General features: G+C 45.4%; 1 protein-coding gene across 1 annotated transcript; it reads right to left on the bottom strand.

Moving 5' to 3' along the window:
• Window positions 1–50727: 50727 nt before the first annotated feature.
• LOC143773316 (uncharacterized) lies at window positions 50728–64194 on the bottom strand. The gene is made up of 6 exons (XM_077260795.1): window positions 64167–64194; window positions 58800–59132; window positions 57459–57701; window positions 55197–55343; window positions 54184–54290; window positions 50728–51655 (listed from the first exon to the last, which is right to left on the bottom strand). Exons 1-6 carry the CDS (start codon window positions 64183–64185, stop codon window positions 51653–51655), a joined length of 852 nt encoding a protein of 283 aa, XP_077116910.1. The 5' UTR covers window positions 64186–64194; the 3' UTR covers window positions 50728–51652.
• Window positions 64195–72089: the final 7895 nt, after the last annotated feature.

Genomic DNA, 72089 nt, shown 5'->3' with positions numbered 1-72089 from the left:
ACTATGGCTATTCAGATTGATCGGCGTTTACGGGAGCGCAAACCTGTGCACCATTTGGCGGTGTCTTCTGAGCAGGCACCGGAGATTATGCAATGTGATAGAATTCTGTCCAGAAGTGAACGGCAGAATTATAGGCGTAAAAATGGGTTGTGCTTCTACTGTGGTGATTCTGCTCATGTTATATCAGCATGCTCTAAACGCACAAAAAAGGTTGATAAGTCTTTTGCAATTGGCACTTTACAGTCTAAGTTTATTTTGTCTGTAACTTTGATCTGTTCATTATCATCTATTACTGTGGATGCCTATGTGGATTCTGGCGCTTCCTTGAGTCTTATGGATTGGTCCTTTGCCAGACGCTGTGGGTTTAGCCTAGAGCCTTTGGAAGTTCCTATCCCTCTGAAGGGTATCGACTCCACACCATTGGCTAGGAATAAACCACAATACTGGACACAAGTGACTATGTGTATGACTCCTGACCATCGGGAGGTGATTCGCTTCCTTGTGTTGCATAACTTGCATGATGTCTTAGTGCTTGGATTGCCATGGTTGCAAACTCATAATCCAGTCCTTGACTGGAAAACAATGTCTGTGTTAAGCTGGGGATGTCAGGGGGCTCATGGGGAAGTACCTTTGGTTTCCATTGCTTCATCTACTCCCTCTGAAATTCCGGCATTTTTGTCTGACTATTGTGATGTTTTTGAGGAGCCTAAACTTAGTTCTCTCCCCCCTCACAGGGATTGTGATTGTGCTATAGACTTGATTCCTGGCAGCAAGTTTCCCAAGGGTCGTTTGTTCAATCTGTCTGTGCTTGAGCATGCTGCTATGCGAGAGTATATTAAGGAGTCCTTGGAAAAGGGACATATCCGTCCATCCTCATCCCCTTTAGGAGCAGGTTTTTTTTTCGTGGGTAAAAAAGATGGCTCCCTGAGGCCCTGTATTGATTATCGCCTGTTGAATAAGATTACAGTCAAATACCAGTATCCTTTGCCACTATTGACTGATTTATTTGCTCGTATTAAAGGGGCAAAGTGGTTCTCTAAGATTGATCTTCGGGGTGCGTATAATTTGGTGCGGATTAAGCAGGGAGATGAGTGGAAAACTGCATTTAATACGCCCGAGGGCCATTTTGAGTATTTGGTAATGCCTTTTGGTCTTTCTAATGCTCCTTCAGTCTTTCAGTCCTTTATGCACGATATTTTCCGCAAATACCTGGATAAATTTATGATTGTGTATTTGGATGATATTTTGATTTTTTCGGATGACTGGGAGTCGCATGTTCAACAGGTTAGGAAGGTTTTTCAGGTTTTGCGGGCCAATTCTTTGTTTGTAAAGGGTTCAAAGTGTATTTTTGGGGTTCAGAAGATCTCCTTTTTGGGGTATATTTTTTCTCCTTCTTCTGTTGAGATGGATCCTGTCAAGGTTCGGGCTATTTGTGATTGGACGCAGCCTACTTCCCTGAAGAGTCTTCAGAAGTTCTTGGGCTTTGCTAATTTCTATCGTCGATTTATAACTGGGTTTTCAAGTGTTGCTAAACCTCTGACTGATTTGACTAAGAAGGGTGCTGATGTTGCCAATTGGTCCTCTGCGGCTGTGGAGGCCTTTCGGGAACTTAAGCGCCGCTTTTCTTCCGCCCCTGTGTTGCGCCAGCCTGATGTTTCGCTCCCTTTTCAGGTCGAGGTTGATGCTTCCGAGATTGGAGCGGGGGCGGTTTTGTCGCAGAGAAGTCCCGATTGCTCAGTGATGAGACCATGTGCATTCTTCTCTCGAAAGTTTTCGCCCGCCGAGCGAAATTATGATGTCGGTAATCGGGAGCTCTTGGCTATGAAGTGGGCATTTGAGGAGTGGCGTCATTGGCTTGAGGGTGCTAGACATCAGGTGGTGGTCTTGACTGATCACAAGAATCTGATTTACCTTGAGTCTGCCAGGCGTCTGAATCCTAGACAGGCGCGCTGGTCGTTGTTTTTCTCCCGGTTTAATTTTGTGATTTCATACTTGCCGGGTTCGAAAAATGTGAAGGCAGATGCCCTTTCTAGGAGTTTTGAGCCTGACTCCTCTGGTGATTCTGAGCCTACGGGTATCCTTAAGGATGGGGTGATTTTGTCTGCTGTCTCCCCAGACTTGCGACGTGCTTTGCAGGAGTTTCAGACTGATAGGCCTGATCGTTGTCCGCCTGGGAGACTGTTTGTTCCAGATGAGTGGACCAGTAGAGTCATCTCGGAGGTTCATTCTTCTGTGTTGGCTGGTCACCCTGGAATTTTTGGTACCAGAGATTTGGTGGCCAGGTCATTCTGGTGGCCTTCCCTGTCTCGGGATGTGCGTACCTTTGTACAGTCTTGTGATGTTTGTGCTCGGGCCAAGCCTTGCTGTTCTCGGGCTAGTGGATTGTTATTGTCCTTGCCTATTCCGAAGAGGCCGTGGGCGCACATCTCTATGGACTTTATCTCGGACCTCCCGGTTTCTCAGAAAATGTCCGTCATTTGGGTGGTGTGTGACCGTTTTTCTAAGATGGTTCATTTGGTACCCTTGCCCAAATTGCCTTCTTCATCGGAGTTGGTTCCTTTATTTTTTCAGAATGTGGTTCGTTTACATGGTATCCCGGAAAACATCGTTTCTGACAGGGGATCTCAATTTGTGTCTAGGTTCTGGCGAGCGTTCTGTGCCAGGATGGGCATTGATTTGTCTTTTTCGTCTGCATTCCATCCTCAGACTAATGGCCAGACGGAGCGAACTAATCAGACCTTGGAGACTTATTTGAGGTGTTTTGTGTCTGCTGATCAGGATGATTGGGTCGCCTTTTTGTCGTTGGCAGAGTTTGCCCTCAATAATCGGGCCAGTTCTGCCACTCTGGTTTCTCCTTTCGTTTGCAATTCAGGGTTTCACCCTCGTTTTTCATCTGGCCAGGTGGAATCTTCGGATTGCCCTGGAGTGGACGCTGTGGTGGATAGACTGCACCGGATTTGGAGTCATGTGGTGGACAATTTGAAGTTGTCTCAGGAGAAGACTCAGCAGTTTGCTAATCGTCATCGTCGTGTGGGTCATCATCTCCGTGTTGGGGACTTGGTGTGGTTATCTTCTCGTTTTGTCCCTATGAAGGTCTCTTCTCCTAAGTTTAAACCTCGGTTCATAGGTCCTTATAAGATTTTGGAGATTCTTAATCCTGTATCTTTTCGTTTGGACCTACCAGCATCTTTCACCATTCATAATGTCTTCCATCGGTCGTTGTTGCGGAGGTACGAGGTACCGGTTGTTCCTTCTGTTGAGCCTCCTGCTCCTGTGCTGGTGGAGGGTGAATTGGAGTATGTTGTGGAGAAGATTTTGGACTCTCGCGTTTCCAGACGGAGACTTCAATATTTGGTTAAATGGAAGGGATACGGTCAGGAGGATAATTCTTTGGTGACTGCCTCTGATGTTCATGCCTCTGATTTTTTCGCGCCTTTCATAGGGCGCATCCAGATCGCCCTGGTGGTTCTCATGAGGGTTCGGTGCCCCCTCCTTAAGGGGGGGGTACTGTTGTGAATTCTGTTTTTGGGCTCCCTCTGGTGGCTACTGGTGGTACTGGCTGACTTTTGTCTTGTGTTTCCAGTGCACCTGTTCCCATCAGGAAATTGGGAGTTTCCTATTTAGTCTGGCTTCTCAGTCATTCTAGTGCCGGCAATCAATGTTACCAGAGCACCTCTGTTGCTTGCTACCTGTTCCAAGTCTGCAATTCAGCTAAGTTGGATCTTTGGCATTTTTTGTGTTTGTTTGTCCAGCATGCATTTATATTTCTCTTGCTGCTGGAAGCTCTAGTGATCTGAAATTACTACTCCGGTGTCATGAGTTGATAATGGAGTTAAAGTAATTTCAGGATGGCTGTTTAGGGTTTTGAGGTGACCGCGAAGTCCTCTTTTGTATTTTCTGCTATCTAGTCAGAGGGCCTCTCTTTGCTGAATCTATATTCATACTGCGTACGTGTTTTCCTCTTACCTAACCGTTATTATATGTGGGGGGCTACTATCACTTTTGGGGTTTCCCTGGAGGCAAGCCAGGTCTGTGTATTCCTCTACTAGGGGTAGCTAGATCTCCGGCTGGTGCGAGGTGTCTAGGGATAAACGTAGGCACGCCCCCTGGCTACTATTAGTTGCGTGTTAGGTTCAGCATCGCGGTCATCTGAGATTCCATCTTCCTAGAGCTAGTCCGTTTTTGCCTGAGTCCCTGCCATTGGGAATCATGACAGTTTTCCCACTTTGATGCCAGTTCTGATGCCCAGAACCCATTTGGGCCAGGCTGGAGGGACCTGGGTTTGATGCAAGGCATCACTGTCTGTGAATTTTAAGTGTCGTATCAGTGGCCCAAAGGCATTTAACCCCTTAAAAACATCAGTTACTTATTCAAATCTGTAAAAATGGGCTGTTTGCTGTTGTGAATTCCGTTCTCGAACTCCCGCCTGTGGTCATGAATGGTACTTCGGTGAGTTCTGTCTGTGGACTCCCTCTGGTAGCTGTGAGTGGAAGTGCTGGCTCTGAGGTTGCTTCATCAGCTGACCTCGTTTGCGGCTAGGCTGGCTTCTCTATTTAACTCCACTCAGATCGTTACTTGATGCCAGCTGTCAATGTATCAGTACTGGGTCAGATCTCTCTCGGATCTTTCTGATGACCTGTCTACTACAGCAGAAGCTAAGTCCCTGCTAGTTCATTTGTTGTTCATTGTGTACTGAATATCTTTATTAGTACTTGTTAAGTTCTAGTCCAGCTTGCTTAAATGATATTGCCTTGCTAGCTGGAAGCTCTGGGGTGCAGAGTGGCACCTCCGCACCGTGAGTCGGTGCGGGGGTCTTTTTGCACACTCTGCGTGGCTTTTTGTAGTTTTTTGTGCTGACCGCATAGATCCCTTTTCTATCCTCCGTCTATTTAGTAAGTCTGGCCTCCTTTGCTGAAACCTGTTTTATTCTGTTGTTTGAGACTTTTCCTCTTAACTCACAGTCAATATTTGTGGGGGGCTGCCTTTTCCTTTGGGGAATTTCTCTGAGGCAAGGTAAGGCTATATTTTCTATCTTTAGGGGTAGTTAGCTCTTAGGCTGTGAAGAGGCGTCTAGGGAGAGTTAGGTACGCTCCACGGCTATTTCTAGTGTGTGCGATAGGATTAGAGTTTGCGGTCAGCAGAGATCCCACTCTCCAGAGCTTGTCCTGTCGTCTAGTTTAACCATCAGGTCATTCCAGGTGCTCCTAACCACCAGGTCATAACAGTTTGCCCACTTTGATGCCAGTTCTGGTGCCCAGAACCCATTTGGGCCAGGCTGAAGAGAAATGTTTTTGATGTGGGGCTCCCTGTTCTATATGTATGCACTGTGGTATCATTGGCCCGAAGGCATTTAACGCCTTAAAAACATCAGTTACTTATTCAAATCTGTGAAAATGGGCTGTTTGCCCACTTTGATGCCAGTTCTGGTGCCCTGAACCCATTTGGGCCAGGCTGAAGGGACCTGGGTTTGATGCAGGACATCAATATCTGTATATTTTAAGTGTCAGATCAGTGGCCCAAAGGCATTTAACTCCTTAAAAACATCAGTTACTTATTCAAATCCGTGAAAATGGGCTGTTTGCCCACTTTGATGCCAGTTCTGGTGCCCAGAACCCATTTGGGCCAGGCTGAAGGGATCTGGGTTTGATGCAGGGCATCACTGTCTGTGAATTTTAAGTGTCGTATCAGTGGCCCAAAGGCATTTAACCCCTTAAAAACATCAGTTACTTATTCAAATCTGTGAAAATGGGCTGTTTTCCCACTTTGATGCCAGTTCTGATGCCCAGAACCCATTTGGGCCAGGCTGGAGGGACCTGGGTTTGATGCAAGGCATCACTGTCTGTGAATTTTAAGTGTCGTATCAGTGGCCCAAAGGCATTTAACCCCTTAAAAACATCAGTTACTTATTCAAATCTGTGAAAATGGGCTGTTTGCTGTTGTGAATTCCGTTCTCGAACTCCCTCCTGTGGTCATGAATGGTACTTCGGTGAGTTCTGTCCGTGGACTCCCTCTGGTGGCTGTGAGTGGAACTGCTGGCTCTGAGGTTGCTTCATCAGCTGACCTCGTTTGCGGCTAGGCTGGCTTCTCTATTTAACTCCACTCAGATCGTTACTTGATGCCAGCTGTCAATGTATCAGTACTGGGTCAGATCTCTCTCGGATCTTTCTGATGACCTGTCTACTACAGCAGAAGCTAAGTCCCTGCTAGTTCATTTGTTGTTCATTGTGTACTGAATATCTTTATTAGTACTTGTTAAGTTCTAGTCCAGCTTGCTTAAATGATATTGCCTTGCTAGCTGGAAGCTCTGGGGTGCAGAGTGGCACCTCCGCACCGTGAGTCGGTGCGGGGGTCTTTTTGCACACTCTGCGTGGCTTTTTGTAGTTTTTTGTGCTGACCGCATAGATCCATTTTCTATCCTCCGTCTATTTAGTAAGTCTGGCCTCCTTTGCTGAAACCTGTTTCATTCTGTTGTTTGTGACTTTTCCTCTTAACTCACAGTCAATATTTGTGGGGGGCTGCCTTTTCCTTTGGGGAATTTCTCTGAGGCAAGGTAAGGCTATATTTTCTATCTTTAGGGGTAGTTAGCTCTTAGGCTGTGAAGAGGCGTCTAGGGAGAATTAGGTACGCTCCACGTCTATTTCTAGTGTGTGCGATAGGATTAGAGTTTGCGGTCAGCAGAGATCCCACTCCCCAGAGCTTGTCCTGTCCTCTAATTTAACCATCAGGTCATTCCAGGTGCTCCTAACCACCAGGTCATAACAGTTTGCCCACTTTGATGCCAGTTCTGGTGCCCAGAACCCATTTGGGCCAGGCTGAAGAGAAATGTTTTTGATGTGGGGCTCCCTGTTCTATATATATGCACTGTGGTATCATTGGCCCGAAGGCATTTAACGCCTTAAAAACATCAGTTACTTATTCAAATCTGTGAAAATGGGCTGTTTGCCCACTTTGATGCCAGTTCTGGTGCCCTGAACCCATTTGGGCCAGGCTGAAGGGACCTGGGTTTGATGCAGGACATCAATATCTGTATATTTTAAGTGTCAGATCAGTGGCCCAAAGGCATTTAACTCCTTAAAAACATCAGTTACTTATTCAAATCCGTGAAAATGGGCTGTTTGCCCACTTTGATGCCAGTTCTGGTGCCCAGAACCCATTTGGGCCAGGCTGAAGGGATCTGGGTTTGATGCAGGGCATCACTGTCTGTGAATTTTAAGTGTCGTATCAGTGGCCCAAAGGCATTTAACCCCTTAAAAACATCAGTTACTTATTCAAATCTGTGAAAATGGGCTGTTTGCCCACTTTGATGCCAGTTCTGGTGGCCAGAACCCATTTGGGCCAGGCTGAAGGGATCTGGGTTTGATGCAGGGCATCACTGTCTGTGAATTTTAAGTGTCGTATCAGTGGCCCAAAGGCATTTAACCCCTTAAAAACATCAGTTACTTATTCAAATCTGTGAAAATTGACTGTCTGCCCACTTTGATGCCAGTTCGGATGCCCAGAACCCATTTGGGCCAGGCTGGATATAACTGGTTTGGATGTGGGGCGCCCTGTTCTATATGTCTGCAGTGTGAGATCAGTGGCCCAAAGGCATTTAACCCTTTCTTCAGCGCTCTTTGTTGCCCACTTTGATGCCCATTTTTGTGCCAGTTTTATTGTTTTTGTAGCCGTTTTTCAGCGAATTCACATCAGGGCTCCTCGCTGTATTGTGTTTTATTATTGTGATTATTTTTTGTTGTTAAACCTATAAAAAACAGAAAAGAAAAAATTGAAGAATAAGAAACTGAACGAATAAGAAACCAACTTCAGCCTCGTAAAATTAAAAGTGTTCGTAAAAATGAGAAACATTCAGGCTCGGACTGGCCCGCCGGAGAACCGGAGGATACTATATACTGTCCAGCAGCTGCCTAGGGCCCCCACTGCTCCAGGGGCCCCCTGCCAGTTGCTCTGGGGCCCCTGAGTCAAGGGGGCCCGCCCTGTGCCAGTAGCAGCAGCTGGAGACAGGATCCTGTCCCCGCTGCTAAAGGAAAATGAATATTCACGCTTCCCCACGCCCCTATGGGTGCTCTGAGGGGGCCCACGCTACTGTAACTGTATACTGTATCGGGGGGGGGGGGCTGCATTATTACAGGGTCTGACTGTGGGGGCTGCCTCATTACAGGGTCTGACTATAGGGGTGTTGCCTTATTACAGGGTCTGCCTATGGGGGCTGCCTTATTACAGGGTCTGACTATGGGGTGCTGCCTTATTACAGGGTCTGACTATGGGGGTGCTGCCTTATTACAGGCGCTGCCTTTTTACAGGGTCTGACTATGGGGGTGCTGCCTTATTACAGGGTCTGACTATAGGGGTGCTGCCTTATTACAGGGTCTGACTATGGGGGCTGCCTTATTACAGGGTCTAACTATAGGGGTGCTGCCTTATTACAGGGTCTGACTATGGGGGCTGCCTTATTACAGTGTCTGCCTATGGGGGTTGCCGTATGCTATAGAGTCTGCCTATGGGGAGTGGATTATACTATATTGTGGACTATTTGGTGCATTATGCTACTGTATATGGAGGCTATCTAGGGGGCCATCATACAGTATGGAGATTACAGTGTGGCGGTCATTATACATTGTTGGAGCCATCAAACAGTTTGGGGGCTACTAAGGAGTCAGTATACTGTGTGGGTGCATTATACTTGTATAAGGCTGGGTTCACATTGGGTTAAACCCTTCTGTTAGACGGACTACGTTACACCGCTGCATAACGCAGTGTAACGCAGTCCGTTAACGCCGCCATTGAATCCAATGTCGGACGCACCGCTAGCGCACGCCCACAATGGGCATCGGGTATTCTAGAATATGCATGTCCCCGTACTATATGGACAATGATGATTCCAGAATTCGCGGCAGACTGTGCCCGTCGCTGATTGGTCGAGGCAACCTTTATGACATCATCGTCGCCATGGCAACCATTATGACATCTACGTCGATACTGTGCCCGTCGCTGATTGGTCGAGACGAATTCGCGGCAGACTGTGCCCGTTGCTGATTGGTCGAGGCAACCTTTATGACATCATCGTCGCCATGCTGTGCCCGTCGCTGATTGGTCGAGGCCTGGCGGCCTCGACCAATCAGAGACGCGGGATTTCCAGGACAGACAGACAGAAAGACAGACAGACAGACGGAAAAACCCTTAGACAATTATATATATAGATTATCTTCAGTAACAGCGCGGTCATCTGCTGAGGTTCTCCTCCACTCCTCCGCGTCACCGAGTTGTAATCAAGGTTACCTGGTTAGGGTCCCACTCAGAAGCTTCACCTCCCCTGCACCAAAACCCTAGCTACACCTCTGGGCTGCTGGGATGAGCTGCTGTTGCGGGGAGGTGAGCTGTGCTGTGTGCCTGCGTGTGTGTGTGTGTGAGCTGCTGCTGCGGTGAGCTGTGTGTGTGGTGAAGGACAATGATATTGGTGGGGGGAGACAATGATGGAGGTGATGGGCAATGATGGTGGGGGAAGACAATGATGGAGGTGATGGGCAGTGATGGTGGTGGGGAGGCAATGATGGAAGTGGGGAGGCAATGATGGTGGGGGAGACAATTATGGAGGTGATGGGCAATCATGGTGAGGGAGGGAATTATGGAGGTGACTAGATTGTGGCCCGATTCTAATGCATCGGGTATTCTAGAATATGCATGTCCCCGTAGTATATGGACAATGATGATTCCAGAATTCGCGGCAGACTGTGCCCGTCGCTGATTGGTCGAGGCAACCTTTATGACATCGTCGCCATGGCAACCATTATGACATCTACGTCGATACTGTGCCCGTCGCTGATTGGTCGAGACGAATTCGTGGCAGACTGTGCCCGTCGCTGATTGGTCGAGGCAACCTTTATGACATCATCGTCGCCATGCTGTGCCCGTTGCTGATTGGTCGAGGCCTGGCGGCCTCGACCAATCAGTGACGCGGGATTTCCAGGACAGACAGACAGACAGACAGATGGAAAAACCCTTAGACAATTATATATATAGATGGGCAATGAGGGTGAGGGGAGGCAATGATGGAAGTGATGGGCAATGATGGTGTGGGAGGCATTGATGGAGGTGATAGGCAATGATGGTGGTGATGGGCAATGATGGTGGTGGGGGAGGCAATGATGGAGGTGATGGGCAATGGTGGTGGTGGGAGGCAATGATGGAGGTGATGAAATGGGCAATGGTGGGGGAGGCAATGATGGAGGTGATGGGCAATGGTGGTAGTGGGAGGCAATAATGGAGGTGATGACATGGGCAATGATTGTGGTGGGGGGAGGCAATGATGGAGGTGATGAAATGGACAATGATGGTGGGGAGGAGACAATGATGCAGGTGGTGGAATGGGCAGTGATGGAGGTGGTGGGGGAGAATGATAGGGGAGGTGGGGGAGAAGGCAATGATGGAGGTGGTGATGAAGACAATGATGGGGATAGAGAGGGCTGCATTATACTTTATGGGGGGCCACATTATATTCTGTGGGGGGACTGCATTATTTTCAGGGGACTACATTATGTTATGGGGGGCTACATCATACTATGTAAGGGGGCTACAGTATACTCTATGGGGGGTCTGCATTGTATTCTGTGGTGGGGCTGCATTCTCTCAGTTGACTACATTATATTCTGTGGTGGCTGCATTATACCATATGAGGGGGGCTGCATTATACCCTATGAGGGTGCTACATTATATTCTATGGTGGGGACTGCGTTATATTTGATGAGGAGCTAAATTATATTCTGTGAGGGGGCTACCCCAACCCTTGCTACATAATTAAGACGTGAACTACCTTATATTATACTCTGATTTTAGCGCTTTTTACCGCAAAATTGGTGGTCATGTATCTATTTCTATGTAGCTACATAGTGGGCCCCAAGAATAATTTTATCTGGTGGGCCCAAGGTGCTCCAGTCCGACGCTGGAAACATTGCTATTTCACAGTTGTTATTAACAATCATATCCGTTTTGAAGAATGGAGTAATTTTTAGCTCTGTTTTACCCATTGTTGCCCGAGTTACCAGTCACTTCTGCAGTTTCAGAGGTGGCCTGTCTCCTAGGCAAAGTAATATAATCTCTGGCTGCTTGACGGCAGCTGTGAGAACCGCCTCTTATGTGCCCACATCCGCAGCTCCTTTTTTTTATTACCTGGCCTAGCATGAAATCATTGTTGCGGAGAGACAAAAGTGTGATGATTGGCTAATCAATAGAGGAGCTGCAGTTTCCATCGAGTATGAGGCTGTTCTCAAGGCACTGATTCCAAGTGACTGTAGACTTGTGAATCCTTCCAGCGCACACTGTTTGCTGTGAGGATTCTCCGCTGTCGGCGCTGGGAACAGCGGTCACGTGACCGCAAGCATGCGATATCCAAACTCCTGGCCAGAACCTGACTACCCTCATGCAATTTACTGTTTAATATTGAGCATGGGAAAAACAGTCTAGTCCGGTTCGGGCCAGGAGTTTGCATATCACATAGGTACTTGGGTTGACAGCGTAGAATCCTCATGGCTCTAAGGGTATGTGTCCACGTTCAGGATGGCCGGCGGTTTGGACGGAGTGGCAAACTTGCTCCGCCCAAAGCTCCGCCCCCTTCTGGAGATTCGATGATGTCGGATGTGGTCATTGCACACATCTGGCATCATCGCACCCCACACATAGGGCCCTGTGTTTTACCTTGTGGCGCAGCGTCGCCGCAAGGTACACGGACATGCTGCGATCTAAAAAGACGCACCGCATGTTCGTAATGGCAGGGCCGCCGGGTGCGTGTTACCACGCATAGTGGAGACGGGATTTCATAAAATCCCGTCCACTATGCTGTAACATCTGGACGCTGCTGATTGAACGCTGCGGCTCCACACAGCGTTCAATCCGCTGCTATTCCGGATGTAAAACGGCCCGTGGACTCATACCCTCAGACCATGCACTGGGAGATTCACAAGTCTGCAGTCGCAGAGAGTGACTGCATAATTGTCATTTTAGACCAGATAACACCTTTAATCCCTTCACAACATATGACGTACTTATAATTGTTGATAAGGAAAAATGTTCTCAGTTGTAGACATTGTTTTAATAAGTTTCAAGGTTGGCCCGCGCCTTTGTCCAAATTTTTTATTTTGGCCCTCTGTGTATTTGATTTTGACATCCCTGTCTTAGACAGTAGAATGAAACTCCACATGAACAGAGTTTATTTGCTTCTTGGCGGGGAAATCTGTTTGGGGTAAAAATATCTGCAAGCATGGCCTCTCATAGATTTCCTTCATTCAGTATGGCATCAGCAGAGTTAATATTGTCCTCCCATGCCCCTTGCCAAGTCTGTAAACACATTAGGCACTCCCATAATCTACTGATCTCACAGTTTATGCAATCTTCGCATTGGCCACAGTTTGGATCCCCAGCACACAGCTTCCTGAGACACTCGCATGTATAAGTACCTCATTCAGTGCGCTGTTTGGGGATCTCCATAGTGAAGGAACGGACAGAAGTGCATCTATCATTCAATGTAAGTCCATGTCCTGAGACCCCCACCGATTAGTAAGAACTCTGCTCAAAGTACACAGCTCTACAGCGCTGTGAATGAACTCGTGGATTTATTATTGAGTCCATACAATGCACTGTGCAAGCAGTTCCCTATTGCTAAACACTTTTCTAACCCTGTATACTACATGAATAGCATGAAAGTTGGCATATTAGAAGGCATTTTCATATCAAAGAGAAACAAAAAGGCCTGGAATATTTTAAAATTTACTATTTTAGAAATACAAATTTATCACAGATATTGCGAAGACATCAAGAATCTGGACCAGCTAAAGTGAGAGTATCAGGAATCTGGTTCAGAGATGGCGTGGGTGTCAGGAATCTTGTCCAGATAAAGTGAGAGCATCAGAAATCTGTTTCAGAGATGGGGTGGGTGTCAGGAATCTTGTCCAGAGATAATGAGGGTATTAGAAATCTGGTGCAAATAAAGCGAGGGCATTCGGAATCTGGTTCACTTACAATTAGAGTATCAGGAACCTAGTCCAGAGATAACGAGGGCATCAGGAATCTGATCTAAAATAGTGAGAGTATCAGGAATCTAGTGCAGATATAATAAGGTATCAGAAAATCTGGTCCAGAGATAGTGAAGGTATCAGGAATCTACGAGGGGTGTTCATTAAAGATTTCCCCTGACCCACTTCTATTTATCACAGGACGCTGAAACTGCACATGTGTAATGATATTAGTCCCTATAGGTTAAGTGCCACTTTGCAACTCAGAACTGATAAGGGTCTTGATTTTACAGATGGTGAGGTGGTGTGAGGTTTGATAATGGACCCAGTGGACTACAGAGCAGTCATCCAGTTCCTTTACTTGAAAGGCCGCACACCAAAGGAGGCATTTTTTGAGATGAAAGAGGTTTATGGTGATGATTCTGTGACACCCCAGGTTCCTGGTTGTCACAGTGGCATTGCTTTCCTCATGTGGAGAGTGATGTTACTCTTGGAAGCAAGGAAGGATCTCTTTTATCAGGTAATCACAAGCATGCAACATGTTCATACTCCAGGCCTGAAGGGGAAGCTCTGTGTCATGATTCCCAATGGCAGGGACACAGGCAAAAACGGACTAGCTCTAGGAAGATGGAATCTCAGATGACCGCGATGCTGAACCTAACACGCAACTAATAGTAGCCAGGGGGCGTGCCTACGTTTATCCCTAGACACCTCGCACCAGCCGGAGATCTAGCTACCCCTAGTAGAGGAATACACAGACCTGGCTTGCCTCCAGGGAAACCCCAAAAGTGATAGTAGCCCCCCACATATAATAACGGTTAGGTAAGAGGAAAACACGTACGCAGTATGAATATAGATTCAGCAAAGAGAGGCCCTCTGACTAGATAGCAGAAAATACAAAAGAGGACTTCGCGGTCACCTCAAAACCCTAAACAGCCATCCTGAAATTACTTTAACTCCGTTATCAACTCATGACACCGGAGTAGTAATTTCAGATCACTAGAGCTTCCAGCAGCAAGAGAAATATAAATGCATGCTGGACAAACAAACACAAAAAATGCCAAAGATCCAACTTAGCTGAATTGCAGACTTGGAGCAGGTAGCAAGCAACAGGGGTGCTCTGGTAACATTGATTGCCGGCACTAGAATGACTGAGAAGCCAGACTAAATAGGAAACTCCCAATTTCCTGATGGGAACAGGTGCACTGGAAACACAAGACAAAAGTCAGCCAGCACCACCAGTAGCCACCAGAGGGAGCCCAAAAACAGAATTCACAACAGTACCCCCCCTTAAGGAGGGGGCACCGAACCCTCATGAGAACCACCAGGGCGATCTGGATGCGCCCTATGAAAGGCGCGAACCAAATCAGAGGCATGAACATCAGAAGCAGTCACCCAAGAATTATCCTCCTGACCGTATCCCTTCCATTTAACCAAATATTGAAGTCTCCGTCTAGAAACGCGAGAGTCCAAAATCTTCTCCACAACATACTCCAATTCACCCTCCACCAGCACAGGAGCAGGAGGCTCAACAGAAGGAACAACCGGTACCTCGTACCTCCGCAACAACGACCGATGGAAGACATTATGAATGGTGAAAGATGCTGGTAGGTCCAAACGAAAAAATACAGGATTAAGAATCTCCAAAATCTTATAAGGACCTATGAACCGAGGTTTAAACTTAGGAGAAGAGACCTTCATAGGGACAAAACGAGAAGATAACCACACCAAGTCCCCAACACGGAGATGATGACCCACACGACGATGACGATTAGCAAACTGCTGAGTCTTCTCCTGAGACAACTTCAAATTGTCCACCACATGACTCCAAATCCGGTGCAGTCTATCCACCACAGTGTCCACTCCAGGGCAATCTGAAGATTCCACCTGGCCAGATGAAAAACGAGGGTGAAACCCTGAATTGCAAAAGAAAGGAGAAACCAGAGTGGCAGAACTGGCCCGATTATTGAGGGCAAACTCTGCCAACGGCAAAAAGGCGACCCAATCATCCTGATCAGCAGACACAAAACACCTCAAATAAGTCTCCAAGGTCTGATTAGTTCGCTCCGTCTGGCCATTAGTCTGAGGATGGAATGCAGACGAAAAACACAAATCAATGCCCATCCTGGCACAAAACACTCGCCAGAACCTAGACACAAATTGAGACCCCCTGTCAGAAACGATGTTTTCCGGGATACCATGTAAACGAACCACATTCTGAAAAAATAAAGGAACCAACTCCGATGAAGAAGGCAATTTGGGCAAGGGTACCAAATGAACCATCTTAGAAAAACGGTCACACACCACCCAAATGACGGACATTTTCTGAGAAACCGGGAGGTCCGAGATAAAGTCCATAGAGATGTGCGTCCACGGCCTCTTCGGAATAGGCAAGGACAACAACAATCCACTAGCCCGAGAACAGCAAGGCTTGGCCCGAGCACAAACATCACAAGACTGTACAAAGGTACGCACATCCCGAGACAGGGAAGGCCACCAGAAGGACCTGGCCACCAAATCTCTGGTACCAAAAATTCCAGGGTGGCCTGCCAACACAGAAGAATGAACCTCCGAGATGACTCTACTGGTCCACTCATCTGGAACAAACAGTCTCCCAGGCGGACAACGATCAGGCCTATCAGTCTGAAACTCCTGCACAGCACGTCGCAAGTCTGGGGAGATAGCAGACAAAATCACCCCATCCTTAAGGATACCCGTAGGCTCAGAATCACCAGAGGAGTCAGGCTCAAAACTCCTAGAAAGGGCATCTGCCTTCACATTTTTCGAACCCGGCAAGTATGAAACCACAAAATTAAACCGGGAGAAAAACAACGACCAGCGCGCCTGTCTAGGATTCAGACGCCTGGCAGACTCAAGGTAAATCAGATTCTTGTGATCAGTCAAGACCACCACCTGATGTCTAGCACCCTCAAGCCAATGACGCCACTCCTCAAATGCCCACTTCATAGCCAAGAGCTCCCGATTACCGACATCATAATTTCGCTCGGCGGGCGAAAACTTTCGAGAGAAGAATGCACATGGTCTCATCACTGAGCAATCGGGACTTCTCTGCGACAAAACCGCCCCCGCTCCAATCTCGGAAGCATCAACCTCGACCTGAAAAGGGAGCGAAACATCAGGCTGGCGCAACACAGGGGCAGAAGAAAAGCGGCGCTTAAGCTCCCGAAAGGCCTCCACAGCCGCAGAGGACCAATTGGCAACATCAGCACCCTTCTTAGTCAAATCAGTCAGAGGCTTAGCAACATTTGAAAACCCAGTTATAAATCGACGATAGAAATTAGCAAAGCCCAAGAACTTCTGAAGACTCTTCAGGGAAGTAGGCTGCGTCCAATCACAAATAGCCCGAACCTTGACAGGATCCATCTCAACAGAAGAAGGGGAAAAAATATACCCCAAAAAGGAGATCTTCTGAACCCCAAAAATACACTTTGAACCCTTTACAAACAAAGAATTGGCCCGCAAAACCTGAAAAACCTTCCTAACCTGTTGAACATGCGACTCCCAGTCATCCGAAAAAATCAAAATATCATCCAAATACACAATCATAAATTTATCCAGGTATTTACGGAAAATATCGTGCATAAAGGACTGAAAGACTGAAGGGGCATTAGAAAGACCAAAAGGTATTACCAAATACTCAAAATGGCCCTCGGGCGTATTAAATGCAGTTTTCCACTCATCTCCCTGCTTAATCCGCACCAAATTATACGCACCTCGAAGATCAATCTTAGAGAACCACTTTGCCCCTTTAATACGAGCAAATAAATCAGTCAATAGTGGCAAAGGATACTGGTATTTAACTGTAATCTTATTCAACAGGCGATAATCAATACAGGGCCTCAGGGAGCCATCTTTTTTACCCACGAAAAAAAAACCTGCTCCTAAAGGGGATGAGGATGGACGGATATGTCCCTTTTCCAAGGACTCCTTAATATACTCTCGCATAGCAGCATGCTCAGGCACAGACAGATTGAACAAACGACCCTTGGGAAACTTGCTGCCAGGAATCAAGTCTATAGCACAATCACAATCCCTGTGAGGGGGGAGAGAACTAAGTTTAGGCTCCTCAAAAACATCACAATAGTCAGACAAAAATGCCGGAATTTCAGAGGGAGTAGATGAAGCAATGGAAACAAGGAAGCGAATCACCTCCCGATGGTCAGGAGTCATACACATAGTCACTTGTGTCCAGTATTGTGGTTTATTCCTAGCCAATGGTGTGGAGTCGATACCCTTCAGAGGGATAGAAACTTCCAAAGGCTCTAGGCTAAACCCACAGCGTGGACCAATCCATAAGACTCAAGGAAGCGCCAGAATCCACATAGGCATCCACAGTAATAGATGATAATGAACAGATCAAAGTTACAGACAAAATAAACTTAGACTGTAAAGTGCCAATTGCAAAAGACTTATCAACCTTTTTTGTGCGTTTAGAGCATGCTGATTGTTATGGTTTCCAATGGCAAGGAAACATCAGAAGCATAGAATAAACGGACAAGCTCTCGGGTGATGGAAACTAGAGCTGACCGCGATGCTAAACCTACACACCACACTAGAAGTAGCCAGGGGGCATTCCTTCGTTGTCTCTAGATGCCTCGCGCCAGCCGGAGAACTAACTACCCCTGGTAGAAGAAACACAGTCCTGGCTTGCCTCCAGAGAATGTCCCCACAGGAGATAGTAGCCCCCCACATATAATAACGGTGAGAGCAGATGAAAAGACACACGTAGTATGAAAGCAGATCTAGCACAGTGAGGCCCGCTAACTAAATAGCAGAAAGATACAACAGAGGACTTCGCGGTCAGCTGCAAAACCCTTTCAAAACACCATCCTGAAATTACCTTAACTCATGTGACAACTCATGCCACTGGAGTGGTAATTTCAGCCCAACAAGAGCTTCCAGCTGCAGAGATTCACATTAGTGCAAACTGGACAAAACATACAAAAATAGACTTAAGGACTAAATAGTCCAACTTAGCTGAACAGCAAACTGGGAGCAGGAACATGCAACAGAATCACTCTGGATACATTGATGGCTGGCATTAGAATGACTGAGGAGCAAGGTTAAATAGGATACTCCCACATCCTGATAGGAACAGGTGAACTGAGAAGGCAAGGCTTGCAGGACACCAGTACCACAAGAGACCACCGGGGGAGCCCACGAACCGAATCACAACAGTACCCCCCCCTTAAGGAGGGGGCACCGAACCCTCACAAGAACCACCAGGGCGATCTGGATGAGCCCTATGAAAGGCACGGACCAAATCAGAAGCATGAACATCAGAAGCTGTAACCCAAGAATTATCCTCTTGACCGTAGCCCTTCCATTTCACCAGATATTGAAGTCTCCGTCTGGAAACACGGGAGTCCAAGATTTTCTCCACCACGTACTCCAATTCACCCTCAACCAGCACCGGAGCAGGAGGGTCAACAGAAGGCACAAGTGGTACCTCATACCTCCGCAATAATGACCGATGGAAGACATTATGGATAGCAAAGGATGCTGGGAGGTCCAAACGAAAAGATACAGGGTTAAGAATTTCCAAAATCTTATAAGGACCGATGAACCGAGGCTTAAACTTAGGAGAAGAGACCCTCATAGGGACAAAACGGGAGGACAACCACACCAAGTCCCCAACACGAAGACGAGGACCAACACGACGATGGCGATTAGCAAAACGTTGAGTCTTCTCTTGGGACAACTTTAAATTGTCCACCACCTGCCCCCAAATACGATGCAACCTATCCACCATAGTATCCACTCCAGGACAATCCGAAGATTCCACCTGACCAGATGAAAAACGAGGATGGAACCCTGAATTGCAAAAGAAAGGGGAAACCAAAGTGGCAGAACTGGCCCGATTATTAAGGGCAAATTCAGCCAACGGCAAAAAGGAGACCCAGTCATCCTGATCAGCAGACACGAAACACCTCAAATAAGTCTCCAAGGTCTGATTAGTACGTTCCGTCTGGCCATTTGTCTGGGGATGAAATGCAGACGAAAAAGACAAATCAATGCCCATCCTGGCACAAAACGCCCGCCAAAATCTGGACACAAACTGGGATCCCCTGTCGGAAACTATATTCTCCGGGATACCATGCAGCCGAACCACATTCTGAAAAAACAGGGGCACCAACTCAGATGAGGAAGGCAGCTTGGGCAAGGGCACCAAATGAACCATCTTAGAAAAGCGGTCACACACCACCCAAATGACGGACATCTTCTGAGAAACAGGGAGATCAGAAATAAAATCCATAGAGATGTGTGTCCAAGGCCTCTTAGGAACAGGCAAGGGCAACAACAACCCACTAGCCCGAGAACAACAAGGCTTGGCCCGAGCACAAGCATCGCAAGACTGCACAAAAGTACGCACGTCCCGAGACAGGGAAGGCCACCAGAAGGACCTAGCCACCAAATCTCTGGTACCAAAAATTCCCGGATGACCTGCCAACGCAGAAGAATGAACCTCCGAGATGACTCTATTGGTCCACTCATCCGGCACAAACAATCTACCAGGCGGACAACGATCAGGCCGATCCGCCTGAAACTCTTGTAAAGCCCGTCGCAGGTCTGGGAAGACAGCAGACAATATCACCCCATCCTTAAGGATACCCGTAGGTTTAGAATCACCAGGGGAATCAGGTTCAAAACTCCTAGAAAGGGCATCCGCCTTCACATTCTTAGTACCTGGCAGATATGAAACCACAAAATTAAACCGGGAGAAAAACAACGAACCAGCGCGCCTGTCTAGGATTCAGACGTCTGGCCGACTCAAGATAAATCAAATTTTTGTGATCAGTCAAGACCACCACCTGATGCCTAGCACCCTCAAGCCAATGACGCCACTCCTCGAATGCCCACTTCATCGCCAAAAGCTCCCGATTACCGACGTCATAATTTCGCTCGGCGGGCGAAAATTTTCGAGAAAAGAACGCACAAGGTCTCATCACTGAACAATCTGAACTTTTCTGCGACAAAACCGCCCCCGCTCCGATCTCGGAAGCATCAACTTCCACCTGAAAAGGAAGTGAAACATCAGGCTGGCACAACACCGGAGCAGAAGAAAAACGGCGCTTAAGCTCCCGAAAGGCCTCCACAGCAGCAGGAGACCAATCTGCAACATCAGCACCCTTTTTAGTCAAATCAGTCAAAGGCCTGACAACGCTAGAAAAACCAGTTATGAATCGACGATAAAAGTTAGCAAAGCCCAAAAATTTCTGAAGGCCCTTAAGAGAAGTCGGCTGCGTCCAGTCACAAATAGCCCGAACCTTCACAGGATCCATCTCAATAGAAGAGGGGGAAAAAATGTACCCCAAAAAAGAAATCTTCTGAACCCCAAAAACACACTTTGAACCTTTTACAAACAGAGAATTGGTCCGTAAAACCTGAAAAACCCTCCTAACTTGTTGAACATGAGATTCCCAGTCATCCGAAAAAATCAAAATATCGTCCAAATACACAATCATAAATTTATCCAGATATTCACGGAAAATATTGTGCATAAAAGACTGAAAGACCGAAGGGGCATTTGACAGACCAAAAGGCATCACCAAATACTCAAAATGGCCCTCGGGCGTATTAAATGCGGTTTTCCACTCATCCCCCTGCTTAATTCGCACCAAATTATACGCACTGCGAAGATCAATCTTAGAGAACCACTTCGCCCCCTCAATGCGAGCAAATAAATCTGTCAGCAATGGCAAAGGATACTGATACTTGACTGTGATCTTATTCAAGAGTCTATAATCAATACAAGGTCTCAAAGAACCATCGCTTTTAGCTACGAAAAAGAACCCCGCTCCAAGAGGAGACGAAGAAGGACGAATATGTCCCTTTTCCAAGGACTCCCTAATATACTCACGCATGGCAGCATGTTCAGGTACAGACAGATTGAATAGACGACCCTTAGGAAATTTACTGCCAGGAATCAAATCTATGGCGCAATCGCAATCTCTTTGAGGAGGAAGAGAATTAAGAGTAGATTCCTCAAAAACCTCACGATAATCAGACAAAAACTCAGGAATTTCAGAGGGAATAGATGAAGCAATAGAAACCAAAGATGTGTCCCCATGATTTCCCTGACATCCCCAGCTTAGTACAGACATTGTTTTCCAGTCAAGGACTGGGTTATGAGTTTGCAACCATGGCAATCCCAGCACTAACACATCATGTAGATTATACAGTACAAGGAAGCGAATTACCTCTTGATGGTCTGGAGTCATACACATAGTCACTTGTGTCCAGTATTGTGGTTTATTACTAGCCAATGGTGTAGAATCAATACCCCTTAAAGGTATAGGAACTTCCAGAGGCTCTAGATCAAACCCACAGCGCCTGGCAAAGGACCAATCCATAAGACTCAAAGCGGCGCCAGAATCCACATACGCATCCGCAACAATAGAAGATAACGAACAAATTAGAGTCACAGACAAAATAAACTTGGACTGCAAAGTGCCAATAGCAGAGGATTTATCAACTTTCTTTGTTCGTTTAGAGCATGCTGATATAACATGAGTAGAATTTCCACAATAAAAGCACAAGTGATTTTTGCGCCTATAATTCTGTCGTTCGCTTCTGGACAGAAAGCTATCACATTGCATACTCTGTGGTGCCTCCTCAGAAGACACCGCCAACTGGTGCACAGGTTTGCGTTCCCGTAAACGCCGATCAATCTGAATTGCCATTGTCATGGACTCATTCAGACCAGTAGGCGCAGGAAACCCCACCATGACGTCTTTTACAGCATCAGAGAGACCTTCTCTGAAAATTGCCGCCAGAGCGCACTCATTCCACTGAGTAAGCACAGACCATTTTCGAAATTTTTGGCAATAAATTTCGGCTTCATCTTGCCCCTGAGAGAGGGCTATCAGGGCTTTTTCAGCCTGAATCTCCAAATTTGGTTCCTCATAAAGCAACCCCAAAGCCAGGAAAAACGCATCCACATTGAGCAACGCAGGATCCCCTGGTGCCAATGAAAATGCCCAATTTTGGGGGTCACCCCGCAGTAAAGAAATAACAATCTTTACTTGCTGGGCAGGATCTCCAGCAGAATGAGATCTCAGCGAAAGAAACAATTTACAATTGTATTTAAAATTTAGAAAACAAGATCGATCTCCAGAAAAAAACTCCGGTATAGGAATTTTAGGTTCAGACCGAGGAGCATGTAACAAAAAATCTTGTATATTCTGAACTTTAGTGGCAAGATTATTCAAATTGGTAGCCAGACTCTGGGGATCCATATTTCAACAGATAAAGTCTGAGCCATTCAGGGGTTAAGAGGAGAGGAAAACAGGAGACTGCAATTAGAGCAGGAGTGCAACTTCAGAGGGAAAAAAAAAAAAAAAAAGTTTCACACAGTTCCTTTTCTCTCCTGCTTCAGCCTATAGATTAAACATAGGGCCGGCCATACTGTTATGGTTTCCAATGGCAAGGAAACATCAGAAGCATAGAATAAACGGACAAGCTCTCGGGTGATGGAAACTAGAGCTGACCGCGATGCTAAACCTACACACCACACTAGAAGTAGCCAGGGGGCATTCCTGCGTTGTCTCTAGATGCCTCGCGCCAGCCGGAGAACTAACTACCCCTGGTAGAAGAAACACAGTCCTGGCTTGCCTCCAGAGAATGTCCCCACAGGAGATAGCAGCCCCCCACATATAATAACGGTGAGAGCAGATGAAAAGACACACGTAGTATGAAAGCAGATCTAGCACAGTGAGGCCCGCTAACTAAATAGCAGAAAGATACAACAGAGGACTTCGCGGTCAGCTGCAAAACCCTTTCAAAACACCATCCTGAAATTACCTTAACTCATGTGACAACTCATGCCACTGGAGTGGTAATTTCAGCCCAACAAGAGCTTCCAGCTGCAGAGATTCACATTAGTGCAAACTGGACAAAACATACAAAAATAGACTTAAGGACTAAATAGTCCAACTTAGCTGAACAGCAAACTGGGAGCAGGAACATGCAACAGAATCACTCTGGATACATTGATGGCCGGCATTAGAATGACTGAGGAGCAAGGTTAAATAGGATACTCCCACATCCTGATAGGAACAGGTGAACTGAGAAGGCAAGGCTTGCAGGACACCAGTACCACAAGAGACCACCGGGGGAGCCCACGAACCGAATCACAACAGCTGATATAACATGAGCAGAATCACCACAGTAGAAGCACAACCCATTTTTACGCCTATAATTCTGCCGTTCACCTCTGGACAGAATTCTATCACATTGCATAATCCCCGGTGCCTGCTCAGAAGACACCGCCAAATGGTGCACAGGTTTGCGCTCCCGTAAACGCCGGTCAATCTGAATAGCCATAGTCATGGATTCATTCAGACCTGTGGGCGTAGGAAACCCCACCATGACATCTTTAACGGCGTCAGAGAGACCTTCTCTGAAATTCGCCGCCAGGGCGCACTCATTCCACTGAGTAAGCACAGACCATTTTCGAAATTTTTGACAATATATTTCAGCTTCATCATGCCCTTGAGAGAGGGCTATCAAGGCCTTTTCAGCCTGAATCTCCAAATTAGGTTCCTCATAGAGCAACCCCAGTGCCAGAAAAAACGCATCCACATTGAGCAGCGCAGGATCCCCTGGTGCCAATGCAAATGCCCAATTCTGGGGGTCACCCCGCAACAAGGAAATAACAATTTTAACCTGCTGAGCGGGGTCTCCAGCGGAGCGAGATCTCAGAGAAAGATACAATTTACAATTGTGCTTAAAATTCAAAAAACGAGATCTATCTCCAGAAAAACACTCAGGTATAGGAATCTTGGGTTCAGACATAGGAGCATGTATAACATAGTCTTGGATATTTTGAACCTTAGAAGCAAGAGTATTCAGGTTTGAAGCTAAACTCTGGATATCCATTTGTTAACAGCTGAGATCTGAGCCATTCAGGAGTTAAGAGGAGAGAAAAAAGCAGCAGATTGCAATTATGGCTAGACAGAACCTCTGAGTAAAAAAAAAAAAAAAAGTGTCAGAAACTTCTTTTTTCTCTCTTTCTTCAGCCAATACCTTTAATACATTCGGGCCGTCAATACTGTCATGATTCCCAATGGCAGGGACACAGGCAAAAACGGACTAGCTCTAGGAAGATGGAATCTCAGATGACCGCGATGCTGAACCTAACACGCAACTAATAGTAGCCAGGGGGCGTGCCTACGTTTATCCCTAGACACCTCGCACCAGCCGGAGATCTAGCTACCCCTAGTAGAGGAATACACAGACCTGGCTTGCCTCCAGGGAAACCCCAAAAGTGATAGTAGCCCCCCACATATAATAACGGTTAGGTAAGAGGAAAACACGTACGCAGTATGAATATAGATTCAGCAAAGAGAGGCCCTCTGACTAGATAGCAGAAAATACAAAAGAGGACTTCGCGGTCACCTCAAAACCCTAAACAGCCATCCTGAAATTACTTTAACTCCGTTATCAACTCATGACACCGGAGTAGTAATTTCAGATCACTAGAGCTTCCAGCAGCAAGAGAAATATAAATGCATGCTGGACAAACAAACACAAAAAATGCCAAAGATCCAACTTAGCTGAATTGCAGACTTGGAGCAGGTAGCAAGCAACAGGGGTGCTCTGGTAACATTGATTGCCGGCACTAGAATGACTGAGAAGCCAGACTAAATAGGAAACTCCCAATTTCCTGATGGGAACAGGTGCACTGGAAACACAAGACAAAAGTCAGCCAGCACCACCAGTAGCCACCAGAGGGAGCCCAAAAACAGAATTCACAACAGCTCTGATCCAGTTTGTGGGTGGCTCCCCTATATATATTCTGGTCTGGAGGGAAAGTTAGTCTGTCAGAGACAGGAGCTAAAGCCAGTTAGTCTGTCAGAGGCAGAAGAGAGAGGACGAGAGGGGCCGTGCAGCCATGAGGGTGCTGCAGCTCCTGAAAGGAAATAGATAGAAAGGAAAGCAGAACAAGCTGTAGAGAGTGTGAGGGGGAAGTGAAGCGCAGGAGAGTGAAGAGCTGGGGGGTTAGCTGCGATTGAGCTACGTCCTTACTGAGCGCAGATACCGATAGCCGGAAGACCGGGGTTGTGAAGGACTCTACGTCTCACAGCAGAAACCGGCAGGACAGCTGGATTACAAGTCACCTGTCCACCATTGAAACCTGAGGACACAGTAGCGCATAGAGCCCGGGTCATGATAGAGACCCTGTAAAAAGGCTTCAGCTACCTGTCCTACGGTTATTGTCCTACCTGAAAGTAGGACAGAGAGAACCAGGAGGATTTTTTCAACAGACTGATCACACAGGTTGAAAGCTGGGCCCATCACCATGATCCTCAGACTAAAGTCCAGTTGATGCAATGGAAGCATCATGACTTACTGCCTCCAAAGAAGGCACGTGCCCAGCCCTCGGCAGGCAAGGTCATGCTCACAGTATTTTGGGACTAGCACGGAGTAATATTGATGGATTTCCTAGCAAAGGGTACCATGGTCACTAGGGCATACTATGCTTCACTGCTGCGGAAATTGCGGAAGGCCATCAAAACCAAGAGACGTGGCATGCTTACCAAAGATGTCCGCCTTCTGCAAGACAGTGTACCAGTTCACAACTCCCATGTTGCCCAAATGGAAGCATGCTCCTGTGGCTTTGAAATTCCCCCTTTTTCACCTGACCTCGCACCATCGGACTTCCACCTCTTTCCAACAATGAAGTTATTTTTGAAGGGCAAGCATTTTCCAGATGATGAGACTCTGATTTCCAAAGTCACAATGTGGCCTTTGGAGCAACCTGTCTACTTCTACAAGCGAGGTGTTTACAGTTGCTTAAAGAGATGGGATAAGTGTGTGTCCCTAGGTGGCACCTATGTAGAGAAGAACTAATAACTGTGCCAAGTTTCATTGTGCTCAGTACACAGGAAGTGGGTAAGAGGAGATCTTTAATGAATGCCCTTCATAGTCCAGAGATAACAAGGGCATCAGGAATCTGGTCCAGAGATAAGGAGGGTATCAGGAATTGGGCCCAGAGATAGTGAGAGCATCAGAAATCTGGTCCAGAGTTAGTGAGGGCATCAGGAATCTGGTCAATAGATGTCAAGGGCGTCTGGAATCTGGTCCAGAGATGGTGAAGGCATCACGAATATGGTCTGAAGATGGTGAGGGCATCAGGAATCTGGTCTAGATTTAGCGAGGGTGTCAGGAATCTGGTCCAGAGATAGTGAGGTCATCAGGATTATGTTCTAGACATGGTGAGGGCATCAGGAATCTGGTCTAGAGATGGTGAGAGCATCAGGAATTTGGTGCAGATATAACAAGGGTATCATAAAATATGATCCAGAGATGATGAAGGTTTCAGGAATCTGTTCAAGAGATAACGAGCGCATCAGGAATATGGTCTATAGATATGATATAACAAGGGTATCAGAGAATCTGATCCAGAGATCATTAAGGTTTCAGGAATCTGTTCCAGAGATAATGAGGGGATCAGGAATCTGGTCAATAGCTGTCGAGGCCATCTGGAACCTGGTCCAGAAATTGTCAGGGCATCAGGAATCTGTTCGAAAGATGGCGACGGCATTAGAACTGTGTTCCTGATATAGCAAGGATATCAAACATCCAAACTTGCATCAGTTCAGGGACAGTAAGACTATCACACTGGTTATCTAAACTAAGTAGAGATTTACTCTTTGAGCTCAATTAATTTTTTTTTCATGACTTTATTACAGCAGGTTTCTGTTTTGTAATTTTTTATACACATATAAAGTACATGTGTGCCATTCTTGAGAAATTGTGTTATGCCATGCCTTAGGAAAACGCTTACATTGTCTTGAAAGCTTGCAAGCAAATATTTTATTTTTGTTAGACAAGGTTACTATTTTGTTTTTCATAGGCCTCATTAACATGTCGTGACCGCAGTGCATACTCTTTTTGGCAATGCTACGCTGCATTGCTGCGATTTTCAAAAATCTCTGCAAAATGAAGCAGTTTTACCGGGAATTGATGTATGAATGCAGCCGTACTGACAGCAATCAGCACCACAGGGCTTGGAGCCAATTATCCAGGACACTTATGGACTCTGAACTCTGAAGAGCAGGTTCCCTCCTTCCCTGTGCACTCCGAGGGCTAACTTCCCTGTACACCTACGTACTGCACATTACCCAGGCAGGCCTTATACTTATTAGCAGTTATTACAGTTCTTCCTGGAGACAAGGCTCACAATAAGTTCAAAACTGAAACGTTAACAAAATAAAAAGTCTCTTTGTAAACTGACATCCAGTAGACAGAAAAGATGGCGATTGGGAGCCCTCAGGAGATGGAATCAGGAACTAAACGTTTCTAATGTTTTTGGATATTTCATTGCCCTTAAACGTAAAAGCAGATGGGTCTCACGTTCCCAAGTGGAGAGCAGCTCAGGATACCGGAGCGCACAAAGCGGTATGTGTGCTCCTGCCTCCTCGGCTGGGCTCCTCTAGGGGAAGGTTTTGGACGATCTGTGGGGGGTCTCGAGAGCCAGACCCAACAAATCTGCTGCCAATTTCAAGGGCAATGAAATATCCCAAAACATTTACTTACGGTATTCTTTAAGACCTTATAATGATTGACTGAAAAGATTTACTGCACAGGACTGAAATTATTATTTTTTACTTGTTTTATAAGAATTTTGAACTTTTTTTACATTTTTAAACTGCTTTACTGTTCACTTTAAAATGAAATTGGCCATGAATATCAGATCGGTGGCAGTCTGAGTCTCAGCATCTCCATCGATCAGGCAATTGCAGCCCCGTCACACATCAGTGGGGTGCAGTCAGGCTCCCCAGAATCTGATATTAATGGCCTGTCTTAATGATAGCCATACTTTCCAACCCTCTCCAAATGTCTGGGAGGTGTCCAGATAAGGAACATACCTCCTAGCTATCCCAGAGCAGTGGGCACATCTGGAACCCAGTGGTTCTACAAGAGTCCCTGTGCGCTCTTGGTGTGATCTATCATTAGACGGAGCCCTAATGTCCATCATGTAGTCAGGAGCGGAGAACAAGGAGTGAAGGGAAGAGGAACGGGTGTCAAAGATGTAATCTCAAAAGGGGCAAAGGTATTTGACTAAATCTTCCCACAAGCATCTACCTTCCAGGCAGGTAACTGTAAAAGTTCTAAATTATGAGGATAGGCCATCGACTTTAGTGAGGAGTGGATACAAGAGCGTCCCAGGAGGACCCAGAACTCGTGCTGCCTACATATATCGTACATAATTAGGGGAAGACTTTGTATTTGTCTCTCTGCTGACTGCATGCAGGCAAACAGGACAGACAGGAATGTACAGTGAATGTTATGACTTTCCCTCTCGCAGAGAACTTAGCAGGACGCCATTATACTTCACATACAGCTGCCAGGAGATTGGTGTGGCCACCTAGTGTTCATTTTGAGCAAAAATGTATAAAAAAAAAGGTTAGTACTGCCCCTTGGTGACAACTTTTCAGATAGTCTTAGCATGCTTAGTGGTCCGCTAAAAGGGAATGTATTGCAATTTTGGATTTTTGCATCAATAATTATTATTTAATCCTTTATTTTAAGAACAATATTTTATCTGCAGCCGCTGGGGGATGCCATTTTTATTTGCTTGTGTGTGTCTGAGCACAATGCTTACACACCACAAATACAGCAGTGCCAGGCCATAGGAGATGCCGTTGGTGTACGACCGCATCTCCTAAACTGTGGGTGCCTTGGCTGTGAACTAGGCATGCTCCATGGGCTGTCTAGTTCACAGCTGGTATGTAGTCATGTATCTAAGCCCGTTATGCCTAATGCAGTCTGGTGAATAGTGTATCTAAGCCTTTCACGTGTGATGCAGTCCACTGAACGGTGCATCTAAGTCCGTCATGTGTGATGCAGTCCACTGAACGGTGCATCTAAGTCCGTCATGTGTGATGCAGTCCACTGAACAGTGCATCTAAGTCCTTCATGTGTGATGCAGTCCGATGAGCTGTGTATCTAAACCAATCATGCGTTGAGCCGTTCCATGTATCTAACTCAGCCATGCGTGACAGAGTCAGCTGACCTGTGTATCTAATACTATCATGTGATACAGGCCAATATTCCTATCATGTGTGATACAGCAATCGGTGCAGCCTGCCGTCCTCGGTGACACTGTCCACATGTTAGAATCATTTTAAAGTCATCAACACTATGTCTCCGTCCTGTGATCCTAAACTTCATCCTCTCTTAACCTTTTGCCAAGTCCAAAATGGAAAGCGGGCAGGAGACATCACACACACACACACACATGCACACACAAACATGCACACACATACAAACATACACACATGTACACACGTGAGCAGTTACTGCGTTCCTAATGTCAGCTAGCAGTACACTAGATTTTTGTGGCAATTTTCAGCAGCTGCTCTCCCTAGTGTTTAAAAGTGGAAAATAGCAAAACATTTTTAGTCATTCTTCATATACCATTAAAAACATTTTATTTATTTTAATAAAATTAAAACATTAATACCTTACATGTTTTCAATTGTTCATTTTTTTTTACACATTACTGTAAATACTGAATCTAATGTACCAAAACAGGTAGTAATAAGGAACCTAAAATCTAAAATAATGCCATAAATTGCCATTTCAGCTGCATTAGTCACCAATTTTGATGTCCTAAGACAATAAAAATTGGAGATGGTATGAAAAATGTATATGAATTTGGAAGGACACAAAGATACAACAATAGGGGACACTCAGCTCACCTGTTTCAGGGCTATTCCACATCCATTCCCGCACGGAAAAAGGCTGAGAAACCAGTCGAAATGCATAAGCAACAAACATAATCCAGTGGGAGAGGGTTCTTCAGTGCTAGCTAGAAATTATTTTTGTGGTGTACCTTGTTAAAAAATTTTTAATTTTGGATCAATAAACGTTGGAATTTTTAATGAAGAATCCTCTCTGTTATGACCTGGTGGTTACGGAGAAGCACTGATATGACCTGGTGGGTAAAATGAATCATGGGACAAGCTCTGAGGAGGTGGTAGCTTTACTGACCGCAGTTCCTAATCCTAACACCAACACTAGAAATAGCCGTGGAGTGTTCCTGACTCTCCCTAGACACCTCGTCACAGCCTAAGAACTAACTACCCCTAAAGATGGAAACAGAAAACTATCTTGCCTCAGAGAAATTCCCAAAAGGAAAGATAGCCCCCCACAAATATTAACTGTGAGTAGAGAGGGAAATGACATACACAGAAATGAAAACAGATTTTAGCAATGGAGGCCAATTCTAATCTAGATAGACAGAAATAGAAAAGGATACTGTGCGGTCAGTATTAAAAACTAAAAATCCACGCAGAGTTTACAAAAATGATCTCCACACCGACTCACGGTGTGGAGGGGCAAATCTGCTTCCCCAGAGCTTCCAGCCAGCCTGAATATTTCATAATGACAAGCTGGACAAAAAGAAACATAACTTAAACTGAGCAGTAAAGTCCAAAGCAAATGGACAACCAAAGAACTAGCAAGAACTTATCTTATCCTGAAATGGACAGGCCATCAGAGAAATCCAAGGAGAGATCTGAATCCAACCCAGAGAACATTGACAGCTGGCATGAACTACAGGCCAGAACCAAGTTAAATAGCAAGGCCAGGGGAGCCGATTAGTGAAAGCAGCTGCTACGGTTAAACTCAAGGAGCAGCAGTTCCACTCGAAACCACCAGAGGGAGCCCAAGGGCAGAACTCACAAAAGTACCATTCATAACCACAGGAGGGAGCCCAAGAACGGAATTCACAACAGTACCCCCCCCCCCCCTTGAGGAGGGGTGTTATGACCTGGTGGTTAAGAGGCCACACTGATATGACCTGGTGGCTAAAACGCAGCATGAGACGAGCTCTGAGAAGGTGGTATCTCTACTGACCGCAGTCCCTAATCCTACCAACAACACTAGTAATAGCCGTGGGATGTTCCTGACTCTCCCTAGACACCTCTTCACAGCCTAAGAACTAACTACCCCTAAAGAAGGAGATAGAAAGCTATCTTGCCTCAGAGAAAACCCCAAAAGGAAAGACAGCCCCCCACAAATATTGACTGTGAGTGGAGAGGGAAATGACGTACACAGAAATGAAATCAGATTTCAGCAAAGGAGGCCAATACTAAACTTGATAGACAGAGAGAAAAGGATACTGTGCAGTCAGTATTAAAAACTACAATATCCACGCAGAGTTTACAAAAATGAACTCCACACCGACTCACGGTGTGGAGGGGCAAATCTGCTTTCCCAGAGCTTCCAGCTAGCCTGAATATGACATAGTGACAAGCTGGACAAAAAGAGACATATTTGCAGAGCAATAGAGTCCACGCAAATGAACAAACAAGAACTAGCAAAAACTTATCTTTTGCTGACAAGGACAGGCCATATGAGAAATCCAAGGAGAGAACCAAATCCAACCAAGAACATTGACAGCTGGCATGAACCAAAGCCCAGAGCAGGTTTAAATAACAAACCCAGGCAAGGCGATTAGTGAAGGCAGCTGCTACAGCTACCTAAAGGAGCAGCAGTTCCACTCGAAACCACCAGAGGGAGCCCAAGGGCAGAACTCACAAAAATACCATTAGCAACCACAGGAGGGAGCTCCAGAACGGAATTCACAACAGAGGGGTCACCGAACCCTCACCAGAGCCCCCAGGCCGATCAGGACGAGCCAAATGAAAAGCACGAATCAAATCGGCAGCATGGACATCGGAGGCAAAAACCCAAGAATTATCCTCCTGGCCATAACCCTTCCACTTGACCAGATACTGAAGCTTCCGCCTCGAAAGACGAGAATCCAAAATCTTCTCCACCACATATTCCAACTCCCCCTCAACCAACACCGGAGCAGGAGGGTCAACGGAGGGGACCATGCGCACCACATATCTCCGCAACAAAGATCTATGGAACACATTATGAATGCAAAAAGAAGCTGGAAGGATTTCAGAAATCTTATAAGGACCAATAAAGCGGGGCTTGAACTTAGGGGAAGAAACCTTCATAGGAACATGATGAGAAGACAACCAGACCAAATCCCCAACACGAAGCCAGGGACCAACGCACCGACGACGGTTAGCAAAACGTTGAGCCCTTTCCTGAGACAACGTTAAATTGTCCACCACATGAGTCCAAATCCGCTGCAACCTGTCCACCACAGAATCCACACCAGGACAGTCCGAAGGCTCAACCTGCCCCGAAGAAAAACGAGGATGAAAACCAAAGTTACAAAAGAAAGGCGAAACCAAGGTAGCCGAACTAGCCCGATTATTAAGGGCAAACTCGGCCAACGGCAAGAAGGTCACCCAATCATCCTGATCAGCAGACACAAAGCATCTCAAATAGGTTTCCAAGGTCTGATTGGTTTGCTCCGTTTGGCCATTTGTCTGAGGATGAAATGCTGACGAAAAAGACAAATCAATGCCCATTCTAGCACAAAAGGACCGCCAAAACCTAGAAACAAACTGGGAACCTCTGTCAGACACAATATTCTCCGGAATGCCATGCAAACGAACCACATGCTGAAAGAATAATGGAACCAAATCAGAGGAGGAAGGCAACTTAGGCAAAGGTACCAAATGGACCATCTTAGAAAACCGGTCACAAACCACCCAGATGACAGACATCTTCTGAGAAACAGGAAGCTCAGAAATAAAATTCATGGAAATATGCGTCCAGGGCCTCCCAGGGACCGGCAAAGGCAAATGCAACCCACTAGCACGGGAACAGCAGGGCTTGGCCCGGGCACAGGTCCCACATGACTGCACGAAAGAACGCACATCCCGTGACAAGGAAGGCCACCAAAAGGACCTGGCAACCAAATCTCTGGTACCAAAAATCCCAGGATGACCAGCCAATACAGAACAATGAATCTCAGAAATTACCTTATTAGTCCATCTATCAGGAACAAACAGTTTCCCCACTGGACAGCGGTCAGGTTTATCAGCCTGAAACTCCTGAAGCACCCGCCGCAAATCAGGGGAGATGGCAGAAAGAATCACCCCCTCCTTGAGAATACCAGCCGGCTCAAGGACTCCCGGAGAATCAGGCAAAAAACTCCTAGAAAGGGCATCAGCCTTCACATTCTTAGATCCCGGAAGATACGAGACCACAAAATCAAAACGGGAGAAAAACAGAGACCATCAAGCTTGTCTAGGATTCAACCGCTTGGCAGACTCGAGGTAAATCAGATTCTTATGATCGGTCAAGACCACAACGCGATGCTTAGCTCCCTCAAGCCAATGTCGCCACTCCTCAAATGCCCACTTCATAGCCAACAATTCCTGATTGCCGACATCATAATTACGCTCAGCAGGCGAAAACTTTCTGGAGAAGAAAGCACACGGTTTCATCAAAGAGCCATCAGAACTTCTCTGAGACAAAACGGCCCCTGCCCCAATCTCAGAAGCGTCAACCTCAACCTGAAAAGGGAGAGAAACATCTGGCTGACGCAGCACAGGGGCAGAAGTAAAAGCAGCTGTACTGTTATGACCTGTTGGTTACGGAGAAGCACTGATATGACCTGGTGGGTAAAATGAATCATGGGACAAGCTCTGAGGAGGTGGTAGCTTTACTGACCGCAGTTCCTAATCCTAACACCAACACTAGAAATAGCCGTGGAGTGTTCCTGACTCTCCCTAGACACCTCGTCACAGCCTAAGAACTAACTACCCCAAAAGATGGAAACACAAAACTATCTTGCATCAGAGAAATTCCCAAAAGGAAAGATAGCCCCCCACAAATATTAACTGTGAGTAGAGAGGGAAATGACATACACAGAAATGAAAACAGATTTTAGCAATGGAGGCCAATTCTAATCTAGATAGACAGAAATAGAAAAGAATACTGTGCGGTCAGTATTAAAAACTAAAAATCCACGCAGAGTTTACAAAAATGATCTCCACACCGACTCACGGTGTGGAGGGGCAAATCTGCTTCCCCAGAGCTTCCAGCTAGCCTGAATATTTCATAATGACAAGCTGGACAAAAAGAAACATAACTTAAACCAGGGGAGCCGATTAGTGAAAGCAGCTGCTACAGTTAAACTCAAGGAGCAGCAGTTCCACTCGAAACCACCAGAGGGAGCCCAAGGGCAGAACTCACAAAAGTACCATTCATAACCACAGGAGGGAGCCCAAGAACGGAATTCACAACACCTCTCCCGCTGGATTACGTTTCTCTCTTATGCATTTGGACACCAAGACACTCACAAATAATACCCACACTACATTCAGTTCTAATCAGTTTATCTCCCAAGACTCATAACTCTACTTAAAATATTACTTTTGGTTAGACATTAACAGGCAGCCAGCCCACTGTGTAGCCAACATATGCAGAAAAATGGGAAAGTTTGGGTGACAAAAACCGTAAAGAAACTGTAGTTTAAAACTTTTTTAAACACTGGGGTACTCATCATATAATTCTTCACAACTAATTTGTTTCTTTCTAATTAATATTTATCACCAGAAAAAGGGTACCGCCATGGGCACGGTTGGTGCAGAAAAAAGCCATGATAGTCAGTAATGTGTACTGTCATGTGTCAGGCCAAGGCACAGCACTGATTGACACATGTCAGTACATGCGCACTCATACTGACCTAGGAAATTATATTGCCACGTCAGTTTTCGCATTTAGTGAACATGGTAAATAAAAAAAATTGTGGAATTGCACTTTTTGCAATTTCACCGCACTTGGATTTGTTTCCCATTTTCCAGCACACTATATGGTAAAATCAATGGTGTAATTCAAAAGTACAACTTCTCCCACAAAAAAAAAGCCATGATAAGGCTTTGATGATGGAAAAATAAAAAAAAGATATGACTCTGGGAAAAAGCAGAGCAAAAACGAAAGCGCAAAAACAGAAAATCGCAAGGTGGTGAAGGGGTAATATAAACAGTGTTTTTTTTTCTCAAATTGTCCATCTATTGAGGTGGACTCAGAAATGTAGCAGACCATGTTTCTGTGCCCGTCTGAATACCCGTCTGACCATGTTTCTGTGCATGTCATTTTCAAGAAAAAATACAGAGTTTATTTGAACTCTGACAGTATCCGCCATTCACTGTGACACTAGAGCTGCTCCAGGAGGCAAAGGAGGCTGATCAAGAGTTTCAGAGAAGGTGGTTGAGGTATAGCTCTAAGGCAATTATGAAAAGAATATCATCCCTGTAACAACTCCGCTGGCATCACGGCATGGCCTCGCATCTCTCACACTATCTTACCCACTGCTCCAGGTCATGATGTGGTTTCTGTTTCATGCCAGCTCCATGTTCTGTGTCTCTGCTCTCTGCATGCTTCATGGCTGTGTGTATAGGGGGGCGGCGCCTGAACTCTCTGGTTCTTATAGGAATCAGGTGCATCTGTCAAATCTGTTCCTGACCAATTACCAAGAGGCCTCCAGTATTTAGTGCAGTTCCACCCAGTGTTCTGGGCCTGTGCAATGTGTTAGCTCAGTTTGTGTTTAGCCTCTGAGTTTGCCATGCCTTGCTCTGTGTTACTCCCTCTCTGGAGGTTTTTCTCTGTGCTATTGCCTTGGTCTTGTTGTCCGCCCTCCAGGAGGCAGAATATCCTGGTCCCTGTGTCCTTGTCCTTGTTTCTTGTCTTGTTCCATTTCATTGTCTGAACTAAGTCATATCTCGGTCTCCTTGTCTGTGGCTTCCTTCCCTGCTGTGTCTTTCCTCGTGTTCTCAGTCTGCTTATACTCCGCACTCTTGCAGCTCTGCCTGCTTTGTACCTTTGTGACTTTACCTCTGCTCCGCACTCCTGCGGTTCTGCTCCTCTCTACTCTGCTTAGCTTCTGCAGCTGCCGTAATCTCTTGCTGCAGCTCCTCTCCGCATTCCTTGCGGTTCCGCTCTGCTTAGCTTCTGTTGCTACACTATCTCTTGCTGCTCTACCATTCCAATCCACAGCCTTGCGGTTCTCTTCCAGTCTGAACAGGTCCCAACCTGTTCCTTCTTTCTCCTTTCCTTCTGGCTTGTTACCATACCTGCATCTCCTGTGTGACAGGTCCCAACCGGTTCCTTCATACCTCATTCTTTTCTGCTTGTTTCCTTTCCTGCTCCTCCTGTGTGAACAGGTCCCTACCTGTTCCCCCATACCACATATCCGTACCTGCACCTCCAGTGTGAACAGGTCCTTACCTGTTCCTTCATAAACCACATCAACCAGCCCTGTGTTCTCTGCCGTGTCTCTGCCAGCCCTGTGTCATGTCCCACGACTTGGGAAATCATTCAATGTTTGCATTGTTTGTGTTTTATCCTTCTTTCTAGGCAGAAGTTTGCTTTTCCCTGTATTTTGTCCCAACTCTCTCACTGTAGTCCTGTGATGTATGTTTGTTCACGCCCTTATTCTCCATTTTGTCATCATCACCATATCTGTATGCATCCTACTGCATGTACTCTGTTGAATATTCCTTTTTACCTGCTGCTTTCATCATAATACAAGAATTTCAGTTAAAGCAATCCTCTTTTCCTGGAGTCTTCTTACATGAGAACGTGGCTGAGTTAAGCTATCTGATAAATCGGTATGAACGTGAGTACAGGTCAATACGGAAGCGCCCAAAAGAATAGGTCTATCCAGGCACCACTGCGTTCTACATACCCATGAGTCAGAATAGTAAAAAGGAATATCCTGCCTTCAGAGACAGTAACTCAAGGTCTGTGCTGAACCCCAGTGGAAAAGGACATTTCCCAGATACACAGTAACCCAGTTCCCAGCCAGACCCCAGCGTGCATAGAAGCACACACTGCAGATAAACAGTGAGAAGTATAACCCTCATCATCCACTCATCCTGCCTGCAAACAAATCATGTCTGAAGCGAGGTATACAATGTCCCTACCAGACTTACAAACACAGGAAAGAGACCTAGATCCCCATCCACCAGCTAGTGAAAGAGGAAAACGTACAGTTAAACCTACATGGAAAGTCATGGAGAATTTAGAGACTGAAAAATGTGTTGTATATAGTGATGTGTCTTCACTATGGGAGAAAGTGCTGAGTCACATAGACACTGTATCAAGGCCTGCTTCTCATGAGTTACCACTAGAGGGAGTCCTAGAACAATTATGCACAGCATACCAAAGGTATATGGAGAAGACTGACCAATACATTATTCTCCTGAAGAAACTGAATCTGCCAGAGACTTTAAAAGAATTGCAAAGTTTCCAGCAGCTTAATTCTGAAAGGGACTGCACCGTACGTGACATTAAAACCAAGATAGAGGCTAAAATTGCACGGACACCAGATGCATCATCTCGCTCATCCAAATCGTCTAAGCACTCAAAACGCTCATCTAGGTCAAGTTCATCAAAATATTCCACTCTCAGCCAGCAGCTTATAAGGGCACGTGCTAAGGCAGAAACGTCTAAGATACAAGCAGCCTTTGCGCAAAGGAGAGCAGATATGGATGCAGCCACAGCACAAAAGAGAGCAGAAATGGCAGAAATGGATGCAGCCACAGCACAAAAGAGAGCAGAAATGGCAGAAATGGATGCAGCCACAGCACAAAAGAGAGCAGAAATGGATGCGGATGCAGCACGCAAGGAAGCTCTGGAGAAGGAATGTGAGCACGCAACTGCCATGGCGGAGTTAAGGATCCTGGAGCGAGCTATCAGTGGGAGTCAAAGAGACAGCATCAGTTTGTGTGAAGTGGAGGCGGAGGACCCTATTGAACGCACAAGAGACTACGTGCTAAGCCAAAATGGCGAACAGCAGATCATCACTAACACTCCTGATGGCGTTCATGCTTCTCCAGGACACCAGGATGCCGATCCACTTACAGAACCCTACACTCAAGGTCAGTACAATGCTCCCAAACTTGAACTTCCTTCGTATTCCAGTATGCGCCAAGACCATGCATCTCATCAAACTCCACAGGCTATTATCTACACGCAACCCAATATACCGGCAGGTCATTATACTCTCGACAACCGCACAGTACCAGCTCCGCATGTAGCAGAGACTATACCCACCAAACCGGTTGCTGGACTAAATGCATATGCCACTCCATACTTACCCACATTTCAAGGCCAAGACGTCTCCACTCCTATGTACAACACCGCTCAGCCCACATTCGTGCATCCTAAGTCAGAAAGAACAGACATGTCCGACTTCGCAAGGTACATGATTCGCCGCGAACTTACTAAAACCGGTCTCACAAGGTTTGACGACCAACCTGAAAATTACAGAGGTTGGAAAAATGCCTTTAGAACCGTAACTAGTGACCTTGGCATCACTGCTGCCGAAGAGCTGGACCTGCTAATCAGATGGCTAGGACCACAATCCACCGAGCGTGTCAAGAGACTCAGGTCTGTACATATCAGTAATCCAACGGCTGGTCTCATGGCTGCATGGGAAAGACTAGAGAAAAACTTTGGCAGTCCAGAAGCCATAGAGGATGCACTGTTCAAGCGTCTACAGAGTTTTCCAAAGATATCAAGCAAAGACAGTTCAAAGTTCCTGGAGCTCAGTGACTTGCTGTTAGAGCTCCATCTGGCCAAGGCAGACACCCACCTACCTGGCCTCAGCTATCTGGACACTGCTCGTGGAGTAAATCCCATTATCTCCAAGCTACCGTACAACGTGCAAGAAAGGTGGACTACACTAGGGTCAAAATACAAGAAAGACCATCAAGTGTCATTTCCTCCATTCTCCTACTTCTGTGAGTTTATAAAAGACGTGGCAGAGCGCAAGAACGACCCAAGCTTTTCTTACCAAGAATCCAGTGGCCCAGCTTCACCTCCTTCTAAATACGTCAGCGCACGCTCGAACGACAGAAACCGCAGGGGTCCAGTGTCAGTGAAGAAGACGGATATTCTTCCCTTACCAACACCAGCCCCAGACAAGAGTAACAAAGGTGAAAAGATAGAGAACCCAAATCGTGAATGTCCCATCCACAAGAAGCCACATCCCTTAAAAAAGTGCATCGGCTTCAGGAAGAAACCGCTCCTAGAACGCAAGGAGCTTCTAAAGAAGTTCGGGGTATGCTACAGATGTTGTGCTTCTACTGAACACCTTGCTAAAGACTGTAAAACTACAATTAAGTGCATGGAGTGTGACAGTGAGGACCACGTACAAGCACTCCACCCATTCCGTCCTGACTCTACACTTACTCCTTCCCCCACCACGAGCCATGGCGGGGAGGACGCAGCTCAAACTGCAAGCCATACCACAATATCTTCTTCATGCACAGAAGTCTGCGGAGAAGACCTCTGGGACAAGTCCTGTGCGAAGATTTGCCTGGTGAACGTATATCCCAACGGTCACCCAGAGAAAGCCGTGAAGGTGTACGTCCTTCTGGATGATCAGAGCAACCGATCACTTGCAAGGTCAGAACTCTTTGATATGTTTAACTTAAAGGGAAATGCCTACCCTTACACCTTAGGTACCTGCAGTGGTGTTACAGAGGTTTATGGGAGAAGGGCCAGTGGTCTTACAGCGACATCTCTCGAGAACACCGTCGAGATACCGTTACCTACACTGGTCGAGTGCAACCAGATTCCATCCAATCGAGAAGAGATCCCAACGCCAGAGGCTGCTCTTCATCACCAACATCTCAAGGGGATAGCAAACAAGATACCAGCCCTCAACAACAGTGCAGATATCCTGATTCTGCTAGGCAGAGACATCCTCCGGCTGCACAAGGTGCGTCAGCAAATTAATGGACCACACGATGCACCATTTGCCCAACGTTTAGATCTAGGCTGGGTAATCATAGGCAATGTTTGCATACACAAGATGAAGAGACCTAACAACATCTCCTCTTACAAGACACACATTTTGTCAAATGGTCGCAGCACCCATTTCCAACCATGCCCACATCACTACTGGGTGAAAGAGAAAGTGAGCAACACCAAGTGGCAACAGGAATCCTTCAACAACATGAACACACTCCAGTCCTGGGAAGAAAACCTCGGGTCATCAGTGTTCGATTCCACAAGTAATGACAACAAGTTGGCACCCACAAGGGAAGATAAAGAATTTATAAAGGTTATGGATAAAGAATTTGTTCAAGACGACTCCAACAGTTGGGTAGCTCCTTTACCCTTTCGTTTCCCAAGAGTGAGGTTGCCGAACAACCTGCAGCAAGCAACTGCAAGGTTCTCATCCTTAAAGCGTACCCTAAAGAGGAAACCAGAGATGGAGAAGCATTTCATTGACTTTATGCAGAACATCTTTGACAGAAATCATGCTGAACCTGCGCCACCACTGAGGGAGGGAGAAGAATGTTGGTATCTTCCATCCTTTGGTGTCTATCACCCTCGCAAACCTAATCAGATCAGAGTGGTGTTTGACTCCAGTGCTCAGTTTGAAGGCCTCTCTCTCAATAACCTGCTCCTAACTGGGCCCAACCTGAACAACAGCCTCCTTGGAGTATTGATCCGCTTCAGACAAGAACCTGTTGCCATAATGGCCGACATTCAGCAGATGTTTCATTGCTTCATTGTGAAAGAAGACAACAGAAACTATCTTAGGTTCCTATGGCACAAGGACAACAACGTCAACAATCAGGTCATAGACTACCGGATGAAGGTCCATGTCTTCGGCAACAGTCCCTCACCTGCTGTGGCGATCTATGGACTGAGACGGACAGCCCAGGAAGGTGAGAGAGAGTACGGTTCCGATGCTCGGCAATTTGTAGAGAAGAACTTCTACGTGGACGATGGGCTCAAGTCCTTGCCCACAAGCGAAGATGCAATTGACCTACTCTCCAGAACACAGGAAATGCTATCCACATCAAACCTCAGACTCCACAAGATTATCTCTAACAGTCAAGAGGTAATGAACGCGTTTCCATCTGAGGATCATGCCACAAACCTAAAGGACCTCAACTTGGGTTCCGATGTTCCTCCAACACAGCGCAGCCTTGGTCTACTGTGGGATATCAAACGGGACACCTTCACTTTCCAAGTGTCACCCTATGACAAACCCTTTACCAAACGAGGAGTCCTATCTGTCATAAATAGCATCTATGATCCTCTCGGGTTTGTAGCACCCATCACTATTCAAGGCAAGATACTGTTAAGACAGCTTACGGCCGAGAACACGGATTGGGACACCCCGCTCCCAACTCAGAAACAGCAAAGGTGGGAGGCGTGGAAGAAGTCTCTGAAGTTCTTAGAGCAACTCCAAGTCCCACGTTGTTATTCTCCAAGATCACCTTCGACTGCAATCAGAAGAGAAGTCCATATTTTCTCTGACGCATCTACAGAAGCCATAGCCGCAGTAGCTTATCTGATGACCTTAGGAGCTAACAAGGTACACTGTGGTTTCATCCTGGGTAAAGCCAAATTAACTCCAAAGCCTGCACACTCTGTTCCCAGACTCGAGCTTTGCGCTGCGGTATTGGCAGTAGAAATTGCTGAAGTTGTACAAGACGAAATGGACATTACAATTGATTCCTTTACCTTCTACACTGACAGCAGGGTGGTACTCGGGTACATTCACAACCAAACAAAGCAGTTCTATACATATGTGAGCAACAGAGTAGAGCGCATCAGAAGTTTTTCTACCCCTGAGCAGTGGCATCACATCTCCACCGATTTAAACCCAGCCGACCGAGGTACAAGACTCGCAGCTGCTTCTAAGCTTGATGACAACATGTGGTTAACGCCTCCCAGTCTCCTGTACGAAGATTTCTGTGCGAACAACACCAAAAATGCTTATGAGCTGGTGGAACCAGAATCTGACAAGGAGATAAGACAAACTATCTCTGCTCACTATACTTCAATGACATCTAGGCAAGGTTTGAAGTCTCATCGTTTTGAACGCTTTTCAAGCTGGTCCTCCGTTGTACGAACTGTAGCTCGTCTCATTCACATTGCTCGCTGTTTTACAAAGGACAAGCCCTCAGGGTGCCATGGTTGGCACGTGTGTAAGAGTCGTCTTACTGCCGACGACATAGACCATGCCGAACAAGTTATCATCAGGTGTGTGCAACAAGAAGAATATTCACATGAGATTGGCAGTATTACCAAGGGAGTCAGCGTGTCCAAAAACAGCACTCTACTCGACTTGAATCCAGTAGTCGATCATCTCAAGTTTCTAAGAGTGGGAGGACGTTTAAGTAAATCAGACCTATACGATAAGGAGCAGAACCCTATCATCATTCCAGGTCGACATCACGTCACTACTCTGTTGATTCGGCACTATCACGAACGAGTACAGCACCAAGGCAGACATCTTACTGAAGGTGCCATCAGGTCTGCTGGCTTGTGGATCATGGGAATGAAGAGATGCGTTTCCTCAGTTCTCCATAGATGTGTCAAGTGTCGAAGGTTACGAGGAAAACACCAACAACAACAAATGGCGAACCTCCCAGCAGATCGACTGAGCATGGACCAACCGTTCTCATATGTTGGTGTAGATGTCTTCGGACCATGGTCGGTTGTTACCAGGAAAACCCGTGGAGGAGCCGCGAACAGTAAGCGGTGGGCTGTCCTATTCACCTGTCTCAGTATCCGTGCAGTTCACATCGAGGTTATTGAATCCATGGATACCTCCAGCTTCATCAATGCCCTAAGAAGATTCTTTTCCATCCGGGGACCTGCTAAGCAACTCCGGTCCGACTGCGGCACAAACTTTGTAGGAGCCTGCAAGGAACTGCAGTTTGACAACTTCTTGTCCGACAATGGATGCACTTGGGTATTCAACCCTCCACACTCTTCACACATGGGTGGATCTTGGGAACGCATGATTGGTGTTGCACGAAGGATCCTTGACTCCATGTTGCTGGACCATAAACTTCCCCTTACTCATGAAGTTCTGGTCACCTTCCTCGCAGAAGTGTCAGCCATAATAAATGCTAGACCTTTGGTTCCAGTATCATCTGACCCCGATGCTCCAACGATACTTACTCCAGCTACACTCCTTACACAGAAGATTGGAGCCGCTACAGTCCCACCTGGGAATTTCGATAACAAGGACATTTACAAACGTCAGTGGAGACAAGTTCAACACCTGGCTAATGTGTTTTGGCATCGCTGGAAGACCGAATATCTACACTTGCTTCAAAACCGTCACAAATGGCAGATGCCCAGTCCCAATCTCCAAGAAGGAGACCTTGTTCTCTTAAAGGACAAAGAGGCTCATCGTAATGACTGGCCAATGGGACTTATCACCAAAGTCCTACCCGGTGAGGACGGAAAGACTCGTAAGGTAGAAGTTAAGGTGACAAAAGGGGGCTCTACCCGAACCTTCTTCCGCCCGGTCACTGAACTCGTGCTGCTTCTACGAAAGGAGGACATCACATGAACTGAACATGCTCCTGGACGTTGTTCACGGCGGGGAGCATTCCTCCTCATCCCCCAGTTTATTGAATGTTGACATTTTCCATTGGATTGAACCTTTAACATTCCCATTGGATTCTGGGTTGGTGGAAGAGTTTGCATGTTTGCGGCTTCCCCAATCTGAAGATGGGTTTTATATACTTGAACTTATCTTTCGGTGTGATCTACGGGTCAACAACAACAAGTTGGACTTAAAAATCTTTTATGTTTTATTATTGCATGCATGTTTTCTTCCTCTTGTTTTTTTTTCAGGTTCGAACGACTTCGAAGAATTACGGACATCGTGAAATCCAAGGATTTCAGACGGGGAGTGTCATGTCCCACGACTTGGGAAATCATTCAATGTTTGCATTGTTTGTGTTTTATCCTTCTTTCTAGGCAGAAGTTTGCTTTTCCCTGTATTTTGTCCCAACTCTCTCACTGTAGTCCTGTGATGTATGTTTGTTCACGCCCTTATTCTCCATTTTGTCATCATCACCATATCTGTATGCATCCTACTGCATGTACTCTGTTGAATATTCCTTTTTACCTGCTGCTTTCATCATAATACAAGAATTTCAGTTAAAGCAATCCTCTTTTCCTGGAGTCTTCTTACATGAGAACGTGGCTGAGTTAAGCTATCTGATAAATCGGTATGAACGTGAGTACAGGTCAATACGGAAGCGCCCAAAAGAATAGGTCTATCCAGGCACCACTGCGTTCTACATACCCATGAGTCAGAATACCCTGTGTTCTCTGCCGTGTCTCTGCCAGCCCTGTGTTCTCTGCCGTGTCTCTGCCAGCCCTGTGTTCTCTGCCGTGTCTCAGCCAGCCCTGTGTTCTCTGCCGTGTCTCTGCCAGCCCTGTGTTCTCTGCCGTGTCTCAGCCAGCCCTGTGTTCTCTGCCGTGTCTCTGCCAGCCCTGTGTTCTCTGCCGTGTCTCTGCCAGCCCTGTGTTCTCTGCCGTGTCTCTGCCAGCCCTGTGTTCTCTGCCGTGTCTCTGCCAGCCCTGTGTTCTCTGCCATGTCTCTTCCAGCCCTGTGTTCTCTGCCGTGTCTCTGCCAGCCCTGTGTTCTCTGCTGTGTCTCAGCCAGCCCTGTGTTCTCTGCCGTGTCTCTGCCAGCCCTGTGTTCTCTGCCGTGTCTCTGCCGGCCCTGTGTTCTCTGCCGTGTCTCAGCCAGCCCTGTGTTCTCTGCCGTGTCTCTGCCAGCCCTGTGTTCTCTGCCGTGTCTCTGCCGGCCCTGTGTTCTCTGCCGTGTCTCTGCCAGCCCTGTGTTCTCTGCCGTGTCTCAGCCAGCCCTGTGTTCTCTGCCGTGTCTCAGCCAGCCCTGTGTTCTCTGCCGTGTCTCAGCCAGCCCTGTGTTCTCTGCCGTGTCTCAGCCAGCCCTGTGTTCTCTGCCGTGTCTCTGCCAGCCCTGTGTTCTCTGCCGTGTCTCTGCCAGCCCTGTGTTCTCTGCCGTGTCTCTGCCAGCCCTGTGTTCTCTGCCGTGTCTCTGCCGGCCCTGTGTTCTCTGCCGTGTCTCAGCCAGCCCTGTGTTCTCTGCCGTGTCTCTGCCAGCCCTGTGTTCTCTGCCGTGTCTCTGCCGGCCCTGTGTTCTCTGCCGTGTCTCTGCCAGCCCTGTGTTCTCTGCCGTGTCTCAGCCAGCCCTGTGTTCTCTGCCGTGTCTCAGCCAGCCCTGTGTTCTCTGCCGTGTCTCAGCCAGCCCTGTGTTCTCTGCCGTGTCTCAGCCAGCCCTGTGTTCTCTGCCGTGTCTCAGCCAGCCCTGTGTTCTCTGCCGTGTCTCTGCCAGCCCTGTGTTCTCTGCTGTGTCTCAGCCAGCCCTGTGTTCTCTGCCGTGTCTCTGCCAGCCCTGTGTTCTCTGCCGTGTCTCTGCCGGCCCTGTGTTCTCTGCCGTGTCTCTGCCAGCCCTGTGTTCTCTGCCGTGTCTCAGCCAGCCCTGTGTTCTCTGCCGTGTCTCAGCCAGCCCTGTGTTCTCTGCCGTGTCTCAGCCAGCCCTGTGTTCTCTGCCGTGTCTCAGCCAGCCCTGTGTTCTCTGCCGTGTCTCTGCCAGCCCTGTGTTCTCTGCCGTGTCTCTGCCAGCCCTGTGTTCTCTGCCGTGTCTCTGCCAGCCCTGTGTTCTCTGCCGTGTCTCTGCCAGCCCTGTGTCTCAGCCGTGCCAGCCTACTCGTCTGAGTTTCAGCCGTGCTCTTCTGCCAGTCCTGCCTGATGCCCGCACCAATCCTGGTGTTCTTGTCTCCCAAGTGGGATCAGCAGCCACAGCCAGACACCACCCTGGAGTAGCACCTGGCAGCTACCTGCCGCACAAACCTGACCTCCCCATCAGGGGCTCCAGTGAAAACCCAGGCAGCTGTCATAGTCACGCCCCTTCCAGGGTAGTCTGGTTTGTGGCACAGTGGGGTCACAAGCCCAACACCCCCCCCCCCCCCCGACCTCACGCCTTCCAGTCAGGGCGTGAGCGTGACAATCCCTACAGGTGTCCTCTGACAACCTATTAAAGGCCGGAGCAAGTAGGTGTAGCCAGGAAAGTAGCGAACGCACTGGTGCATCAGAAAGTGGCACTATTAACCCCCTTCCCCCCAAGCCTGTTTTCACCTTCCTGACCAGGTCAATTATTTCAATTCTGACCAGCGTCACTTTGAGGTAATAACTCTGGAACCCTTCAACATAGTCCAGTGATTCTGATAATTTTTTTTTCGTGACATGTTGGGATTCATATTAGTGGTAGAATGTGGTCAATATTTTTTGTGTTTATTTAATAAAATATAAAAAATTTGTCAAAAAATGTGAAAATGTTGCAATTTTCAATCTTTTTAAATTTTATGTCCTTCAGGAGTTATCCAACACAAAATAGTTAATAAATAACATTTCCCACATGTCTACTTTACATCAGCATCATTTTTGAAACATACTTTCTTTGTTATGAAGTTAGAAGGGTTAAAAGTTTATCAGCAATTTCTCATTTTTCCAACACAATTTGCAAAACCACTTTTTTTAGGGACCACATTACATATGAAGTGGCTTTGAGGAGCCTATATGACAGAAAATGATCAAAAGTCACAACATTTTAAAAACTGCACCAAGCCAAGTGCTCAAAACCACATTCAAGAAGTTTATTAACCCCTTAGGTACTTCACAGGAATTAAAGCAATGTGGAAGAAAAAATGAAAATTAAGATTTTTCCCACAAAAAAAGTTGCTTTAGCCCCAAATGTTTCATTTTCACAAGGTTGACAGGAAAAGTAGATGCCAAAATCTCTTGCGCAATTTCTCCTGAGTACGCAGATACCCCTTTTGTGGTGGAAAACTACTGTTCGGGCACACGGCAGGGCTTGGAACGGAAGGAGCATCATTTGAGTTTTGAAAAGCAAAATTGGCTGAAATGGATAACAAATGCCATGTCACATTTGCAGAACTCCTGATGTGCATAAACAGTGGAACCGTGACCCCATTTTGGAAACTACAGCCCACAAGGAATTTATCTAGAGGCGTCATGAGCACCTTGAACCCAAAGGTCCTTCACAGAATTTTATGGCGTTGAGCCGTGAAAATAAGGAATCAAATTTTTCCCATAAAAATGTTGTTTTAGCCCCGGGTTCTTTATTTCCACAAGGGTAACAAGAGAAAATGGAACCCCAAACGTTCCTGTGTAATTTCTTTTGAGTATGCTCATACCCCATATGTGGTTGAAAATTACTGTTTGGTCATGCTGCCGAACTCCTAAAGGAAGGAGTGATGTTTTGGAGATCAGACTTTAATGGAATTGTTTGCAGGCGCCATGTTGCCTTTGCAGAACCCTTGAGGTACCAAAACAGTAGAAACCCCCACAAGTGAATCCATTTTCAAAACATACCCATTAAGGAATTTATCTTGAAGTATGTTGAGCACCTTGAACTCCCAGGTGCTTTACAGAATTTTATAACGTTGAGCCGTGAAAATTAAAAAATATATTTTCCCATAAAATCTGGCTCAGTACCCAAATTTTTTATTTTCTCAAGGGTAACTGGAGAAAATTGACCTTAAAATTTGCTGTGCAACTTCTCCTGACTTGACTGATGCCCCGAATGTGGTGGAAAACCACTGTTTGGGCTGCCGAGCTCCAAAAGAAAGGAGTGACGTTTTTGAGTGAAGACTTTGTGTCACGGGGCTACTATGACAGAGAGGAGCTAGAAGACTGCGGCGCCTGCTTTCATGAACTCCTGCACTTGTTAGAAGTACTTCACCATCTTATTAAACAGTGCAGGTTTTTTTCCTAGCTGGCAGTGAAAGGGGACTCTGTTCAGTTGAAGCTCCTGGAGCTTTCCTACTTGAATTGTCTCAGCTGTTCAGTGTTGGCCACTTCTCTCTGCTATATATGCTCGCCCCTGGCACTCAGGAATTGCCAGTGTTAGTTCTTACTGCCTGACTAGGAGTTGGAGGTTTAGTTCGTGGTTGGAGTTGGTGATTTGTTCATGAGATTGTTGTTTGGAGTTTTGTTTGTGTGCACATCCTCATTGTCTCCTATTTGGTTTCTCTTTCCTTTAACTGCCCTGCGTTCCACTCTGTTGTTTGTGTATTTTGTATGAAAGTTATTTTCATGTATCTCTGTCCATCTTCCCTTGTTTGTCTGGTTATATAGTTTAGCTTCCCAACTCCCTTGGTGGTGCAGGGGACAGATAAGGGTTGTTATAGTTGCATATAAAAGGCACGTGAACCCAGCGTCTCCACCTTCAGAAGTAATCTAGGGAACAGGGATAGCCTAGGGACATGGTTAGCACCCACAGTCACAGAGAATTTGATGGAATTGTTTGTAGACACCATGTAGCACTTGCAGAGCCCTTGAGGTGCCAAAAGAATAGAAAACCCCCACAAAGTGCGTGCATCAGGTCGGCATATGTAAGTTGTGTAGAATACATCAGGTTGGCATACGTAAGTTGTGTAGAGTACATCAAGTCCTGCAATAAATTAGATTAAATCAGAAATAAATTTAGTTGTCCGTGAAAGTGTGGTACAGTTTGAAACAGTGTTTTTTGGGTCAGGTGTTGTATTGCCAAGTGGTGTCCATTCTTAGCCCCCTCCTGTAACACACTTTGCACTCTTTTGTGACCTGCATCTCTTTGCAGTTGAGGGACCTCACATGGGAAATGTTGCCCTGGTACTATACGGGCACTTTCAGTTCCAGAAGGACTGGGGCCTGCTCTTTCCTGACTTCCAGATATTAGGGCCTTGAAATGCCAGTCTAGCCTGCAGATCATGATAGCACATAAGCATTATACATTGCCTTCTGCACAATGTGCATGGCCAGCTTCTTGCACCACACATTAGATTTCTGCATGGCATTGTAGGGATGGAGGACTTGATCAAAGAGATCAACTCCCCCATGTTCTTAGTGTACCCCAGGACATAGTCTGGTTTGGGGACCTGTGCAGTGGTACCTCGTACAGCGGTGGGGGTGCTGCCATAACCACGTATGTTAGTCAAGGTAAGGACATCCCTCTTGTCCTTATATTTGGCCACCAGCATGTTGTCCCTACATTGGGCTGGCTCTACTCTCACTGTTTCTGAGCAGGAGCCCAATAGTTGACTTTGGGAGTCCTCTCTGATATTTGCGCACAGTACCACAAGCTGCTGTAGCTCTGGCAAAGAGGGATTTGAAGAGTGGGATGCTTGTGTAGAAGTTATCTATATAGAGGTGATAACTCTGATCTAGCAGTAGATGCCCCAATTCCCACAAATTTTCCTCTCACTCCTAAGACGGGGGAGCATTAATGGGGTTAAATCTGGGTGTCCTTCTGTCATGGGGATACCATGATAGAAAAGGGCCAGAAGATCACAGCCTCTGGTTACACAAACCCCTGCACCTGTTAGATTTGCTTCACTTTCTTATTAGCAGTGCAGGTTTTCCTTGCTCTGTTACTGCAAGGATTAATCAGTTCTAGCCATCTCCTGGAGCACTCTGTCCTGACTTGTCTCAGCTGTTCTGTGTTGTCCACTTCTCTCAGGTATATATGCTCAACAAAATCAAGTAACACTCACCTCTTCGCTCACTGCTGCTCACTTTCTGCCATCTTTTCTATTCCTTCCACCGTAGCGCTCTGCATCTTTGACATTTTCACTATAGGTCAGTACTTCCGGCTGCGTCCAGGCCTCGGAGGTTGCTGCCCTTTGTAAAGTCACGACTCAGTGACGTCATGATGTCATCTGTGACCTTATGATGTGAAATGACTTCCGAGTCTTGGACGCAGCCAGAATTCCTGGCTTATGACGAAGAGGCTACAGATGCATCATGCGACAGCCGAACGCCGATGATGGGGGGCGCCACATCTCGTTATCCTATAGAGTGCCAAGCTCCGCGATTAGGTAGAATCAGTTTAGGCAATTAGATATATATGACTGTAAATCCCTATCTGTTTATGGTTTACTGTACATTGTGTATAAGTATCTGTATACCAATATAGAAGCAATTACTTTTATCAGGCTTTGTATGGTTTAATCTAATTGAAAGTGCAATTTTGCATCCCCTCTTTTAACATTGTTTTTTACACTGGAAATTTTTGTTTTTATACTTTAGTAACAAAAGATTAGTTTTAAGATATTTTATGTTCACACAAGCAACAAGAAGAAACCTACTGGGCAGGTTAAATAGCATCGTACAGTAGTTTTACAGTTTGGTTTGTTACAAATATGGTGATACCAAATATTTATATTTATTATTCTTTTATGGAAGACGTGTGAGGCAAATACAGCAATAATATACAGCAATAGATTGAAATCACTTTATTGGTGAAACAAGGGAAAGCAAGCAAAATGCGATATAGCCTTTTGATATATTGTGTGGCAGTCCTGAGGTGGAATACCTGGACGGAACCCATTCCCAATTCACAGGTAAACTCTCTTCAGTGAATACAGATTTTGCCATTACTGAGATAGGATATGATTCAATTTTTATAAATAAAAACAGCAAGACCAAGCAATATAAAAAAACAAGGTGTTCATAAAGAGAATGACCAGATCACATCACCTTATATATATCACAACTGTGTCACCAATTATACTGATATATCTATGACCCTGCTAGGGAGCCTAATGTTGTGCATCAAAGACTGTTATAATTATCCTCTGCTGTAGATATGTAATAGTAATAGTAGTCCATACACAATTCCCCCTATCCACATAGGCGTTTCGCCCCCGGGAGAAGCTCTGGGCGAAACGCGCATCGGGGTGCACGCACCGCACCATTTGGCCTGCTTGGGGATTTACTGCCTAAGGTATTGTTAGCATTAGCATTTTGGAAAGTGAAATCACGCATGTTTGGCCATGTTGGCCGGGTACTTCTGATGTGGATAGGGGAAATTGTGCTTTGATGCACAACATTAGGCTCCCTAACAGGGCCATAGATATGTCAGTATAATTGGTGACACAGTTGTGATATATATAAGGTGATGTGATCTGGTCATTCTCTTTATGGACACCTTGTTTTTTGATATCGCTTGGTCTTGCTGTTTTTATTTATAAAAATGTAATGAGATTTGTATACATTCTATTATATGGTTCTCTTCTTGCCGCTGGTATCATGTAAGTCCACTTTGGATTGTATATGTATAATTTAGAATCGCTCACTTTTTTCATCCATTAAAATTAAAGAAATAAAAATTTAAAAAATAAGCATATTTGGTATTGCGATGCCCATAAGCATGTTTTATAAAAATCTAAAATATATTAAATAATATGTTAAATGCTACAGAGGAAAAAAAAATCCAGAATTAAGTTTTTATGGATGCCACAACTCATTTTAAAAAGTGCATTGTATGTACCCCAAAATGATATCAATAAAAATGTCAGGTTGCAACACAAAAAACAAGTCTCACACAGCTTGTGGCGAAAACAAGCCTCTCTGACCTTTCCCGTCGCCTGCGCACTGCAGTACTTTACTCTGCCCTCAACATGAAGCAAGGAAGAGGACGTCATCGTATGAAGATGGGAGGCGCTGCTGGACCCGGACCTCAACACCCATCGGACCGGACCGCATGACCGCCCCCCCAAGGTGAGTATAATAAAACTTGTTTTTCTTATCTTTCAGGATACATTGGGGGGCTTATCTACAGCATTATAGGATGCTGTAGATAAGCCCCTAATGGCGGTGGCTGCAGCATATATGCGAAAAAGTAGGTGACCGGTTCCCTTTAAGGAGAGGTGAGACTAGTCCAGCTTCATTTCAGCTTGGTTCTTTCCACACCGCTTTAGTCGTATGTACACCCGGGTGCTCTGTGATTGATCTTCACAGCTCCCTGTGGCTGCATCACCAGCGATCACACCGTGTGTCCCAATTGTGTGTCACAATTTTTCAGTTAATCTCAAACTACAATCCTTGTCATCATTTTGCAGTCTAATTTCCATTTGTGGACTTTTCTTCTACTGCAAAGAGAATACAAATGCCAAATAAATGTCAAACAGGAGAATGTTCAAGGGTTTTATAAAGTGATTGCTAGGATATGCCATTACTTTTTGATTGGTGGTTGATCGTCAATCAATTAACTACAAAAAGCTATTTATTAGTGGTCAGAGACTGCTCCTGCCTGCAATTCTGCAGCCTCTGCTGAGGCCACATTAACAGAGCAGCAGCTTCTTTTCTGCCCTTCTCTGTTGACGGGGCGTGACTACTGACACCATACTGATTGACAGCCCTCTCTCCCACTGCCTCACTGTGAGATGCCCACTGCCAATCAGCAGTCACCCCTGATGATAGCGCAACCTGGAAGAGGAAGAAATGCCATATTGACATGGAGCAGCTGAATCACCGGCAGGAGCGGTCAATAATCACTCTGAGCCGGCACCGGATACAACAGGCTGGTAGTTACAAACTTTTTAGGCACATAACAAAGCAAAAAAAAATCCTGGATAATTTCTTTAAGGCCACGTTCACACGTTCAGTATTTGGTCAGTATTTGACATCATTATTTCTCAGCCCAAACCAGCTTACACCTGTCTCTCACAGCAGCAACTGGCTCTATCTCCGATCGCTGGCATTTAACAACTTAAAAGCTGCTGTCAATTTCCAACAGCGGCATTTAAGTGTTGTGATCTCAATAGGAAGCCCGCTTAGTCACCCATCGCCCCTTTGTGACATGATCGTGGAGAACCAATGGGTTATCGTGGCAGCTCCGTGCCTACTGAAGATCTCCATTGCCGTCATTTTTGTATTCTTAGATTATGATCCCCACTATGTACAGTCTATAGTACATGTAATTAAACTATTACAGACTCAAGACTGAATGAAAACAGTAAACAGTACAAAGTAATAGAATTTTTTTTTTTTTAAATGACATAATTAAAAAATAAAACCAAACTGATTTAATTCACACCTCACCTTTTCCCGAGACAAAAAATAGAGAAATAAAAAAAATAAACATATTCTGCATCACTACATCCATAAAGAACCAATCTTCAAAGTATGAAACTGTTTAACCCGTACAGCAAGTGTTGTAAAGACACCAGATTTCTTGTTTTTTCATCTGCAACTTTCCCCAAAAATGTAATAAAAAGGATCAAACAATATGTACCGCAAAATGATACAAATAAAAACTACAGCTCGCCACATAAAAATCAAATCTTCACGCAACTCAAAAGATGGAAAAATAAAAAAGTAAGTTATGGATATTGAAAAATGGTAACACAAACCAATTTTTTTAGAATTGTTTTGGTTTGTTTGGCTTCTCTTTCACCGCAGTCTTATGTGATCACTACGGCTCTTAAATGGAGAGGGTTCTCTTAGGATTTTCTGGGACCACACATGATCAATGATTTTAAAGAGATTGCCCACTACTTTATCATTGATGACCTGTCCTTAGAGTAGTGTTGTGAATTCCGTTCTCGAACTCCCTCCTGTGGTCAGGAATGGTACTTCTGTGAGTTCTGTCCGTGGACTCCCTCTGGTGGCTGTAAGTGGAGCTGCTGGCCTTGAAGTTGCTTCCTCAGCTGCCCTCGTTTATGGCTAGGCTGGCTTCTCTATTTAACTCCACTCAGATCGTTACTTGATGCGAGCTGTCAATGTATCAGTACTGGTTCAGATCTCTCTTGGATCTTTCTGATGACCTGTCTACTCCAGCAGAAGCTAAGTCCCTGCTAGTTCATTTGTTGTTCATTGTGTACTGAATATATTTCTTAGTACTTGCTAAATTCTAGTCCAGCTTGCTATCATGATATTGCCTTGCTAGCTGGAAGCTCTGGGGTGCAGAGTGGCACCTCCGCACCGTGAGTCAGTGCGGGGGTCTTTTTGCACACTCTGCGTGGTTTTTTGTAGTTTTTTGTGCTGACCGCAAAGATCCCTTTTCTATCCTCTGTCTGTTTAGTAAGACTGGCCTCCTTTGCTGAAACCTGTTTCATTCCTGTGTTTGTGACTTTCCTCTTAACTCACAGTCAATATTTGTGGGGGGCTGCCTTTTCCTTTGGGGAATTTCTCTGAGGCAAGGTAAGGCTTTATTTTCTATCTTTAGGGGTAGTTAGCTCTTAGGCTGTGAAGAGGCGTCTAGGCAGAGTTAGGCACGCTCCACGGCTATTTCTAGTGTGTGTGATAGGATTAGGGTTTGCGGTCAGCAGAGCTCCCACTTCCCAGAGCTTGTCCTGTTTTATAGTTTAACCATCAGGTCATTCCGGGTGCTCCTAACCACCAGGTCCATAACAGTGTAGGTCATCAATGTCTGATTAGTCGGGGTCCGACATGCAGCACCCCCGCTGATCAGCAGTTCTTGGTGTTGGCGTTGACTGCTCAGTCTTCGGCAAATGAGCATTTCTGGATGGCGTCCAAGAACAGCGGGAGTACTTGGTGTCTAATCTTGACCAATCAGAAATTGATGACCTATCCCAAGGACAGGTCATCAATGATAAAGTAGTGGACCACCTCTTTAAGATATGAATCTTATAGTAACAGTAATATAATAACTCACCGGCACTGCCAGAAGAATGATGGAAAGCACTATGACCACCGGTATGAAAATCAAACAAAAGTGATTACGACTTCTGTAACCTCCGGAGTGGGGATCATCCATCTTGTCTGTAAAATAAAGAGAAGTACTTTCCAATGTACGGATGCATTTGCAGGACAGGAAATCACATCACAGAGCAATAACTACATACAAGGTGCAGCACCCTGTTACCCAGTCACATAGCGTATGGAGGCCGTACATGATACTTCCAATAGTTGGCATAATATGTAAGCGCTATAGACACAAGAATAGGGGTCACAAGGTCCAGTGTGAATAAAATAAAACTGCATGTAGGATACTAGTCCATTCGCTTCTACGGGAGCAGTAGTGCTCATGTGGGACCACCGTTCCATTCACTTCATTGAGGTTGGTCGTGCGTATGCATGACCACCCCTCTATTCACATCTATGGCTTTGTAAGAGCAGTAATGCCCATGCATAACTTACACTCATTTCAGGGTTTTTTTCTTTGAATCCGCATGCTCGACCACCACTCCATTCACTTCTACTGGAGCTGTGTAAAAATGTGTGACTACTCCTCCATTCACTTCTACTGATCTATAGTAGTGCCCATGTGCCACCATTTCAGTAAATCAGAAGCAGGAGGTGGCCTCCATATGCAAATGAGGAGACGTAATCAATCTCTTGCCGCACCAAGGGTACACCAAACCCCGTCACTTGCATGCAAATTAAAAGTGATTTTCTCATGCACCATACCAGTAATAGGTGCAGTGCTAGTGTGCTTGTTATAGGGGCTAAGTCCCCTACAGTACTGTATTGTCCATTTAAAATGCATTTTGGTGGTGACGGACTCCCTCTAAGGTGCTGTCACATAATCTGTAAACAGGCCTTCACAAGAACACTTGTTCCCAATTATTGACTTTTACATTTCACCAGGAGGTGCAGACTGGATTTTGTATAGCCCAGTAAAGTGAACACCAATGACCAGAAATATCACAAGCATCACATTCCTACCTGAGGGGATCAGGACACATATGTTAGTGATGTTTCTTGGGAGAATCGGGGTCCCATTACCAGTACGGCCTTCACTTTCACCCCATATCACTTTGGCTGCATTCAGGCGCATTATTTGATCACAATGACCGTGTGTTCCATTAAGGTCTAGAGAACAAGCAGAAACAGAAAGTCATTTAATAATAAGTAGTCAAAGCCTGTAAAACAAATAATAATAATGGGAAGATGGGTGCCAGGGCACTGCCCTACATATATGGGCCTGTCCCTACAAACTAGCATTGTCCCTACAAACTGACACACTATGCTTGAGGAAGAGAATGGTAATGCCCAGATGTCAATTTATAAATACATTTCCAGGATTCTTTATTGCCTTTAACACCTGATCTGACACCTTTTCTATATTTTCCCTTGGAAGGTGACTTGGAAGATTTGGAGTCTCAACGGAACCAGTCTCAACTTTTTCAGGGTGAAAAGCCAACCCAGATTTGTTAAGGGTGTTCTGATACCTTTTGTCATTGATAAACCAAAGGAAAGGGCCCTGAGCTGAAAATGCCTGATCCTCTCATTGGCTAGATCCACTCTTAGGAACTTCTGATCTTCTATGTAGATTGGAATATGATAATATGCATCCTTTAAGTCTAGAATGATAATATAACAGCCCGGTCAATTTTATAGCTTCCATCTTGAAAGGACTGATTTTTAGGAAATTGCTTCACTTTTTTTCAGGCTGATGACAGTCCTGTGGCAGGCGTCTGGTTTCTTATCAGTAAAAGAGAATAAGGGTACCGTCACACAGTCACACTTTGATCGCTACGACGGCACGATCCGTGACGTCGCAGCGATCGTATGAGTATCGCTCCAGCGTCGTAGACTGCAGTCACACGTTGCAATCACGGCGCTGGAGCGATGCCGAAGTCCCCGGGTAACCAGGGTAAACATCGGGTAACTAAGCGCAGGGCCGCGCTTAGTAACCCGATGTTTACCCTGGTTACCAGCGTAAAAGTAAAAAAAAAAAAAACAGTACATACTCACATTCCGCTGTCTGTCCTCCGGCGTCTCAGCTTCTCTGCACTGTGTAAGCACAGCGGCCGGAAAGCACAGCGGTGACGTCTGACGTCAGACGTCACCGCTGTGCTCGCTTTCTGGCTGGCCGCCGCTCACAGTGCAGAGAAGCTGAGACGCCGGAGGACAGACAGCGGAATGTGAGTATGTACTGTTTGTTTTTTTTTTACTTTTACGCTGGTAACCAGGGTAAACATCGGGTTACTAAGCGCGGCCCTGCGCTTAGTTACCCGATGTTTACCCTGGTTACAAGCGAACGCATCGCTGGATCGCTGTCACACACAACGATCCAGCGATGTCAGCGGGAGATCCAGCGACGAAAGAAAGTTCCATACGATCTGCTACGACGTACGATTCTCAGCAGGATCCCTGATCGCTGCTGCGTGTCAGACACTGCGATATCGTATGGATATCGCTAGAACGTCACGGATCGTATGGTCGTAGCGATCAAAGTGTGACTGTGTGACGGTACCCTAAGAGAATAGAATTCTCTCTACTTCCTCTTCTACTGGAACCTCTATAACGACACCACTTCCTGAATTTCCATTTCAAGGATTACCGTAATTGTCTCCCTCAGACCTCCGAGGGGCCAGTACCACAGAACTGGGGAGGAATGCCAGAGTCCTCACTTTTTCGGCAGTCTTAAACCGCATTTAAATGCAGGACCAGCCTGAACATCACCTCCTACCCCAATGGCTGCCTCCTCCAGAACTCTCCCAGAAGGACTGATGTGTCGAATGTCACCAGGGCGTGCCACAACAGTACGCCCTGTGCATGCACAGACTCAGGGCGACACAGTAGCCAGCAGACACGCAGAGATGCTGCCTCCACTTGCACTCCAGCCAAGCCCCAAATGGAGCCCCTGCGGTGCTTACAGACCCCACACAATGGCTCAGCAGACCTCATGACCTCTTAGACAACTGGGCAGGACGTTTTCTTTGGTCTGCACCTGACACTCTTTGTATAGGTTCCCCGTCAAGGACAAGAAAACAACTGATGCAAGGGAGAAGCACCATGCTTTTATTCTGTAGGTTTCTTGTCCTTGATGGGTAGATCCCTTCTTGATCAGGTGGTGCTGTCAAGCTTGTTAGGAAAATTTAAAACATACTCTTGGTAGAGCAGTAAAAAAAAAGATGGTCTTCAAAAATTAAAGTAATATATTCATGCTTTTATCGTATGGAAGTTATACCTAGGCCTTACCCCTTATTAGAGTAATAGATTTTCTATCTGAACTGACTAGATTAGAGACAGAGACAGTGACGGCTTGAGTATAATTGTACGGAATAGTCAGTGTCCGGTTATCAGGGCTCAGCCAGCGTCGGTCTAGCAAATGTCTTCCATCCACTGTCCAGTTGAACGCTCCTGGGTCTTCAACAGGGAACACAGTGAAGGATATGGTCCTTTCTGTTTCATTATGGTACAGTCCCACGATCCAGACAGGATCTATAGGTGGAGAAAGTTTCTCATTAGATTTTTGTTATTTTCGCATAAGGAACATATTGTACTGGCATATATTTATATCCCACAATGCTATGCCGATCTAGAAAATGGCATAATAGGCATTAGCACCGAAAAGCCATTAGGTCTTTTATTTAGCACCCTCCTTATTAAAAGGAATCTACCAGAAAATAAATGTTTCTACTTGCAGTAAGAAGAGGATTGCACATTGCTTGTGATATACCTCCACATCTGTGGACCAAGACTGTCCTACAAAATTCATTAAGTCCACAGACTGGGCCACAAAATCAATTCAGACCCAAGACCAGGCCCCTAAAAATCAATTAATTCACCAGCTCATCTCACACCCTCCCAAAAAAGGAAAGAAAAAACGAGTTTGGACCCCAGACTGGGCCCAGAAAATGTATTCAGACTGCCGGCCAAGTACCATAATCAACTCAGACTCCAGACTGTGCCCCTAATAATCAAATAATGGTTTACCATAAATGTCTACAATGTGGATTCCACCTCTGGGACACGCAGATTTCTTCACAACGGGAATACCTTTGATCCCATGTTTTGACTAATACTGCAGATGAGATTAGGGGTGGCCATGCCTGTGTGACTCCATTGCTAGACATTGCAGAACAATGGCCACCTCTCCCCTCATTGTGGCATTATTAAAAATGGGGGATAAGTGGGTCCCACTGTTCTAGAGATAAGTGTGGGTCCTAGAGGTGGGACTCACATCTATTAGACATTTTGGGCATATTCTGTGTCTATGCCATATATATGTGTTATAAGACAACCTATATACCGGCAATGCGCACTTAATGGAGCATGAGCGACCATTGTTCCATTAAGGCTCCAGCCGTGTAGAAGACTTTGGACCCCTGTTCTCATGATCATTGGAGATCCCAGCAGTCAGGCCCCCAGCTATTATACCTCATCTATTTTGTTTGTTGAAGACAGAATACAAGGGACTCTTAGTTAGGAGTCTGCTGTATTCATGAGCCACATCTTCGGCTTTAGAGAGTAAAAGCAGTTTCCCTAATTTCCCAGAGAGAATAGAATTGTTGTAGTGATCTGTTGATTCTCACTTACCCAGAACTCGAACTTCCACCCTCTGCAACTTTTCCTTTTTCCCATTTCTGTTAGTACGCTCCAGTGTATAATTTCCTTCATCGCTCCTGGTCACATTGGGTAGGGTGATGGATCCGGTGGTTTTATTGATGCTTATCCTGCCCTCCCACATGTCTGGTATCTGGGGGCTAGAATTACAGGGGATGTAGGCGGTCGCACCGCCATAGTGGAGCTTAAATACGCTGTTGAGTTCACAGGGATGAAAATGAAATGTCACATATGAGGTCCTCGCTATGTACCGGTACTCGATTTTTTGGCTTCTGGACAAATTGATGCAGGTAAAAAGGAGAAGCACTGCAAAATACAAGACAAATATATACAGTATATTAACAAATGCAGAAAAATCAGCAAATATAATATGCGTGCCCTCAGAGTTTATGACAAAATTACTGAACTATGACTAGCATTGAGCCTATCCCTGTACGTCTACAAGACAATAAATCACTGGACTCCTAACTTTCATGCTGGGGCTATGCGTCAATTTCGGCGGTAGGCAAAGACCGATGGCTGTTGCTACTACTTCACAGTGCAATACAAGTGAATGGGGCCACACTGCGAGCTCAACAGGCCAGCCGGAAAAATATCAGACAAGGTTGGACTTATTGCGACTTGATTATCACAGTCACAATACTCTTGGGATCACCAAGTAATTTTTAGTCATGAGATAGCTGTATTGGTATCACTTAAAAATTGCACAGGACAATGGCAAAGTAGACTGTCCCCAGGGGCGGGCTGGAGCTAGAGGGGTACCTGCCCCCCAGGGTGGTCCCCAATCAGTCGTATAGGCTGTCTGCTGCATTAGAGCGTGTGAACACGTGCTGGGCTGGGGTTGGCCGCAGCACAGTATTGCAGACACTCCCACGCGGAACATTGTGTGCGGCCACGTTTGCTGAAGTAATGTCACAGACCTAATAAGTCCGGGGTAGGCTCCTGTATTATCGGCGGCTGCTCTATCAGACCGGATAAAGCACAGCGTACCATGCTTTACTACACTTTGTGTGTCTGTCTATACTGATTTAATCTTCTTGTTCAGCCCTATAGGCCATTATAAAAATCATTCCTGCAGTATAGATTTTACTTTAGCTTTTTAAGAAATTAGTTTTATTTCATATATTAATGAGGTCTCCTCAGTGCACCCTTAGTGTGGCCAAAGGCTCATTGCACCATTCCCCCCTCAGCGTGCTGCGTGCTTCCCATTAGCTTGAGTGACAGCGCTCACCTCCCCAGAACAAACGCTGCCTGAATTAAACTACTTGCGCTGTGTCAGCGCACTAACACTGCAGGAGGACGAGGGCTGACACTGTACACTGCAGGAGTCCAGCCACAGTGTCAGTGTGTATGCGCTCCCATCCCTCTCTTCTCTCCTCTTAATCAGTCGCCCACTACTGCGCAACCTGTATGTAGTGAGTGGGTCATATAGACAGAACGGAGCAAGTGAGGGGCCCACACAGACACTGAGTGCATTGTCATTGGGCTCGTGCAGTTTCAGGAATGTGCAGGGCTGGGGATTCAATTTTGCCAGTTTGCCAGTGGACCGCCCCACAAGGGCTGTGGGGTACTCGGTACCGGGTCCTGCGGTTCACAGGGGGATGTCACGGTGGCTGACCCGGTCCGTGGCCCTGGGACATCCGTGTAGAAGGGAAAGGTCTTTAAAGGGGAAATGTTCGTGACGCCATCTGTGGTATTCGGTCAGGGTGACCGACGCTGCTTTAAGGGGTCCGCTGGGGTGATGTTATGGCAGATAGATGGTATACAAGTGTATCCCCCGGGCTTCCCGGTGTGTAGATGGTGGATGGTGAGAGGCGCAGTGAAGAACGAGGACACAGGGTTGCAGTCTCTTTACCTTTACTGAAGACTTCAGCATCCACAGTCCAGAGCACCAGATCACAGGGCAGGCAGAGTCTGGCAGGTTTGGAGGCAAGTCCAGAGTTCCCTTATCCAGGTGGAAATCAGTAGCCTTACCTTGGGCTGCGGTGGTGTAGTCCCTTACTGCCTATGGCTTCACATAAGGGTCTCACAGATGTGGTGTATCTCTCTCTCTGTCCCCCATATAGGATAGGACAATACCCGTATGACTGGTGACTTGAGCCTGTTTACAGGGTCTCTTAGATAACCCGGCTCTGTAGATGTCACCGTGCCTCCTGGGTGTAGGTGCGGACAGGTAACCTGCAATTAGCTGTCCTGCCGGTCTCTGAAATAAGGCGCAGAGGTCCTTACTCCCTCCAGCTACCAGAATTTTGCGCCTCAGAAGGAGACAGCTTGAGCAGGGCTGGTCACCTTCTGGTATTCTCTCCTTTGCTTCGACTTCCTTCACGCTCGCTGCAATACAATTCTGCCTTTCAATGTCTCTTTCTGGGAGCTGCAGCTCTGGGGGCATGCACAGCTTCTTTAACCTTCCATCCTCCTCAGACCCTGGTCTGGAACTAACAGAACTCTTGATTCCCGTCTGGAGCGCTGCCAGGAACTGAACTCACTTTCCCTACAGACTACCAGATATATATATATATATATATATATATATATATATATATATATATATAGGGAATGTCCTAATAAATAGGAGCAGAAGCTCCCCCTGGTGGCCTGGATTGTGAACTGTGTTGCATGTATGTGATACCTGGATGCAGTTATCCTTCTTTGCCTCCAAACGTAGCATCACTCTTCCTGAGAGGAAAGCAATACCACTGCGACAACCAGGACCCTGGGGCACTGCACCAGTGCTTGTTCTGATTTTATAGTGGCTAAGTCTCCTGCCAGACTGTGTAAGTAGTTTAAATTGAATTTTGAGGGTGACAGACCCCCTATAAGCCAGGTATGCCTTTTTGTAGTGCATGCTGTGCTTGTCTACACTCTTAAAGCTAATTATACATAATATCAGGTGTACTACATAAGACCACAGTGTTTGGCTCTGCAGAACAGTGACACAAGTTTTGGCATTTTAGCCATTTACCAAAACATATTCCAGATACAGTTATATAATCAATATGGGCTTAAAGCGCAGACTGTCAGCTTTATTTATTCACGTCTTAATTGACATAAGAGTCTAGGGATTACAGCTCCTAAGGCCTACATCTCACTTTCCTGTTTTCAGTACGTGTGGTATCCTTTTTTTAAAGGATACCACTCATATCCATTATAACCTATGGTGCTATGCTCACATCCAAATTGTTACATGGATAGTGTGCCCTTGCAGCACACATGAAGGTATAAATCACACAGATCATACGATAGTAGTCACGTGCTTCAGTTGAATCAATTTATATGCCACTAGAAAGAAGCAACAGCAAAACGCGCGTCGGGGTGAGGGGAGACAGTGTGCTGCTTTGCATATGTCTGTTAGCTATGGCGACTATGCTGCTCTTTATATTGAATCCTCGATTTTATTACCTTGGTTTAATATTTATTATCTTTTGTTCTTTACAAGCAAGGTTAGACTTTAAATTAATAACTATAGGCTTCAATAACAATTATAGGGCATGTATATCAATTGTAATATACATGTTTTTTTCACTGTTCTCCCCTCTTGTTTTGGTTTGAGACACCTTTTTAAGAAATCTATATGTATGATTTTTATGTGGAAATAATAAAATATTGAATTTTAATGATTCTGTTTAATAATAACACTTCTTGATCTGTGTATGATTCACTGATCGTATGATCTGTGTGATTTATCCTATATGGAATGTTGGCCCGCCCTGTAGGTGAGAGAGGGTGGTTTGGGTAGTATGTTAAACACATGAAGATATGTCAGTTTTCTTATGGCAGCACGGATGACAATGGCCAATAAAGTCTATGACTCCGTGAAAAACATATACAGCAAATGGATGGCATCTGTGTGCCATCCATGGGCTGTATGTCTTTAACACTGTAAAGTGTAGGAGAAGATTTGTAATAATTTCTTTCTTTATCTATACTGCAAAAAGACACTGATGACAGACTGATGGTAAAAATGAACACATTGATGACATCACTACCACTCAAGATTCACCGAACTTAAGATTTGCCAAACTCCCGAACTCGAGATTTGCCGAATTCGAGATTCGCCAAACTCGAGATTCGCCAAACTCAAGAGGGTAGAGGATCATTTTTCTTTTTTGAGTTTGGTGGCGAAACTTGAGATCAGTGAATCTTGAGTTCGGCGAATATCGAGTTCGGCGAATATCAAGTTCGGCGAATATCGAGTTCGGCGAATCTCAAGTTCAGTGAATCTCGAGTTCAGTGAATCTCGAGTTCAGCGAATCTCGAGATTCACCAAACTCAAGATTCACGGAACTTCAGGTTCACCGAACTCCTCATGATTCACCAAACTCGAGGTTCACTGAACTCGAGGTTCACCCAACTGAAGATTCACCGAACTCAAGGTTCACCAAACTCAAGATTAAACGAACTCAAGGTTCACCGAACTCGAGGTTCACAGAACTCAAGAAAGAAAAATTATCCTCTACCCTCTTAGAATTACAGCTATACAGTTTAATGCTACACACCTTTGGATACCAGTTGCATTCTGTAGTCTTCTCCACTCCACTCCTCTCTGTAAATGTGAAGATCACTGCCATCAGTGCATAACTGCAGCTGGTTTTATTTGAAATTCGCCAAACTCAAGAATCGCCCTACTCAAGATTCGCCGAACTCAAGATTCACCGAACTCGAGATTTGCCGAACTCGAGGTTCAATGAACTCAAGATTCGCTGAACTCAAGATTTGCTGAACTCGAGGTTCGCCGAACTCGAGAACTCAAGATTCACCAAACTCAAGATTCGCCCAACTCAAGATTCGCCCAACTCAAGATTCGCCCAACTCAAGATTCGCCCAACTCAAGATTCACCGAACTCCAGATTCACCGAACTCCAGATTCACCGAACTTGAGATTCGCCGAACTTGGGGTTCGCCAAACTCGAGGTTCGCTGAACTCAAGATTCGCCGAACTCAAGATTCACCGAACTCGAGATTCACCGAACTTGAGATTCGCCGAACTCGGGGTTCGCCAAACTCGAGGTTCGCTGAACTCAAGATTCGCCGAACTCAAGATTCACCGAACTCGAGGTTCGCCAAACTCGAGAACTCAAGATTCGCCGAACTCAAGATTTGCCGAACTCAAGATTCACCAAACTCAAGATTCGCCGAACTCGAGGTTCGCTGAACTCAAGATTCACCGAACTCAAGATTCCAAGATTCGCCGAACTCGAGATTCGCCGAACTCAAGATACACCGAACTTGGGGTTCACTGAACTCGAGGTTCGCCAAACTCGAGAACTCAAGATTCGCCCATTTCAAGATTCGCCGAACTCGAGATTCGTCAAACTTGAGATTCAGTTTAATGCTACATACCTGTGGATACCAGTTGCATTCTGTAGTCTTCTCCACTCCACTCCTCTTTGCAAATGTGAAGCTCACTGCCCTCAGTGCAAAACTGCAGCTGGTTTTATTCTCAAAATATGCCCTCCCACTGCTGGTGTCATTGGATGAAGGAAGTTGTAACAGTTTCCCAACCACTGGTGCAGTGTGTCTTCATGTCTTCAGCAAGATAATTTGTTCTCTAGTGCCACATCTTGGAAGTAGGAAGTCTTCTACTTCTACTTCAATTCTTTAATGAGCCTTCCCACATGACATGGAATAAGAACCCAAACCGGACACTCTATTTATAGTCACAAGTTTTCATTAGTGCAAAACAATAGGTCTGGTCTGGCTAGGTGAGAGGTCTCGGACATGATCTCTAAGTCATCCTGTGGATAGGAGATAACTTTCACTGCACAATCCATAGACATGTTCAGTGCTTCATCGATTCTCCCATGCATCTATAATGTGGCAACTTGCCATATAGTTCTTATTCTATGCCTCCTATTGTTCTGCCTCTACAGCTCCTATTCAGACCGGTATAATTAATGCTCTTGTGCATGAGCTCTGATGATATACAGAAATTTCCACTTTCTGTCTATCAGACAGGAATGACAGTATATTGTGCATGCGCAAAAATGCAGAATGCGCAGTGTGGTTATGTGTTGCTGGATTTGGGACAAAGCACATCCAAAAGGTAAAACACGCATCGGTTACTAACCTAAAGCCGATTACCTATTATATATGTAGACACTCCTATGGTCTCTCTATTTTCCCCTGATGAAGCTGCAGCTAGCAGCGATACGCATGGGGCTCATATTCATGACATTATAACTATGCTCTTTTGATGCCTTTTTTAATATTCTTTCAGCTCTTTGGATATCACATCATTGGTTTTGTATGCTTTCTTTGCTATTCTTAGTTTATAATGTTGGCAATATAGTTAATCTCTCTTTATGAGTACTTAATATACCTTCATATTTACCAATACCACATGTATAGCGTCAATATATTTACTATATTTCTGTACTTTATTACTGTACTTTATTATTCAGGCTTTTGTTAGTGTTTATTGGTGTATTACTTCATATTCCATTATACTCATAGTATCTATACGAAGGCTCAAACTTTATGGAATACAGTGGGTACGGAAAGTATTCAGACCCCTTTAAGTTTTTCACTCTTTGTTTCATTGCAGCCATTTGGTAAATTCGAAAAAGTTAATTTTTTTTTCTCATTAATGTACATTCTGCACCCCATCTTGACTGAAAAAAAAACCCAGTAATGTAGTAATTTTTGCAAATTTAATAAAAAAAAACAACTGAAATATCCCATGGTCATAAGTATTCAGAGACCTGAATATGGCTGTCCACCAACGTTCACCCTCCAACCTGACGGAACTGGAGAGGATCAGCAAGGAAGAATGGCAGAGGATCCCCAAATCCAGGTGTGAAAAACTTGTTGCATCATTCCCAAGAAGACTCATGGCTGTACTAGCTCAAAAGGGGCTTCTACTCAATACTGAGCAAAGGGTCTGAATACTTATGACCATGTGATATTTTAGTTTTTCTTTTTCAATAAATTTGCAAAAATTTCTACATTTCTCTTTTTTCAGTCAAGATGGGGTGCAGAGTGCACATTAATGAGAATAAAATGAACTTTTTTGAATTTACCAAATGGCTGCAATGAAACAAAGAGTGGAAAATTTAAAGGGGTCTGAATACTTTCTGTACCCACTGTATATTCTCTTTATTAGAAAATATATATTTTTTCTACATTTTTACTAACTGAAACTGATCTATAAGTCTACATCAGACTCTCGTATTTGAGCATATTAATATATCTTATTCCAATTATCGTTTTAATGGTTGCCCAGCACTTGTCTATATTCATCTATTTACAATAAAATTATAGAAACTTCATGTAGGTACGCACACTGCAATGTTTATTGTCTTTTTAATTTTTTTAATATTTATTTTTAATACTTGTGTAGCACCCTAATGTGATCCGACTTTGCATCGTCTTCCTTTGTTCATGCCTGTACTGCTGGCAATCTTTCTTTGAGCCACCAGTGGGCAGTATTGCTCCTCTCAGTATCACAATAGTTGTGTCAGTCTTGACAATGAAGTCACGGCCACAATGAAAATTGAATTTTTTTCCCTAGCAAACCATATGTAAATACTTTTATGCTCCAAAAGACAAACGTAGGCTATGTTCACACGTTGCGTTCTTGCTGCATTTTTTTTCTGCAGGCAAAACCTGCTCTCTTGACAGTAAAGTAGCCGCTTACAGAAAGCAGGTTTTGCTGCGTTTTTGTCAGGGTACATTTGTCTTTTGTGCATGTTGAAAACATTGAGTGCATAAAAAAAAACAAAAACACATGATTCAGCTTCTTGAGGTTTTTGCACCAAAAACCAACAAAACATTACTCAAAATGGGTAAAAAAATAAAAATAAATAATCGCTGATAGAAGTGACATGCTGAAGTTTGCGAAAACGCAGCAGTTTTCCAAAATAGTCAAGAAGAAAAACAATGTGTGCATGAGATATCTGAAATCACATAGAATTTGCTGATAATGTAAGACGCATCTTAAAATTTGCATTAAGAAAAGCAGCAAAAACTGAATGTGTGAACAGAGCCTAATAGTGATACCTTTACTGGCTGCCCAGAAGAATGGCATCTGCAAGTTTCCAGGGAATTACGGAAAGAAGAGCACAACATTTACGCAAACCAAACACAAACACTATATGGGACTAACCTAACCGATCTAATTGTCCCCACTATATGGGAGTAACTGACATAATTGCCCCCACTATATAGGACTAACTGTTATAATTGCCCCCACTATCTGGGACTGATCTAATTGCCCCCACTATATGGGAGTAACCGATCTAATTGCCCCCACTATATGGGAGTAACCGATCTAATTGCCCCCACTATATGGGAGTAACCGATCTAATTGCCCCCACTATATGGGAGTAACTGTTATAATTGCCCCCACTATATGGGAGTAACTGTTATAATTGCCCCCACTATATGGGACTAACTGTTATAATTGCCCCCACTATCTGGGACTGATCTAATTGCCCCCACTATATGGGAGTAACCGATCTAATTGCCCCCAATACTATTCACTGAATGCTCTCTGCTTGAATTCTCAGGATCATTAATCAACTCAACTAAATTGTAACTCAGGGCAATTAGTTAATAAATAAAGTTCATATTTTATTCACAATAGAATCCTTAGTTAGGGATTATTTGTCTTCTGACAATATGTAAATAATGAATTATATACCTTACGCTGATTCTCTTTGGACATTTGGGGTGTTTGAGAGCACGCAGGGGCAGCAGACCGATGAACAATCCAAAAAAACTTGTTGGGACTGGCGAAATATTACAACGAACACAAGTATGATTCTGTAACCCTTTTCCGTCTATATAGCTGTATGAGAGCTTGTATTATAGCAGGACGAGTTGTACTTTTGAATGAAACCATTTATTTTACCATATATTGTACTGGAAATCAGGAATACAATTCCAGGTAAGATGAAATTGGAAAAAAAGTGTAATTCCAAAATTGTGTTTTGGGTATTTTGTTTACCATGTTCACTACATGGTAAAATTAACCTGGCTTTATAATTATCAGGGTCATTACGAGTACACAGATACCAAACATGTATAGTTTATTTTTTAAGTGTTGAAAAAATATTCCGAAATTTGTATGAAATTCTTTTTAGCATTTGTCATCATTTTCCAAGACCAGTAATTTTCCAGGATCTGGGCCTGGTGAGGGCTCATATTTTGCACCCTGAGGTGATGTTTTTATTTATTGTATTTTTCAGACTATAAGAAAATTCGGGTGCGTCTTTAGTCCAAATATACTTACAAATAGTGTGGCGGCAGAAGGAGTCAGGCTATTCTGCTGCAGTCCCGGTCCGACGCTGTAGGGAGATGATCACACTCCCTTCCCAGGCTGGTGCAGAAGGTTCGGTGGTGCTCTGCTGTGCTCTGTGGTGTGGGGAGCTCCGCTGGCATTTTGTGAAAGCCCGGAGGCCTCCGCACATCCATTGCTGCGATGCGGTGGCCTCCGGGAATATGGGCGCCAGGGGTGGGGCATGCTCAGATTGAGATCTCGCCACCGAGAGCTCGTCTCCCAAGATCTTGGGATGAGATCTCGTTGCAGAGATCTCAATCTGCTGCGATGCGGTGGCCTTCGGGAAAATGACTGCCGGGGGGCGGTGCATGCTCAGATTGAGATCTCGCCACCGAGAGATTGTCTCCCAAGATCTTGGGATGAGATCTCATTGCCGAGGTCTCAATCTGTTGCGATGCGGTGGAGATGAGATCTCGGCACCGAGACACCGAGATGTCGCCATCGAGATCTCAATCTGAGAATGTGCCGCCACCGGTGGCCATTTTCCCGGAGGCCATTGCATCGCAGCAATGATTGTGCGGGGCCTCTGGACTTTCACAAAATGCCGGTGGAGCCCCCTTCACACCAGGAGCACCACCAAACCTGCTGCACCAGCCTGGGATGCTAGTCATATCGCCGGACCACAGAACACCCCCTGTGACCACGCTCCACCAGCGCTTCCGATCTCCCCTCAGTAAGCTGAATTTGGACTGTAAGATGGACCCCCATTTGACACATTCATTTTTTTTTTCCAGTATTTCCCTTCTGAAAATTTGGGGGCATCTTATGGTCCGGTGCGTCTTATAGAACGAAAAATACGGTATACCATTTTGGAGGAGATACAATGTTTTTATTGCATTTTATTACAATGTTGCGGCTACAAAAAAAATGAATTCTGGCGTTTTGATTTTTTTCTCATCACGCCGTTTACCAATCAGATTAATCTACTATATAATTGTCTAAGGGGTACTTCCGTCCTTCTGTCTGTCCTTCTGTTTGTCCTTCTGTCTGTCAGGGATATTCATTGGTCGCGGCCTCTGTCTGTCATGGAATCCAAGTCGCTGATTGGTTGGGCAAAACGCCCACGACCATTGCCACGACCAATCAGCGACGCGCACAGTCTGGAAGAAAATGTCCGCTCCGGTCACCGCTCACACAGGGTTAATGCCGGCGGTAACGGACCGCGTTATGCCACGGGTAACGCACTCCGTAACCGCTGCTATTAACCCTGTGTGTCCCCAATTTTTTTACTATTGATGCTGCTTATGTGGCATCAATAGTAAATAAAATGTAATGTTAAAAATAATAAAAGAACAAAAAACCTGCTATACTCACCCTCCATTCCCGGCGATGCATTGCGAAATTACCCAGAAGACTTAGCGGTCTCGTGAGACCGCTAAGTCTTCTGGGTAATTTCGCAATGCAAACCGGGAACGGAAGATGGCGGACGGCGTGAGCGGCTCGGCGGAGCTTCAGTGGATCCCAAGCGTCTGTAACCGCTTCCTGGATCCAGGCGCCAACGGAAGGTGAGTATATAACTATTTTTTATTTTCATTCTTTTTTTTTTTAACAGGGATATCATGCCCACATTACTATATACTGCGTGGGCTGTGCTATATACTACGTGGCCTGCGCAATATACTACGTGGGCTGCGCAATATACTACGTGGGCTGCGCAATGTACTACGTGGGCTGCGCAATGTACTACGTGGGCTGCGCAATGTACAATGTGGGTTGCGCAATATACAACGTGGGCTGCGCAATGTACAACGTGGGCTGCGCAATATACAACGTGGGCTGCGCAATGTACAACGTGGGCAGCGCAATGTACAACGTGGGCAGCGCAATGTACAACGTGGGTTGCGCAATGTACAACGTGGGCTGCGCAATGTACAACGTGGGCTGCGCAATGTACAACATGGGCTGTGCAATGTACTACGTGGGCTGTGCTATACACTACGCATACATATTCTAGAATACCCGATGCGTTAGAATCGGGCCACCATCTAGTTTATTTTATATTTTGATAGATCAGACTTTCTGAACTCGGCAATACTAGCTTTTTTGTTTTATTTTTATGGGGCAAAGGGAGGTGATTTGAACTTTTATTTTTTTTTAAATGTTAAAACTTTTTTTCTATCATTTTTTACTTACTTCAATAGTCTCCTTAGGTGACTTGAAGCTACATTCCTTGCGATCTCCTGTGCTATACATAGCAGGTCTTCTGCAAAAGGAACAATCCGGGGGCGCCACCCGGTAATCCGACGCCAAGGAAAATGCAGTACTGATCCTTTTGAATAGGTCCTCTAATCCAGCAGGGTATCTAAAGTGGGTGACAATACTACGTGGCAGATGATCTCCAGTTCCTAATTCTCCAGCCAGTCTGTAAGGAAATGCCAAAAGAGATGGAAAAAAATTACATTATGATCCATAGAGACCGGCTGGGGTTACACATTGTTAGATTCATAATTTTTTATTAAAAATTAGAAAGTTAATATGAAAAAAAAAACAACAATCACCATTGTACATGAAAAAGACTAGGCAGAAGAGTCAGTGACTGGTAGGGGTGTACAGGGTTGGTTAGACACAGATATATCTCTCAGAAGGTGCAGGTTTGAAAAAGAGAAGTGTAAGTGTAATTTCTCACCTTCTGGAAATTTCCCCTGGTTTCGCCGAACTGATCTTTTTGTTTGCCGACTGTAAAAACTCTGTACAAATGCTGGGGAAGTCAGAATTCTAAAAGCTCCGCCCCCATTCCGCAATGTATCACTGGCTGACAGCCAGTCCAGAGGGACATCCTGTTTGCTCAACACTCAGTGCACTCCTTTTAGTTGGGCCATATTTTTTTTAATCAGACAACACACAGACCATTAAGATCGTCCTTTTCTGGCTCTCAACATAGGATCAGTATAGGACATACTCTACGTTTCACCAATCTCATTCCTGTAGAGCCCCAAAATCCGCCAGGCAATTAACCCAAATCCAAACATAAAGGGGAATTACCAAGATATACAGTATATCTTCCTATTCTCAGATCAGTCATTTTCAAACATGTGTGAATGGATATGTGAGACTCTAAGGGTCCAAGTACTGTCCGATAAGAAATCAGACAGTACATGGACATTTCACACAGATGTGTGAGTCTGTACAACATGTAATACGGGCCCATACATTGCAGATAACTGCATAAAGGCTTATTTAGCTGACAGCTATCGTTCCCGACAACTCTCCCCACCACACTTGGCTTCTCACAGACAATAAACAAAATCTCAAAGGTGTCAAAAGGGATAAAGAGACATAAGCATAGATTTCATAAAATACAATATTTTATTGGAAAAATGTTGATTTTTATTTTTTTTTTTAATATAAACAAAAGGATTTTCTCTTAGGTAGCAGGGTGTGGACTGTCAGGGGCAGGAGGACTTAGCAGCAACTAGATATAAATGAAAATGACTGAATCATATTCACAAAAGGTGCATTTTAGGAGAAAATATTGCCTGCATATGGGCACTTGACCTTCGTTAGATCGATTTACCTATACATATACAGTGCCTACAAGTAGTATTCAACCCCCTGCAGATTTAGCAGGTTTACACATTTGGAATTAACTTGGCATTGTGACATTTGGACTGTAGATCAGCCTGGAAGTGTGAAATGCACTGCAGCAAAAAAGAATGTTATTTCTTTGTTTATTTTTTTTTTTAAATTGGGAAAAGTCTTTTCAGAGGGTCATTTATTATTCAACCCCTCAACCCACCAGAATTCTGTTTGGTTCCCCTATAGTATTAAGTAGTAGTTCAGGCACAAAGAACAATGAGCTTCACATGTTTGGATTAATTATCTCTTTTTCCAGCCTTTTCTGACTATTTAAGACCCTCCCCAAACTTGTGAACAGCACTCAAACATGGTCAACATGGGAAAGACAAAGGAGCATTCCAAGGCCATCAGAGACAAGATCATGGAGGGTCACAAGGCTGGCAAGGGGTACAAAACCCTTTCCAAGG

Source organism: Ranitomeya variabilis, chromosome 5 (assembly GCF_051348905.1).
Source record: "Ranitomeya variabilis isolate aRanVar5 chromosome 5, aRanVar5.hap1, whole genome shotgun sequence".
NCBI classification, from domain to species: Eukaryota; Metazoa; Chordata; class Amphibia; order Anura; family Dendrobatidae; genus Ranitomeya; species Ranitomeya variabilis.
This window is presented reverse-complemented; position numbering and strand designations above follow the sequence as displayed.

Bases quoted from the DNA above. Each gene is read 5' to 3' on its own strand.
- LOC143773316 (XM_077260795.1), bottom strand. The intron at 57,702-58,799 runs GTAAGTGAGAAT...CTCCACCTATAG, and splicing joins GGTGGAAGTTCGAGTTCTGG to ATCCTGTCTGGATCGTGGGA. The intron at 54,291-55,196 runs GTAGGAATGTGA...TTTATTTTACAG, and splicing joins ATGTGTCCTGATCCCCTCAG to ACAAGATGGATGATCCCCAC.